The 60938-nt window shown below is 36.7% G+C and overlaps 1 protein-coding gene across 1 annotated transcript; it reads left to right on the top strand.

The window, feature by feature from the left end:
* Nucleotides 1-10038: 10038 nt before the first annotated feature.
* LNPEP (leucyl and cystinyl aminopeptidase) lies at nt 10039-60632 on the top strand. Its single transcript, XM_063295399.1, has 18 exons — nt 10039-10410; nt 21716-22556; nt 24374-24512; nt 27646-27777; nt 28570-28690; nt 32461-32615; nt 33558-33671; nt 35284-35415; nt 40785-40916; nt 42723-42883; nt 44395-44477; nt 47417-47600; nt 48554-48710; nt 49449-49630; nt 51385-51546; nt 52914-53054; nt 53748-53829; nt 54305-60632. Exons 1-18 carry the CDS (start codon nt 10389-10391, stop codon nt 54434-54436), a joined length of 3072 nt encoding a protein of 1023 aa, XP_063151469.1. The 5' UTR covers nt 10039-10388; the 3' UTR covers nt 54437-60632.
* The last annotated feature ends 306 nt before the right edge of the window (nt 60633-60938 follow it).

Below are 60938 nucleotides of genomic sequence, written 5' to 3'. Positions count from 1 at the left end.
GGGTTTGTAAAAACCCTCCACCTAACGAGGAGGCAATTTTGGTGGCCAAACCTCAGAAAGGACGTAAAAGACTACGTAGGCAACTGCCCCATATGTGCCACCACCAAACGTAAAGGAGGGAAACCCCATGGACTGCTACAGGCGGTAGCCAGCCCCTCCCGGCCATGGGAAGAAATTTCCATGGATTTCATTGTGGACCTCCCACCCAGCCAAAGAAAAACTGTGATATGGGTGGTAAAAGACTATTTCTCGAAACAAGCACACTTCATCCCGTGCGCGACTATCCCCTCCGCACAACAGCTGGCACGTTTATTCCTAACACACATATACAGGATCCACGGCGCCCCCTACAGGTTGGTGACCGACAGAGGCACACAATTCACGTCAAAGTTTTGGCGGGAATTTTTAAAACTAATCGGAACCAAGCAAGCACTGTCCACTGCGTGGCATCCAAACACGGACGGATCCACAGAGATCCTAAACTCAACACTTGAACAGTTCCTGAGGGCATTCATAAATTATCAACAGGACAACTGGGTAGACCTACTACCTTTTGCAGAGGTGGCCTATAATAACGCGGTACACCAGAGCACTGGCCACACCCCTTTTAAGGTGGTCTATGGAAGGGACTTTGTACCGATACCAGAATTGCCGCAACCTGAAACCCTGCCCTGCTCACCAGACGATTGGGCGGCACAGCTGGCAACAACCTGGCCAATCATCCAAACGGCCCTAGCAGACGCACAAACAACGTACAAAAAATATGCGGACAACCACAGGGCGGAGGCACCGAACTACAAAGTGGGAGATAGGGTCTACCTCTCCACTAAGTTCATAAAGACCTCGCAACCCTCGAAGAAATTGGCACCGAAATTCATTGGACCTTTTAAAATCATACAGGTAATCAACCCAGTTACTTTCAAACTGGAACTGCCTTACAATTTGAGACGGGTCCACCCAGTGTTTCATTGTGCACTACTGAAGCCAACGAGCACATCCAAATGGCATACGGAAGAACCTCCACCCCCACCCATAATGATAGACAACCAACAACATTTTGAAGTAAAAGAAATACTGGACTCAAGAAAGCAAAGAGGAACACTACAATACCTCGTGAGATGGAAACATTTCTCACACCCAGAGTGGGTCCAGGCACGACACGTCATGGCTAGACAACTAACAAGACAGTTCCATGAGGCATACCCGGAGAAACCAGCACCATAGAACATCTTTGGGGGGGCAGCATGTCATGACCTCGTTGCAAGGCACAAAGAGCCTCACAACGTGGATCATGATCATTAAGGAAAAGGGGGAAGAAGATAATCAAACCAGGGATTAACACAAGCACCCAAAGACACCCACACCCATGATCCCATAAACAACTGAAAGGAGAGACGTCAGAGGAGTGAAGATAAGGAGCACATGGTGGACACAACCGTTGCAGGGAGACAAAGAGGACACCGGGGAAAACGCCCAAGCAGCCATCAAGGGTCCCATCAAGAGGGATCGGGGCATTGAGGGGTGGGGAAGCCCGGGGCAATACAGGAGGGTATAAAAGGGGCACCCCCACACTACCTACCCCGTTCCCGTTTTTCGTTCTGTCAGCTATCATTCCAATAAACCAGAAATCCTTAATATCCATTAAGTGAGTCTGTGTCTTATTGCGAAGCGAGGCTGGCCCTGACAATAGAGGAATAAACATCAAAGTTCTAATGCACATTCCTTCCCAGACTTCTTTCCTATTTCTTCAGAAAAATAATTTTCAAGTCAGACGTTCCTTCTGATTCAGTTCCTTGAACAGTTCAGTTCTTTTGCCTTTTTAAAAAAATGGCTGAATGAACTTTGCAGAGTAGTACTCCTGTCAAGTGATAAAACTACATGGCAATATTCTGTTACAAATCCTGTTTGTCAGGTATAATTTCTACAAGCACAAATGTAAGTGCATAGAAAAAAGAGGAAAATCTTGCATTTATCAATATTCTCAATACAATATGCTTCGCAAGTTAGGCATATTCTTGTTACTATGTTAAAAGCTTGTCACATGCTAGTATAACAGCATATTCTGCTACCTTTCACATATTTGTCTTTTACTTGCATTATCGTACCCAACTGATACCAAAGGGAGTTAACAATAAACAAACATTACTAAAATCCTGTGCAGTAGTTTCTTCATTTATTTTATTATCCACTTAAAGAAGATTCTACTATTTTGTTAAGCAGAAAAAACAATGCAGTTCCCAAATGAGAGAAGGGAGGATAGACCACTTCTACTACTAATGGGAGCCAGGGGGAGGAGGAAGAATACATGGCTTTTTAAATTGAGTGCAATATAGTTTCACAAAACAGATTATTAACATAGTGGTTTTAGAGAGTATCTGAGAACCTCTCCTTCATCTTAACTTTGCTGCTCAACCAGTAAGTTACTTTTCTATGTGACAGCTCTTTCTAGAATATTAATGGCTGGGGAACAAATGCAAGTGGGAGGATACTATTATGCTATATCTAATGATATAGTTAGAGTTGAATCTTGGGCCAAAGTGTAAGTTGATAGTGATAGAATTTCAAGGTCCCACTGATTACTGGTATTTTTTCTTACTAAACAAGATAAGAGGTTGGGAGATGTGTGATTTTGGTATAGCAGGAAGTAACTTTCTCATGAAAGTCTGAAAAGGGGATATAGGGCTGATTTTGCTTTCTGCCCTAAAACCTAATGTTAACATTGGTTCCTCTACAAATCTGATGAGAAACAACATTCTGTTGAAATGCTAATCTCATGAACCCTATACTTAACCTGTATGTAGGCTTAAAAAATTCTTATGTTGCATTTATTGCATTTCATCCATCTCTAATATTCTCCTTTCAGGGAAATGGTCTGATTAAGTACTGGAAACCTGGAAACTTTCAGAAAAATGTAGTGGTAGTAGCTGATTTGGTTCTCAGACCTCCAAAGCGTCTCTTTCATGCCGAGAGATGCCTGGGTCAACACAATGCGTTAAGTATCGTTTTTCTAGCAGGATATTGGGATTTGCAGATCTGGTCTTGACTCTGATGTGAAATTTTCTGGCTGTACATAAAAGTTACCACAGTCTTGTCCCTGATCTTACTAAAAATAAGTTTTAGCAGCCTTAAGGGAAGAGAAGAAGGAAATGATAAAATCCATAATTAGATGCTTATATTTGCTGAACAAAGATATTGCGACTTTGATGTTTGGAATGTTAAATGCACAATCCCTATGGTGAAACAGTACCATTCCTATAAATGTTATGTAATTTCTGTCCTAAGTATGTAGCAGCTCTTATTACCTCTTCTTATTTTTTCATCTTCACTAAGATTTTTAAAAATATAAATAAAATTTCTGATGTATTCCTACAGATTTGTTTCAGCTTCAATATAACAAGCCTATACCTTTGGGAAAATGGAATTATCACCAGGATGATTACATTATAGAAAACTCAGATGTTTTTATTTTGAATTTTTAAACTACTTTCAGTGTGCTGATGGCCTATTTCAAGTAACTAATACAGGGTTACATACATTACATGGGAATACGTTCTACTGCACTGTAAACAATGAGACTAACTTCTGAGTAGGAATGGATAGGATTTCACTGGAAAGCTGCTTTCTTAAATACTCTTTTCCTTAGTTGGTAACCTATAAGATGAATTGGAATAATAATACCCACATTTTCCTTTATAAACCATATTGTCTAGATATTCTAGTAGCTACAGTCCCAATCCCTCTAGAGGGCACCAAGTTGGGGAAGGTGACTATACAAATCAGGAAATAAGCCCTATTGAATTTAATGGGACTTGGTTTTGACATGTATACAATTTCCTTGTAAATCAATTGAAAGAGTCCATCTGAATCCTGGAAATAACAATGGGATTCCTATGTGCAGCAGCATGTTGTGCATAAGAAACAGCATGTGCACAGATGCCTGACAGATGGTTTGTACTGTCATCTCTGATAGTGCCACTTAGCTATTAGAAAGTGGAGGGAAATGGTGAGCTCTGCATTTAGTCTGTATTACACTTTGAAACAGATGGTCAAAGCTGCCAGCAAAAAGTGCCCTTTCAGTATGCAAATATGATCCCATTCCCAAACCTACTCTATATCAAACATACATAAATTAAGCCATTCTTAACCATGACCAAGGCAACAAAGAGATAAGAGAACTTTAAAAATAGTATCAAATAAACCCCTTAAAAAAGAATTTTAACAGTAACAAAATTTTAAGACCAAAGAGACCCAATATGCTAACTAGGTCCATGTGCGCACATGGAAGTAGGGGTCTGAGTTTCAGGTTTCATAAGAACATTTAAAAATAAACTCCTGTGCATATGGCCCACTTAGCACTTAATGGGGAAGTAGCAGTAAGAGTATTGTGAAGGACTCCTCCATCCTCTTTTTACGCTTATGGTTACTGTGCAATATTTCCACTCACAAGGAAAACAGTTTCCCCTTTGAGTATAGGCGCTTTTAGATCCGCTTCAAAAAGGCTTTTTTCTGCTATGGGATTCATTGTTCATTTCTTCCTAGTATTCTTCTGCAAAGACCATCTCTGCTGTTCTTGTTTGTTATCCTAGGAAATGGGTAGACAACTGACAACACACCGACTGCACTCCCCCTCCCCCCAAATCGTGGAACATCCTCAGATTATACTTGTGAAATTACAAGGGAGAATATCTTCAGTAGCCAGATCTTTTACTCATGACAGAGTTTGCTTATAACCCTGTCCATGCTTTAACTCAGCCATTATCCACATATGGCTTCCATACATGGACAACATCTATTTATGTGGTCACTAAGATTTGACACTGACTCAATGGCACACAATCAATCCATCAATCAATCAGCTACCATCCTCATTTTGTCTCTGGGCCTTTATTATCCCAGAAATCTTCTGTTTCACTCAAGAGATTCAGGAAGCAAAACCTTCTTCAGGAACAACTAGACCAGTGTTTTCCAACCTTGGCTGAGAAAATGGCTGGCTGGGGAATTCTGGGAGTTGAAGTCCCCACATCTTAAAGTTGCCAAGATTGAGAAACACTGCCTTAATCTGTAACATAGTAAACATTCTGATTTCAATAACATTATTGGTAAGTAAACATAGTCGGGATTCTAACCTCAGAGTAATAAGGCTGTTATCTCTTGTCTACCAATAAAATATTCCATGCTAATATTCATATAATCTAGGCATCTCCAATAGTTTTGCAAGGCAAGTGACTTTTTAAGAAGGACAGACCGTGGTGATGTGTACAAAAACTACTACATTTCAATATAGTTTATCATCTTTTGGTAACAGCTGATTTTTCAACATACGATTTATACTCAGTAAGAGGCAAACTTTATATACTCCTATTTCACTATGTATACATTTCTAAAATATTTAGTGTCAAACATTTCTCTATTCTATCATTCTACAAGCCCTCCTGGCCTTTATGTAATCCATTTGCTACTTCTTAATGGAGGTACTATTAGATGCAGTGTAACTAGATGAAATATGATGACAGAAATGATGTGATTGTGCACATACCACAGTACAGGCATAAAGCAGTGCTTCCTACAAGTCAAAGATGGGGCATAGGGTTGCAGTATACTTCTTTTCACTTCATCAGGAATGGCACTGTCTGAGATGAGCTGGCAGTATCATTCCAGATATCATACTATAATATCACAGAATCACAACAGTCTTAGTGTGCACTGTAACTTGTTATTTAGCCACAAACTAATGCAACTTTTTCCAAGCTAGGGGCTCTAGATATATCAAAATTCCATTCCCAGAATTCTTAGCCAGCATTTGGCACCAGAGTGGGAAAAGGTGTTTCATTTAAATGTGCCTGCAGCACAATGGTATGATAGGTTAGTTTTATAGTTTGATTAAGGTTCAATGTACATCACAAGATAATCAATGATTTTAAAATCATGGTTTGTGGAATAAGCCACAATTGCTTGTGGATACTTTTTTTGGTATTTACCAGGTTTAATGTCCCACATGATAGAGAGATAGATACATAGACAGATATAGATGACAGACAGACAGACTACTATAATGGAAAGCTCCAGCTTCAAGCATAATCCTTATTTCTACTTCTGTCACTGTATGTATGCTGCAGCATTCTTAGAAAATTAAAAAAAAAGAGGGGGGCTGCAATCCAGTGCTGCTTTTTATGGAAAGATGGGACAAAAAGGCAGGAGTTCAGGTGGTTGAAAGCATCCAGGGAAACTAGGAGGAAGAATACAAACTCATCCATTTGTTTTCCAATAAATGCATGTTTTGTTTCTTGCTGTATCCTCCACTGTCTGTTTTATTGATGTATCCATAATGCAGTATATTCTCCAAATTTTAAATGTTCTGGATTTGGTTTTCTCAAACATTTGCAGGATCATAAATCACTATGATCCTAGTGATTTCACTAGCATGTTTTCCAACCATAATTTAAAAAAAAAAAACTCTCTTCAATTATGTTGTGTAACTATTTGAATTATCCCCAAGTAGCATGGGAGTGATAGGAATTGTAGTCTAATTTATCTAGCGTGTACCAGGAAGATTATCAAATCCAAACAACAGTTTCTACTCTTGCCTAGTGATGGGCATGAAATAATTAACAGGACAAAACCAATTTATTATTAACACTGTTCTTTATGGTACCAATATATCTCTATCAAATATCACCTATATGCATTGTCCATCTTAAGATTTTAAGATAAATATGTGGATGGACTACTCAGTCATATATGTTACATAGAACTATTTGATATTGGGATAAGACTCCACATCTGGCCTGCAGATGAATTCTGTTATAAATTCTGAAATATGTAAAAGGCACAATACTTTCTTTCTACCTTGTCTGATTATGTTTCTTACCTATCAGACAGTTCATTATTGGACAAAGTGTTTAGTATTACTGTATATGAGCATGTAACCACTGTCTGGTACATTTTCCTCAGTGTTTCCATGAAAATTAATAAATGGAATATAAGAATATGACTATGATTACAATCTTGCAATGCTTACCTAAAAGTAAGTCCAGTTAAAATAAGTGCTCTTTACTGGTAAGTGAGCCTAGATAGGCTTGCTCTCCTTATTGGTTTTTAAACAGTGATTATCAATACCACATTAATTTCAATGGAAATAAGGTCAAGCCAATAAGCTGCTCTGCTTAAAAATTCACATTAGCTAATTTAAAACTTCTGATATTTAGTATTTTATTTCTAAATCTAATTTTAAAATAGTTCTATAATTTAACTCAGTCACAGTAGCGTAACATTTTATCTCAGAGAAATGAAAGTCAGGAAGTAACTTAGATAACTGAAATAGCACTGTTGCTTTTCACATTTACACATCAAAGAATGTCAAAAAGCAAAACTTCATTGCTAAAGAAACAGGAAATGTACATGCTTATTTAATGTTTCAATACAATACTTTGAAAATTTCCATACCTTGTTTTTTAGAGAACAAATGAAATGGAAACAGCTTCATGGAGTCAAGGAATAGTTTTCAGAATTTATAATAAGAAGTCCCTTTACAGCAAGAAGAGGAAGTTTGGAATCTATGGATTTAGCAATTGTATCACTGCCAGGACCCCTGCATCAACTCATCCAAATAACTGATCAATAAACTTAAAACACCTACTAGATGGCTATGAATAGTCCATCAGCTCACCAACCAAGTGATGTTGTCAAGATCTTGTCACAGTGCCTGGAGGCAGTCTGGGTCTGAATGGGGAGGAACAGGTTTAATTCAACCTTAACATAACTAAGTGGATTTCGGTGCATGGTTCTTCCTGTGCTGGAGAATCTCCATCATTAATTCTGAATGGGGTGGCAATACAGAATTGGTGCACAGTTTGGGGGTTCTCCTATCTGAAGAACAGATGGCAGCTGTGGCCAGAAAAGCTTTCTCACAGATTAATCTGTGTGTTCTTTCCTGAACTGGGAGTCCCTTTTTAAGGTAATTCTTAATGTTTCATGTGGATTACTACAACATGCTCTACACAGGGCCGCTCTTCAAGACCACATGGAAGCTACAGCTGGTCCAGAATGCAATGGCATGAATACTTATGGGCACATCTTAGTATGCCCATGTAACATCTTTGCTATATGAGCTGCACTGGTTATAGTGAGCTTTTGGGTGCAATTCATGGTGTTGGGAATCATCTATAAAGCCCTGCATGGCATAGGACTTGGCTATCTGAGGGACGAACTCTCTCCCATTTCTGCCCACCTCTTAAGATTCAACAGTGTGGGTTATGTTTCATTAAGCAATCTCATCTGATGGGACCTAGGAAACATGCCTTCTTTGTCAGAGTTCCTGTCCTTTGGAATGGCATTCCCTCAGAGGTTCAGATTGTCCCAACTCTACAAGCTTTTAAATGATCTACAAGAACCTGGTTTATTCCTGAACATCTAGAATAGGTCAAGGTGTGCCCATCTGGCATGAAATGTCTCTTTCTGTTAGGGGATGTATGTTTTCCCATTATGTTTATTATAATTTACTTTTTGTTTTTAAGTATTGTATCTATTTTTAATCTGTGTGCCTCCCAGAGTAGGGCAGCTTATAATTCTAAATAAATAAATAAAATGTGTGTGTCGGGGGGGGGGTTAATCAGGGTGATGTGCTGTGTGAGAGAGAGAGATACACACAAAGATCTAATCAGGGTGCGTTCTTGTATACTGCACCTTGTTGTATGCAGTTTGTATGTTCAGTATGTGGTCACTGGGAAGGCTGCACTCTCACACTAGAAAGACTACAGGGACCTTTTTCTGGATTTTTTTCTTTGAAGGCCCTGGCCAGGTCTGGCATTTTTTAACACAATCTCTCTTTTGCCAGTTTCTCCCCCAACACCAAATTTGGTTGTATTCTATTTCTGGAGTTTTCCTGCTGATGGACAGTGTCCAGTCTCACATTGCATAATTTCTTTTGAATATCATGTTGGTTTAGAAAGAATAAAAAAGTGGATGGCTGCATCTCCATGTCTGTCCAAAGAAAGAGAGGAGGAGGAAGAGGAAAAGAAAGGGCAGTGGCAGCTTCAGCAGTAGCAATAAACTGAAATAGCAAAGAACAATTTGTGATGCCAGAGAGTGGTAAACTTCATTAGTTTGTTCTTTGGTAAATGGGCATTTTGAGATTTTCCACACCCATTATGGCAGCCATCTCATTAGAATGAACTTAACTTGCTCACAAAATACAAACCAGGAAGAAGATCTATAGGGGAAAGAAGTATAACAGGGAAGCATCACTTCATTGTGAATTGTTCACTGCCTATAACAAAAATAGCTAGTCAAAAGAACAGACTACTAAGAGTTTACACAGGCAAATAACTGGGTAACTGTCCTTGTTCTATCTCTTATAAAACATATAGGTCAGCAGAAAACTGTCATCTTGACACCAGGCCTATAGCCTGGCAACATCAATGGCATTAGATGCAGATCCAGCCTAGAGAACATATGCCTAAGCTACATCCAATTTAGGTAACTGCAATGTGCTCAACTTAGTTACTCCCTTTGAAGGGTATTTGGAAACAATTGATCCAGAATGCCATAGCTCATTTATTAGCAGGAACTGCATATAATAAGCAATTTTGTGTATCACAATTCCCAAAATCCCATCTGGCTGGATTACAGATGGTGGCTACTTGGTGGCTATGGCTTAATTCTGGAACTTGCTTCAGGGAATCTTGTTCCACTGCTGCACTAACACCCTTTCGGAAATTGGTGAAGACCTTCCTTTTGGGAGGAAGCATCAGGAGATAGACGGATCGCAGCCCGACTTGATTCCATTCGCATTATTAGCGAGCGGGCATTCCAAGCGGTGAAAAGGAGGGCCGCGGTTCATCCTAGATTATAGGGTAAAAACTCTCCAAGGGTCGTGGTCGTCTGGATCAGGCACAGCCGCCCTTGGATCCAGCCACCGGCGTAGGCTCTTCCAACACCTCCTCAGAGGGTGCCTAAGCGTTGAAAGGAGGTGGCCTTGGCGGCCGCTAAACAGCCCATCCCTAGCAGGGGAGGGGTTGGAGAAGCTGGGAAGCAGAAAATGGTTGAGGGCCGAGGCTGGCTTTGGAGTCAAGCCGCCGGAGTCGTTTGGCTGGGAGGGGAACCGAGCCGACTGGGCAGCGGACCAGCGGTTCCCCCCGGGGCCGTCCCCCTGCTCCCGTCATAGGGCTTGTTATTCTGTTGGCAGCAGCGACTGAGCCTGCATGAAGCCTCTCTGCGACCACAGGGCCGGCAGTCGCGTCGCCCTCGGTAACATGCAGCTGCGGGAGGAGGAGGAGCAGGTCAAGGCGTGAGGAGGAGCCGCGGCGGGTTCTGCTTTTTGTTTGTTTTGGTTTCGGACGTGTCTTTCTTTTCCTCCCGGTTCGTGCTTTGGTTCGCCTCACAGGAGGAAAATGGAGTCCTTCCCCAGTAGCGGTGAGTAAAAGCAACCCTTTTTCTGGCCTTCCTGCGCGTCGGCGGTAACCCGACTCTTCCGGGCTGCTTCTGGAGGACCTCTAGTTACAGCAGAAACCTCAGGAGGCCGTGCGAGAGAGGCCACGGCCCAGCTCTAAACGCCCTGCAACCTCAAGGCCGCGCCGCTTTAAGCAGCCGAAGGTGAGGGGTCTCCTCCCCCCAAGTCGGTTGGGGAGTAGGTCGCTGCGCCGCGCACGCGCGACCCTCCCCCATAGAAAGGCTTGAAAGTAAGACTGTGGCGGTGACAGCCTGAGAATCGCCGGTGGAAAGTTTGGGGGAAGGACGTATCCCCCTTGTCTACTGAGCAGAGGTCTCACAGGTCGAGGCGGGAGCAATGAGTTTTCACGGACTGCATTTTGCTTCCTGAGATGCAGGAAGAATAAGCCTGACCCCTAAAGTGGATACACCAGTTTGGTGGTGTAGGGGAACAGTAAAGGATTGCTGAGAGGGAAATATCATGTAAAAAGGGCACATGCTGATAATTGCATACAACTATTAGCCGTTTAGAAGTGCTCTAGAATTGGAGTGTCCAGAAATGTAGGGAAAGCAGCCCTTTGAAGAGGAGGAGGGAATCTCTGTCAGCACCTGTCTTTGGCTGGGAGCCAGCCTCATCTAAAGTGACCTAAACTGTTCCTGACTTGCTTGGTTTTTTTAAAAAAAATAATTTATTTTCCTCCCTATTTATTGGGTTCTATAGTTGGAAAAGCATCTAGCTTTTCTAGGGCTTGACTGGATGTGTCCAGAAGCTGACTGGAAACTGAATTGGGCCAAGAGAAGGTTCTCCATTCCCAAGCAAGAATTTTAATTCAACAATGATGGTTACTGCTGTTTAGGAAATGTCAACAGAGCAATTCTCAGTTGGTTTACCATAATGATAGTAATAACAAGAACAACTTAAATTCTCAGAGCAAGGTTTTGAACTGCTACTGCTCCTTTTTTATATGGTTAGTTATGATGATGGAGTTACAATCAGTGTTATTCCATATATATGAATTGAATTCCCAGATATAATTCAACAATAGAATGCAATTGATATTTCAAAATGCCAGCAGTTAGAGTGGAAAATGACTGGAATGTTGAAGTCAGTGTTACATGAAAATAACTTTTAGTACTAATCAGTGAACCAGAGCTTTTGTTCATAAAGGCGATGTCTTGGTAAACGTATATAAATATCTCCTAGAGAAAATTCTACTAATCTTTCTGAAATCTTTTGTTTTTGAGTGAACAGAGATGATTTGTTGAAGAAGAAAGAGGTAGTGGGGAAAATACTTTTATCCTGTTTAGATTATCCTTATTTATTTAAAATATGTATATTCTGTTTATTATCTTTGTTTCCTAAAGTGAGCTGTGAATATTGGTTGGGTTATTAGCAAATCTCTATATGTTGCTTTTTTTTTTGTAGCTAGGTACATCCGTGAATTTTATTTTATTTATTTTTTTACTCTTTTCTAGATTTTAAAAAGCCTCAGTTGGTGTCAACACCTGGCTAATCTTCTCTTGGATTTGAAACGAAGCAGGGTTGGGTGTAGTATCTACTGGGATGGTAGTCTTCAAGGGAATCCTGGGTCTATATACTAGATTGGGAGCTCTGAAAAAAAAAATCCAGAAAAAAAAAAGACCAAGGAAACTACATGGACATGTCCATGAACTCACCTCAAGGAAAGCTTGAATCAAAGGATTTTTAAAAACCTTTGTAGGCCTTAAATACAGTGCAGTGATCTTTACTATGAAGCATTAAGGTTAGATTAATTCCAGAATTGCAATGGAGCTTGAACTGGAAAAGGAGACATGGAGAAACAACCTATTCTTTGGGTAGAATTGTAATCCACAAATAGATTTGTATTTGCTGACTATAAAGTATGTCTAGTTCTTAAATAAAATTTTTTATCGTTGAGATACAAATAAACTCTGATGTCCAACCAGGACTGATTTACCTGCTTTTCACTACTGCTTTGTGATATATTCTGTGAACCTGTCAGGCCTGAGGAAAAACATTGCAAGTTCTTTTTAATGAGTCATACATCTTGAAATCATTTATTGTAACTGTTGCAAAAATAGTGGGTATGTTAGTTGATTCCAAGAACAATGAAATTATCTGGGATTAAGGGGTTTAGCATACACTGAGGTAAGAATTTGAATTTGTGTGAAATAGAATTGTAGGGATCAAATAAGCAGATTTATATAGGTAATGTTCTTGCAACAGATATACATTGATCTAATTAGATCAGAGTAGCAAACTTTTCTCCTGTCTAGAGCTACAGTCACAGAATTGAAAGGAATTTTATAGGTCATCTAATCCAACCCTCTGCCCAGTGCAGGAATGTACTAACCTACCCTGAGAGGTATAGCCCCCATCTGAAACTTCTAGTGTGAGAAACACTATCACTGTTTCTGGCATATTTACCTGATTTTATTGTCAGGAAATTCCTTCTAATATTCAACCTGAACCTCACTTTGTTTAATTTCTCCCCATTAATTTTTTTGTCCTTATTTTTGACAGAACAGCTTTTGAATGTGGCAACCTTTTAGGTACTGTGTATTTATATTCATTATCATATGTCACCAGCTATTTTAATGGCTTCTCATTGACCTTTCAGGCCCTTTAACATCCTGGTAGCTCTACACTGAATCTGTTTCAGCTTTTCCCTTTCCCCTTTAAAGTGATGTCCAGAATTGTAGTATAGTCCAAGTGTAGTACACTTGGGATTCCTCTTCAAGGGTAATCCATTGCACGTGTGTTTTTTCTAAATATTTGGCTTTATCAAAGGATATATGATCAAAGTGATTAAGAATATCAAATAGTCTTTGTTTTCCCATTTTCCTTATTTCCACTTCTGAAAAAACCATGAAAATTATATTAAAAAATACTCCATTGAATATTTGAATAAGTTGCTCTGAAGTTTCTTTCCAATCCATTTCTACAAAAATACCCCCTAATTCAAATGTTGATAAGCAACACATATCAACAGTCCTTGCTGCAGATATATTATAATGTTGTACAGTAACCATTTGGGCTAACACCATGTGTGAAGAGTGTACAATTCTTGATAACTTGATAGATCTGAAATATTGGGGCTATTGCTAAGCAGAGCATGTTTCTTTCACTCATAAGTCAATCAGTCTAAAATGTGGGTAGTAGTTAAAGTGTTGGACTAAGATTGGTGAATCCAGGTTCAAGTCCACTTCAGCAATGGAAACTCACTGGGTAACGTGGCCAGTTACTCTTAGCCCAATCTACCTCAGAGGGTGGTTGTTGTGAGGAAAAATTGGAAGAATGACTGGTTTGTGTACCCCCTTCAGTTCCTGGCAGAAAACTAAAATGCCAGTAAACATCTTGTTGCATCTGAGACTTAAAGATGGCAACAATTGGATATGTTTTAAGAGTAGGTGGCATACAAATATTGGTAAATAAAGTTTGTACCATATCCATCAACATTCTGCAATTCATACTTTCTGGCATTTCTTATATATTGGAGGTGCCCAGTATATATGAAACATATATTTTATTGCATTTATCTCATTTTAAGATACAGTAAAAAGAAACTCATTTCACAGTTTGAAACAACCTTCCACTGATTTATCAAGACACAGCATTCAAGCTCTTCATTTGAAAGGTTGTATAAATAATTGTTCTACCAAATTGCTATGCGAATTTGATGATTTCAAATATTATTTGTGGTACCTAGAGAAGAACCTTTTGTTAGGATTATTTATTCTTAGAAGTATTAAAGGAACAATATTTTTTCTTTTCCTGCTATTTCTTTGTCTTCTGTCCCCTTTTGGCAAAACTATGGATCAAAATTACTTCCAAACATGATACAGCTAGTCCTTGCTTAACAACCACAATTGGGACTGAAATTTAGGTTGATAAATGATGCGGTTGTTAAGCGAATCTGGACCTGATTTTAACATTTTTGCAGCAGCCATTAAGTGAATCACTGCAGTCATTAAGCGAATCAAACAAATCTCGTGGTCTTTTAAGTGAATCACACAATTCCCTATTGATTTTGCTTATTGGAAGTGATCTGGGAAGGTTGAAAATGGAGATCACATGACTGTGGGATGCTGCAACTGTCATAAATGGTAGTTGGTTGCCAAGCACCCAAATTGCAATCATGTAACCGTGGGGATACTGTGACAGTTGTAAGTCTGAGGATTTTGGTTTTTTCAGCACCATCGTAGCTCCAGATGGTTGCTAAACGATTAGTCATTAAGCAAGGACTACCTGTAATTAAACTCAAAAAAACCCACTTGGATTTGTATGAATATCAGTTGAGCTCTTGGAAATAGATTTGGAACTTGGCAGATGCCTCTTTTTAGAGCTGTTCTGGAATGCAAGTGTTTGATTCATAATCCCACCTAAATTTAACTTTCCAAATCTTTTTTGTAAAATGTGTGTAAAAGCTAAACTCTTAAATTAGACTGCATCTAGACAAATACTTTAGTTTACAAGCTCCACTTAAAATGAAGCTTGTCGTTTTAAAAATAAAACCAATTATTTATAAGCTTTTTTCCACTAAGTAAAATTGTGTTGGCCTAGGGACCCATAGAACTATACTTAAAGGCCCACAGAAGAGGTTGTGAAGAACAAATTGTTTATCCTTTAGCATCAGGTTTTTTGTGGAATATTTATATAAAAACATGCTGGATTTCATTTTAGCTCATTTTTTAGATCCCTTTGGCATTTTCTGAAAGCTAGTCTTGAAGAAGCTTTTATCCCTAGCTGACTTTTTTATGTGCAGAGAGCTGTATTTCAAGAGGCAGATGATTGGATCCTCTGCCTTCTGCTTACCCAGGATATGATTGCTACCCTTTGAGTACAGTATTACTAATGGGTTTTAAACATTAACTCCCAGGACTGCCTTGCTCACTATATGTTTATAGAAATTTCAAAGAATAGATGTAGGATTTAGAAGATAGTTCTGAACGTTTCCTCTTAATATACATTGATGTCTGTCTGTCTGTCTGTCTGTCTATCAATGTATATTAACAGGAAACATTCAGAAATATATATAGCTATTTCTTCCACCTTCTCCCACAACTCAGTTTAATCAACTCAGGTTGTTTGTTCTTTTTAATATCTTACTACAATTCCCCGTAATAAATCCATCAGTATATGTGTTATTCACAGAGAAAGCAGTGAGCACTTAGATAATTACAGGCATCCTAAGGTCATTGAGCTTTTGGGATGAAATGCAATGAAGTAGTCTCATAATTGAAAAATTAAGTATGATTTTATGCTTGTTTAAAGGGATGAACAGTTCTTATCTATTGAAAGCATGGAGTAATAACTTATTTGTTAGATTTCTGTCCAGTCTTGTAAAGCTGAAGTGAGTGAAATGAAACCAAATATGAGCTGTTTGTTAAGTTGCAGATAATTAAATGTGCAACCTTACTTCATGCAACTGTAATGGTGCTTGACACATTAAATATTTAAATAACAGCCTTTTATTGAAAATGTAATTTTTCTAACCATTTCTCTTAGTTTCTGGCACATTAGAACTATGGTTCTAGTGGTACAGAAAAATATTCTGGAAAATGGCTTCCCAACTGGGACATAAGAAAATTTATTTTTTAATTGGATGATCAGAAATGCAGATATGAAAAACCTAAGTTGTACAAAAATTTAGAGTTTTTTTTAAAAAGTCTAGGAATAGATTTGTGATTTTTATTGTCAACTCATATAAAAAGTTCTCCTTGGTTTGTTGCAACATAAGCAAAGTTGAGCATTTCGGCCGAACAAGTTGTTCAGATATTTGATTTTGACTTGAGCCAAACACAAGGCTTTTTTTTTTGTCTGTCTTTTTAAAAGAAACAGTAACATGAACAGGGCTTTAAAAAATTTATGTTTCAGAAACTACACTGAATGTGATATATATTATCTTTTTCTAGTTTTTATCTGTAGAGGAGTTAATGGGCATATTGCATCAAGAACAGCCAGAAAAACATCAACAGAAATTACCTGGCAGAATGCAACATAAGTCAAAATTAAATAAGGCCTGGCTCTTTTACATCAGGGCTGGGCTTGTTGAATCTCATTTCCTTCCTGTGGGCATTTGCTAGATCAACAGTTCTGTTACATCTGTCTGTACATGAACACATTTGTTGGAATATGAATTGTGTAAGCGATCAGTGTCATACAGATGAAGCCAGTCTTTTACTGGTTATAGAAAGTATTTTTCAGGTAAAAACATTGGGCGCAAAGTGTTTGGAAAATAAGTATCTGAGTAACAAAAATGTTGGTGAACTGAAAAGATTGCAAGTTATATGTGACAAAGAATGAATTTACTATGGAAAATTTCTTGTAACATACAGCTTCTGTGGTTTCAATTCAACAGTAGTTCACTGCCACAGAAATGCTGTCTTATGGTGTTGCTGAAATTTCTGAGGTTTGATCACAAGGTAGAACTTTTTGTGAGCAATCTTAAATTGTACCGATGAGGAAAGGTTCAGAATAGGCAAAATACTGGGGATAGTATTTTGGGGATAGCAGATAATTTTCTAGTTGGATTTAGATGGCTCTTACTGAAATCAGGCTTGGAAAATTTGATGTGGGCTTTTTTTGTAGCTGCCAGAAACTTGCACTTTTCAAGAACCTTTAGGCAGAATGTGTTAAGAAATACAGTGGCTTGTCTAAATAGTGGTGATATTGGCAAGATGATCTGGACTGAAGCCACATTTTCATAACCAGCCATGAGGATAACATTTATTACCAAGTAAACACCAGTACAAATGGCTGTGCACTCTATTATTATTACCTAATATACATCTATGTATATTGTGTACCTCTGTGTATGACAGGAACGGAGTTGTAGTGAGAAATATGTGTAATTGGATCTTGAAAATTAGTTATGCATATGTGAGCCCAGGGCCAAAATCTTAGTTTCCTTGCTATTTATCCTTTTGACTACAGCACTCTTCTAGCTGATAACTGCAGTGAATCCCAAAGGTGCTATACTAGTTGGAGGGGGTGGTCTCTGTGTATAGAAATTCCACAGGGGAAAATTGCTGCAGCTTCCCCTCTGTATTTTTAAATGCTCTGATTTGCCGAAACCCTGCTGAGATACTTAGAGAGGCATGCAGTTAAAGCTGGAGACATGGCCATGCTCACCCTCCATATCTTTGTACATACTGTCCCTTAAATCCTGATTTTGCTCTACTGAATAGCATGGAAAGCAAGATGTTTGTGTGTTTATTTTCTCAGATGCAAGTTGAACTCTCACAGTTGCAGTTTCTTTTAGCTGTCATAGGTAGGTACTCAGATGATGTTGTAATGTGCAAGTGCATTTGAATCTCACTGAAATTAAATCTTTTTCAGTAATAGGAGAATGCTTGCATGGAAGACTCAGAAGTAGAATACCATACTTTTTATGACTTCATTGGCTAAAATTTTGAATGATTCTATATGTGCAGTGGCTAGGGTATCTAAATCAGATTTCATCACAAGCCAGTGGCCTTGTCTGGAAGTAAACAATACTGAATACAGTTAGTTTTTTTCTGAATACGATTGCTTCATATGATTGTTTTGTTCAGCTATATTGCTAAAAATACAACAATATGTAAATTCAACTCAGTCAAATTTACTTCCAAATAAATATGCTTGGGACTGTATCATTATCTAGAGCAGGAGTAGATAACATTTTTTTTAATCAAGGGCTACATTTCTTCAGAGTTAAACTTTTAAGGAGCACATAATGGATTGAAATTAATAATGGGTGGGTTTAGAGCCTTGAGTGGGTGAGGATGCTTTTTCTCTGACTTTTTTTTTGTCTTTCTGTCATCCATCCTTTTCCTTGCCAATCTCTTTCTGATAGTCTTTCACTTCTGTGTAAGATGTTGCAGAGAAGGCTAGAGATTAGAAATTATGTCCTGAAAAGGACTTTTGAAATTAGACCATGGCTTTAGAGAGTAGGTTGTTCATCCCTGATCTATAGATAGTTTTCAAAATCCACTTAACTGGAAGTAGGATTTCTTAAAAGTCTGAATACAAACTGTAAATGTGTGCATTGTTTATATATTAACAAGAATATGCCTTATACATTTTCAGAACATATGAACTAAACTGTTAAATTAATACCTTGTAGTTTGAAGTTCTGCAGTCTGATAGCTATAGGCAAAAGAAAGAATGTTATGCATACTTTTATATGTATTTGTTTTTAATTAGATTGCTGTTATACATACCATTGAGTGGTACATATGCCGCTCAAAGTCTGTCATTATTGGAGAAGCCTATGAGCTCAGTTAGTAAGGGAGGAAGAGAGGGAGGGAGAGAGGGAAGTAAGGAATGAAGTAATTTAGTCACAGTCCCCTAATTATGAGCCTAGAGTAGATGAAACATATCTCTGTCCAGATAATTTAAAGCAAATTTTAGTCCAATTAGTTTCAGTGAATTAGATGAACTCTTGATGTATACATGGGACTTAACATGAGTTCTGATGAACTTTTCATCTTACTGTATGGTGTACTCTGACTGTCAGAGGCTCTCTGAGAACTCAGAAAGAGGCACTTTCTGTCATCCTTTGAATTAGTGATATTGCAAGTTGCATATGGAGCATTCTGACAAGCATGTGCTCAGCTACCAAGTCCTAAGTCTTTCCCAAAATATTTCTTGATGTTGAAAACTAAGAAGCATAAAAATGCTAATTGTTAGATGAATTGGTCATTATGTGGGTATACTTTTGAAGAGAAAAAGGGGTTTTGTGTAATTTCCAACAGCAGGATTATGCAGATGAGACAATAGTGGAACATAGCATTAAAACTTGGCGAGCCACCCACAGGGTGGTATCCTTCAGAGGTGTTTCTGTCATGCTTGCTAAGAATGTTGTAAATTGTTATTCCAAAACATCTGGGGAGTACTATGTTTTGGAAAAATGTTCTAGTCTGCTACTGGAAGTATTGCATTCTAATGCACTTTGATTTTTTTCTAAATAATTCATACTTGGAAATGCATATGACAGGTTGCTTAATACATGATTGAAGTAGATAACTTAGCAGTTGCCTGCAATGAAGGTCTCTGCTGATATTAATGCTATGGGGAAAATCCATATGTCATTCTTAATAAAGTTGGAAGAGTTCAGATGTATAAATGCTTAAGAGTGGTGCTACAAGTTAATATATGTATGTAAACATTCCAGAATAATGTTAACCCAATTACTCTAGGCAAAGCTAAAATAAGTCTATTTTTAGTGCAAATGACTGGAGGGATATATAATATATTGCTGCATGTTTTGCTCTGGAACTGTTCTGCTGTGTATTGACTAAAATTTTGTTAATTCCTTGTTTCAGCAAGTCAAGTGCATAGATGCTCTGGTTGGTAATAGCTAAAAAACCTTTTATGACAGAGCTTTTATCATCTTAATTCCATGTTGTTCTTCTATCACCTTAATTCCATGTTGTTCTTGTTTTTGTGAATTTATAATTTCTGTTCCATATCTAGAAATGGTGGATATTGCCACTGATTTGGTTTGTACACTGAATAAGCCATAATACACATATATTTTTGTTTGCATTCACAGATCATATTAAGTTTTTTTTTTAAAGAACAGGAACAACCAGGACCTTTTTTGAAGAAACACTCACTAATATGAGTAGTAAGGAGACTCATCTTCAGAATATCAACACTAGTGATAAAATTTAAGGAGAAGAATTCATGTGTATAACACAGATGTCTGTGCTAAGAAATCCATTGCTCATACATCTATTTGAATTTTGGATTCTGTGCAGTCTGAAACCCTGATAGCACAGAATTTGAGCATATATAAATGTTATTATATACATAAATATGTATGTGAGGGTAATACAGTCATGGATGCAGTGTATATAGGTATCTTATTTTTTCTAGTTAATACAATGTCTGATACAACTACTATCATTGTCCTAATTAGACCAGCCTTCTCTAACTAATTGCTAATGGGTAATTTAAAAAAAACATATTGGAAACGTTCATTCAATTGAATTTCAATTATTAGTTTTAGGATTTTTGTTTTGAATGTTGTAACAGCAAGGCCTGTAGGGTAGAAGATTGGAGACCCCACATCTACTCTCCCAGAAGCCCTCTAAATCTTCTCATCCTGGATCTATTTCCTGCTTTGGGGTGATGGCCTCATAGTTCCTGTCCATCTATTCTCAAGGAGGCACATCTAGGACTGTCGTACCTGGGGCTGCCCTTTTGATAATCAACAACTTAAGATGTAAAAAATGAAAATACTATATAGTGGTGCTTCCTGGATTGTAGCATAGAAATATGGTGTCTAGAGGATTCAGCCATTTGTTTTCCCCTTGGAAATAAAATTATTTATTTATAAAGAAAAACATGTAGAATGCTTTTTCCCCTGAATTATTAAAATGCGGATGTGTGGAAGAACATAACTATAGTATAGCCCAGCATATAGTAATACAGCAATTTGCAAATTAGTTAAGAAAAATCCAAGACAAAATGTGATGTTTTGGACAGAGTACAGCATGGTGCTGGTCTAATACAAACTGAGAGATCTCTGTCCAAAATATTTAGAACACAAGATCTATAGAGAATTCAGAACAGTACAGAAGACAAAAAGATTTGAAAGAAAAGAAATCTTTTGTCTTCATGAACATAGACTGAGATGTGTGTAAGGCTGAAATTCTAACATAGCAAACAGAAAAATATAAACCAGAAACCTAGTGAAAATTCCTGGCAACACATTTTATTTATTTCTACATTTCCTGAAGCAACTGGCCCTTCAGAGTTCCTGAACTTCTCCAACTTCTTGGAGATTCCAAGCTTTCAGAAGCTGTTGGGGATAGGGAAACCCCATCCTTGCTCAAACTCTTTCTACAGACTTCTTTCTGAAAGAAAGGCAAAACTAATAGCCATCTCACTGGTGGGGACATCATGCAAATTTATAGTCTGCAGTCCAACAAACTTTTTAAAAAATATTTTCTATTTTAGGATTATCTAATTTGTACAATTAAAAGCAACAGTAAAATCCTTAAAACAATTTACAAGACAAAGATTTCTCTCCAATTTGAATGCCCTCTCTAGCCTTATCTCTGATCATTACTGGATTTGCCTTGTGAAGAAATCACCAAAACACTTCAATTTATCCATTTGTTCAGCAGCTATTACAGCAGCTATTTGAGTTGTTACTGTACAGACACATTGCAAATGGTTTCTTATATGAGAATTATAATACGAACCCCAATTTTTATCAACTATATGTAAAATAAAAACCCAGCCACAACCATTTCAATTACTTGTTGCATAACCTATTGTTTTTGTGTTTCTTAGATCGAGTTCAGTTACCTAGAAATATGATTGAAAACAGCATGTTTGAGGAAGAGCCTGATGTGGTTGACTTGGCTAAAGAGCCTAGCTTGCATCCTTTGGAGCCCGATGAAGTAGAATATGAACCAAGAAGTTCTCGTCTTCTTGTACGTGGTCTTGGAGATCATGAAATGGATGAGGATGAAGAGGATTATGAATCATCATCAGCCAAACTTCTGGGAATGTCTTTCATGAATAGAAGCACTAGCCTGCGTAATAATATGGCTGGTTATAGACAGCGTTCAAATGGATCATGTTCTGCTCCATCTGTTAGGACCACAGTAATCTGTGTAGTTGTTCTTGTGATTGCTGTCTCTGTAATAATGGCAATCTATCTTCTCCCCAAGTGCACTTTTACCAAGGAAGGTTGTCACAACAAAAACCACACAATGGAAGATATATATCCTTTGGCAACTAATGGAAAGCCTTTTCCATGGGCTCATTTTAGGCTTCCAGGTGCTATTGTTCCAGTACATTATGATATCGTTCTGCAGCCAAATCTAACCACAATGAGATTTACAGGTTCTGTTCGGATAACTGTGGACGTTATTCAGGTTATTACGCATATCATACTTCATAGTTCAAAGCTTAATATTACCAAGGTAACCCTTGCTTCACTGGGTTCAAGCCAGCCAAAACCAGCAGATTTTCTGGAATATCCAATGAATGACCAGATTGCAATTATAGCTCCAGAAGCTCTTCTTGCTGGACAAAGATATAACATCAGCATGGAGTATTCCTCTAATTTATCAGACACTTACTCTGGCTTTTATAAAATTGCCTTTAAGAATAACAACTTAACAAGGTAAGCTTAGAAATGATTTATTTCTGTCTTAACTGAAAAAAATATGTGCATGTATTGAAGTGGTGCACAGCCTGAGGCCTCAGGGCTGCATACAACTTTTGAAAGGCTTGGATGCAGGCTCCTAAATCATGGAGAACTTGTTGCCAAATTTTAAATTTGGAAATTATTAAAAACAAGGGGAATAATCAAATTCAAAAGTAGCTTTTGCCTCTGTTTTTGTCTTGGGCTTGCTTACTTCGTTGGAGGGTACCCCCACCCCTGGCATACCACTTAACAGCAAACAGAAGATCTCAAATAGAAAAAGGCTGCACATCTCTGATGTACTGTAAGATGTAACCCCATTTCAAGGAAACTACATTCTGGCTCATTTTCTTCCAGTTGATTTATCCTCAGACTTCTCATCATACCAAAGTAGCTGGCTTCCTGATTAGCACATAGGACAGCTAAAATAATTATATTCATCTTTATAGATAAGTTATATTATCTATATTGCTGAATATTAACGAATCCCACTGTGGAAATAAAGCATAATTCTTTATTTAGAGTCAGAACATCTTAGGGCCACCTGAAATGCACACTTGGCATGCAGAAAATCCCTGATTTAATTCTGGGTATTTTCATGGAAAATGTCTTGCTTTAAATCCAGAAAGACTGCTGCCAATCAGTACTAATAGTATTGTGCTAAATAGAACCAAGTAGAGCATGTGTATGGTTGGGCATTACGATTGTGTCATATTTCGCCATTCATTTCGACGATGGTGAAGTGTGACTGCCTGATCACACTTACATTGGAACACTTTTAAATGTGCTTGTTTTTTTATTCATAAGATGGGTCACTGATAAATAAAAAGGATAGTTAAGAATAAAGTGCATACTAGAAATGTAATCAACTGAAAGGAGGAATTAAATGCTCCATTTTTCTTTCACCAACCTATTTGGCATCTATCTGACTTCCTCCTTGGCTAGTGTTGGCATATAGTAGCTTGGCAAAAGGAGAAATGGAGTGTGCTTTCTGTCTAGCCTGCCCTTTACTTTGATAGTAATTCGTTACACCTGTTTGTACTTTTTATGATCACCAGCAACAACCAGGTAGAATGAAAATGGCTGCTAATATATGTAGTGATGTGTATTTAAGGGTAAATTTTGAACACAGTGGGTTTAATTACTTCAGTGTTAATAAATATACCAGGCCTAGTTTTCAGGTAATTAATAAATTAAAACACCTGAATAATATGGGTTTTGGTTTTGTTAATATAAAAGTTGTTTAGTTGAACACATGTATTGCCTTGCAAAATTTCAGGACTAGAGGAATTGTGGTATGTCATTTTTTTTCCTTGTTGTAGATGCTATACAGAGAACATTTTTTTAAAAATGTGGCTATATATGTAATAAGATCTTGAATGTTAGGATCTTGAATGAAATATGGCTAATGTCAAATGCGATTTCTTTAGATTATAATTTTGTTTGGAAATCAAATGCATCACAAAATGGATTAAGCTGGTGAAAGGAGTTTAAAATGCATTATAAAGATTAAAGATGACTTAGGAAGATGCTTTTAAATCTTTTGGATGAAGTGTTATGAAGGCCAGATCTTTGTAACAATTCTCGGTATGCTACATAAGTTAATATTCATATGGATTCAGTGTCCTAGAAATCTATCAGGTCCTTTTGTGATGGAGTTGCATTTTACTTTTCTTAAATGATTAAATAATATGGCTAGGATTGTATTTTTCTCTCTAAATTTTACTTGTCAACTGTGTAATATATAGCAATTAAAAATAAATCCGACTTGAATGCATTTCTTTTATTTTTATCAGTTGGCTTGCAGCAACTCAGTTTGAGCCCCTGTCAGCAAGAGCGGCATTCCCTTGCTTTGATGAACCAGCATTGAAAGCCACTTTTCAAGTCAAAGTCAAGAGAGAACAACAACACTGTGTTCTTTCAAATATGCCAAAGGTATATAGCTATCCATATTTTTGTGGTCTGACGGTTATACAATTAAATGCTCATGATATGTGCCAGAGAACAGGAAAATTGTGTTACTTGGTAAAGAACTTTATGTTATGACCTTACGTGGCTATTAGTCAAATTTTTGTATTTTTCTCCAATAAAAAAAGCAAGATAAATGTAGCTTTAGAGGATAAGAAAAGCTAAACAATTATTTTAGTTTATTTTCCACTTTCCCTTGGAAGCTAGCTAGATTGCACTGGGAATCCCACAAACAAGATATGAAAGCAGTATGCTTCTCCTGTCAACAGCACAGGAATTGCATTTTGTAACCAACTGTGTGCATTTCAGTTGACTGATTTTTAATTACTGTAAGGCCTAGAAAATGTGGTGGCATGGTTGCAGAGATATTCCACTAAATGGAAGAACATGGTAACATTTTTTTTTCAAACTGGTGGCTGACAGACATGCAAAACCCTAGGTCTCAGGATCAGAGGGATGATGGGTGGTCAATAAAAGGGGGAGCTTTGAACATTGTGACCCTTTTTCCAAACCTGGTTCTGGGGACCATCTGACCAAATGACTGGAGCTTTAGGTTGCTCTTAGTAATACTAGGTCTACATGTGACTACACAGACAACAAGCAGACATGGTGGAATGAGAGTGGCAATGTTGCCCCTTGGAGATCTGCCCTCTTGCGTCTTTTGTCTTGCATCAGTAATGATGCTAAGATGTAGGGAGCAGTGATCTTCAAAGTTTACTGGCAGCCAAGGACTCTTCCCATGATGAGATAGGTTTGAGTGCTTATATGTTACGTTGAATTATAAAGGCAAGCTGGGTATTCAGCTTGTGTGCTGGCACATTTTGCCGCATAATGGAAGCTCTCTCTTTACCTCATCTCTGGGCTGGTATTGGTGTCTCTCTTGTTTGAAGTGCTGGGAAACTTCAATTTTCAGGTCTTGGGGTAAGGTTCAAGTATTCATGATCTACATGGCACTAAGGGTGGCAAAGATTCTTCTCTGCCCCTATCGCATTGGCAGAAAATGCCCCCCCCCCCACTTCTAGAGGTAGAAATTGTCAAGATCTGCCAACCAGCTGCAATGGGAGTTTTGGACAACATTTCACTGATAATATTGCTCTAATTTGCTCAAGTCTTGAATTCTACATGGGCAGAATCTCTGAAGATAACTGTTTTTCTCTCCCTACTACTGTTTAATGTTTTCATCTGGGAGAAGTCATCTGTTGGATCATGGTGCAGTGTCATCAATATATTGATAATACCTAGTTATACAGTATATCTCCAGCCTGAGCCAAACAATAATGCAGTAGAAATCCTGACCTGGTGCTTGGGAGGCTGTAGAGATTTGGTTTGTGTGGTGGGGTATGTGTGTGTGTGGACTTTGATCTAAGCTGAATCCCATCGAGGTTTGATTACTGGTTGTCTAGACCTTTAACGCCCTACATGGTTTGGGATGTGGTCTCTTTAAGGAGCATTTTCTTTAAGTGAATCCTACCCATCCAGTACACGTGTCTCTACTGGGGATGCAGAGAGTTCCTTTCCCCATATAAGATCAAAGGGGAAAAAAAGCACATCTTGTTTCTCAGCATTGGCATCTACCTTATGTAGCAGCCTTCTGTCAGAAATCTGGGTAGCTCCATCACTTCTGACCTCTAGAAAAATGTTAGAAATTGAGCTGTTCAAAAAATTTTTTAATTAAGATATGTCACTGGTATATTATTAATTTTGATTTTAGTAATTTATGAAATGCTATGATAATTGTAGATTCTTATTTTTATATTACATAAATAATTTGGTTTGTATTGTACATCATCATGAATCAATGTGGAGTGTACCACTATAAAAATGCAGCTGATTATATAAGATTATTAGACTCATGGTATTTGTGGTCATAGAGAGCCTGAAATATGGAAAAAATAAGGCAAAAGATTTTTGGTAAGAAGTGTAGATTGTTTTATTTTGTTAATTTGCATACATTTATTCAAACATAGAAATAATTACTATAATATAGAAATACAATATATCCTATCCTAAGGCTTTTCTTTTGTTGCTTCATTTATTTAATTAAATGACTGCCTGGGTACAGAAGGCTAATTATTGTGAGAATGCAGTACTAGCTGATTAGTAGTGGGATTAGCCCCTCCTTCTTTGAAACCCTATAATGTCATTATTTAGCAGCCTAAAAGATGCTGTCTAGTGTGTCTTTTTATCTTCTTTGTCATCATGTAGCATTTTGTGTATAATATACTCTAGTTTGGGCTACCCTGATTTTCAAATGAAATTGAAAAAAACAAAAATGGGGAGTTGTTTTCATTGTTGTTTATTCGTTCAGTTGCTTCTGACTCTTTGTGACTTCATGGATCAGCCCACGCCAGAGCTTCCTGTTGGTTGTTATCACCCCCAGCTCCCCCAAGGTCAAATCCGTCACCTCTAGAATATCATCCATCCATCTTGTCCTTGGTCAGCCCCTCTTCCTTTTGCCTTCCACTCTCCCTAGCATCAGCATCTTCTCCAGGGTATCTCAATAAATGGAGAGACTGATAGTAAATTCTTCATTAAAGTGCTTGCACAACTTACTTCCATGCTATCAGTTCCTGTTTTTCAGTGATGCTTTGCAAATTTGGCATCATTGCTCTTTAAATAATACTGTAGGAACACTTTCTTGAAGGAATCCTAGTCAGGCTGAGATCATGTCATGAAATAAATTGGGTTTTTGTAAAAGCATCATGCAACCAAAAGTCAAATAAGTAAGGACAATGCTTCCTGTTAATATTCTGGATGAATGTCTCTTTCTTAGTTAACATGTTCATGAAGCGTACTACATACAGAACAAATTATCTTTATAAAATCAACTGCTTACTATTTTTGGTTCAACCCTGGGGGATGAGCTTGCTCTAATACTGAACAGTGATTTTTACTTCTTAGATTTATTGATATAATTTTAATTTGCAAACTATTAGGTAATGCAGTCATAGGAAATAACAATATTCTGTACATTACATCTTGCATATTAGCCACTCTCCAAGTATCTCAACATAGAACAGATGGCTTCTGAGACTTATGTTCCAGGACCTGCAGCTTCTGTTTACATAATTGAATTCTGATCTCTGTTTTGTATTTCCAGACATCATCCAACCGACTGGCAAATGGATTATTTCAAGACGAATTCTCTGTGAGCTTGAAAATGAGCACTTACTTAGTAGCTGTCATTGTTGGAAATCTGGCATGTACCAGTAAGGACACAAATGAGACTGTGGTATGTGAACTTTTTGCTCCTGCAGAAGAAAACTTACTCTTGTTTTCCCAGTGTGTTAAGATACACTTGCTAGGTTTGAATTAGTAATGATCACTAGCTTGTGTCATTGCACTATTGAGAATAGACTGTACTTTTCTGACCTGACAGCATCAGTTGGCTTGGTAGCTGCTTATCTTGGTCATATCAAATTATTACAAGATTCAATAGTGTATGTTAATCTAAACAAGGTGTAATTGCCTATTTGTCAGGGCTAGGGGAGAAGTGTTGTGAATCATCTTGAAGAAAGATCCATTTGCTGACCTAAATCTGAAGAGGCAGAGTAGTGTGAAGCTCCTTTTCAGTTGTTATTTTACCCACTACTTCCTTTTATTTCCACCTGATGAGATCTATTTTTATCTGGGGGAAATTTCAGCCATTCCTGCTGATGCTGGTTGGGGGCACAGGGGAAATACCCAACTAGTGGCCCAGATCTGAACTATAAACATGTGTATTATCACCACAGAAATGTCTCCTTTGCCATCAGAATGTAAGTTTTTAGAAATGACAAAACAAGGAAAATGTATTGCATTTTGTTTTATAATATGCTATACAAATGGGACTAAGACAAAAGCTATCTTAACATTTTTTACCATAAATAGTGCAAAATTGGTTCTCAGTGGACTGACTTATAAATGCTGCCTTGTCAACTATTGTAGTAAATCTTCGGTTTTCTCATTAAGAAATGTAGACAATGAAAAAATGAATTCCACTGCAACTTTCCTCTGACTTATCCTCTCTTTCCAAATGTTCCAGGTATCTGTCTGTGCTGTACCACAAAAGCTGGGGCAGACTGAATATGCTTTGAACGCAGCAGTGAAGCTTCTTGAATTTTACCAGAATTATTTTAATGTAACATACCCACTTAACAAAATAGGTGAGAGATTGCTTATTCTTTTGAGATTGTTGATCAAGTCAGAAACTTTGTAGACTTTGCTTATAAATAATATTTTTAAAGGGAGGGAAAGTTGGATATAGTGTGGAATTTTTAGATACACTGTTTGGGAATCAGTTAAAATAATTAGTAAACTGAAGCAGAAATAGCATTCAGTTGAAAATTGTGAAGGAAATAATTTTACCCTTCTGCGTAAAGAAACAAAATTTAATTCTTTCTGCTGTGCTCTGAACTATGTGAACCTTCTGAACAATTTCTAATGTTAGTCCCGCACATGAAATATTTATTAATGTATCAATTAATTAATTAAATTAATTTCATATGCCAAAGCATCTAAAGGCAATTTACAATAAATAGATGGCAAAACAATATAAAACAGCAAAATAAAAGCAGTATTCCATAAAATATATTCATTAGAGAGGTGGGGGAGAGGATAAAAAAGAAAGCAAACCAATATTCCAACATTCATATCAGGAAGTCCTGGAGGAAGAGTAAGTTTTCAGCAGGTATCTAAAGATGTTATAAATTTTTTTCTTTTGTACCTATGAGTTAGTGTTGACTCCTGGTGACTGTCTGGACTAGTCTCTGCACTTTTCTTGGCAATGTTTTTTCAGAAGTGATTTGCCATTGCCCTCTTCCTAGCTCTGAGAGTGTGACTGGCCCAAAGTCACTCAGCTGGCTTTGTGCCCAAGGCAGGACTAGAATTCATGGCCTCCCAGTGCCTTAATCACTACACCAAACTGACTGACTGACACAGTAAGCACCTCCTGAATTGGAAAGGGAAAAAGCATTCCAGAGTGTGGGTACCAACACAAAAGCCACACATGAATACCTGCCAGATGGCACTCAGCAGCTCTTGGTACATGTTGCAGTACCTTCCTAATGATCTCAGTGACCAGAGACACAATTAACAGAGGTGATTGTTTATCCTAAAGGTTACAAAAGCACTAATTCAGGCAGAAGGTAATGGTGTAATTTGTGCAACACTTTTTTGAGGGTGGGGGGAAGAGGTTGTGTCTAATGCCAAGTATGAACATGGTTGAAGAGCACAGCTGTTTTGCATCTAAATCTCAGTAAAACTAACCAGAATTAATGGTAAGTCATGGCTGATAGAAGTGCAGGGTATAACAAGGGTAATTGAGAAGGGAACAAGTCCAGAAGAAAAAAAAATGTGCTGTCTTGGCTGTTTCTTCCTTTTTTAAATTGAATTACCAGTTCCCACTGTTATAACTCCTCCTTTGTTTTACCCTCATGTAGGTTAAGGCTGCCAATGGTTGTTAGTCATGATGGCTATATATTATGTGCAGTATCAGAGTCAGTATTTTTCTGAATAGAGGATGCTAGGAATCCAAAGAGGAGAGTGCTGTTACTCTCATTTCCCCTGCCTGTAGGCTTCCCATTGGATGGCCATTTTGGGAACAGAATGCTAGATTAAGTAAATTTTCAGTTTGATCTCGGTTTTTTAAATGAAATTTCTTTATCATAGCTTGATATTATACTCTGAGAGGGCATACACTGTGTGCACAATTATTAGGCAAGTGAGTATTTTGACCGTATCATCATTTTTATGCATATTTTCCACCTCCAAGCTGTATAAACCTGAATGCTTATTGGATATAAGCATATCAGGTGATGTGTATTTGTGTAATGAGGGAGGGTGTGACCTAAGGAGATCAACACCCTATATCAAGGTGTGCATAATTATTAGGCAGCAGCTTTTCCTCAGGCAAAATGGGCCAAAAAAGAGGTTTAACTGACTCTGAAAAGTCAAAAATTGTACAAAGTCTTTCAGAGGGATGCAGCACTCTTGAAATTGCTAAGATATTGGGGCGTGACCACAGAACCATCAAACGTTTTTTTGGAAATAGTCAACAGGGTTGCAAGAAACGTGTTGAGAAAAAAAGACGCAAATTAACTGCCAAAGATTTGAGAAGAATCAAACGTGAAGCTACCAGGAACCCATTATCCTCCAGTGCTGTCATATTCCAGAACTGCAACCTACCTGAGTGCCCAGAAGTACAAGGTGTTCCGTGCTCAGAGACATGGCCAAGGTAAGGAAGGCTGAAACTCAACCTTATGCAACAAGACACGTAAGTTGAAATGGCAAGACTGGGCCAAGAAATATCTGAAGACAGATTTTTCAAAGGTTTTATGGACTGATGAGATGAGAGTGACTCTTGACAGACCAGATGGATGGGCCCGTGGCTGGATCAGTAATGGGCACAGAGCTCCACTTCAACTCAGACGCCAGCAAGGTGGAGGTGGGTTACTGGTATGGACTGGTATTATTCAAGATGAGCTAGTTGGACATTTTTGGGTTGAAGATGGACTCAAAATCAACTCCCAAACCTACTGCCAGTTTTTAGAAGACACTTTCTTCAAGCAGTGGTACAGGAAAAAGTCTGCATCTTTCAAGAAGACCATGATGTTTATGCAAGACAATGCTCCATCGCATGCATCGAAGTACTCCACTGCGTGCCTAGCCAGTAAAGGCCTTAAAGATGAAAGAATAATGACATGGCCCCCTTCCTCACCTGACCTAAACCCTATTGAGAACTTGTGGGCCCTTCTCAAACGGGAGATGTAAGGTGAAGGAAAACAGTACACCTCTCTGAACAGTGTCTGGGAGGCTGTGGTTGCTGCTGCACAAAAAGTTGAGTGTCAACAGATCAAGAAACTGACAGACTCCATGAATGGAAGGCTTATGACTGTTACTGCAAAGAAGGGTGGCTATATTGGTCATGATTTTTTGTTTGAAATGTCACAAATGTTTATTTGTAAATTTTGAGTTTGTTTATTATTCTCACTTTAACAGATGAAATTAAATGAGTGAGATGGGGGAATTTTCGTTTTTCATTTAGTTGCATAATAATTCTGCACACTAATAGTTGCCCAATAATTGTGCACACATAAATATGCTCCTAAGAAAGCCAAAACCTCACTTTTACTTTCTTAAATATTCAGATTTGAGGTTTATTAACATTTTGGATTGACCGAGAGCACTGTAGTTGTTCAATAATGAAATTCGTCCTCAAAAATACAACTTGCCTAATAATTGTGCACGCAGTGTATTCTCAGGAAACAAAAAATGTCTTTTAGAAGTAACAGCTAATATTAGAGTGGGAAATATAGTGGTGAGGTAGAAAATATGATAAATGTTAATCAGCAAAAGTAATAGATAGGCAAAAATGAATTACTACACCTGTATGGCTTTAAATACTGTCATATAGGAAGATAACAACCATTTATAAAACTAAGTACAAGTGAATGCATTATATTTTAGTTTTTTAGATGCTGATATGTGTATACATACTGGATGAATGTACATAATTATGTAACATCTGCACAGAGCTTTTAATGAATGGGAGGGAAGTAGGTAAAATGTGTAGTTTACAGTAATGAGAAATGCATAGCCTAATTCTTAGCAGTAAGATATTTTGTAAACAAGAGAGACTCCTTCACTGCATTATTGTACAGTTAAACATGGTGAATGTTCCTATTACCTTTTTGAGAAGGCACATATTTATGTGTCCACGCAAGTTTAAGAATTTAAGAATTCCTTTAGTTTATAAAATATGTGGGATAGATTAAATATATTGATAAATTAACCATATGACAACATCAAGTTCAGCAAAGACTCTGGATATGTCCATGAAATTAAATATCAGTATGTATGATTGAAATGTTCAATAAGCTGAGTAATTAGTGAATGTGGCTGGTGTGTTTAAAATAGTTCTTTCTTCTTTCTCCAGATTTGGTAGCTCTTCCAGATTTTCAGGCTGCAGGTATGGAAAACTGGGGTTTGATCACTTTTCGAGAGACAGCACTCCTTTATGATAATAATACCTCTTCAGCAATTGATAAAAAGAGAGTAACAGCAGTAATTGCTCATGAGCTAGCCCACCAGGTATGGAATCTACTATTCTCTGTACTATAGATAGTTCTCTTTTTAAATAATTGAAATTCCAAAACTGGTAGTTTACAAGCAAGCTTGTCTTTTGTAATTTTTTATTCCATCGTTCTAATAAGTTAATTCAGCCACTGATACATTTAAGTTGGAAGTGGTTTCTTTATTTTCTCTCTGCCACACCCATCTCTAGCAAGAGTACGTGGCATGCGATATGAGAGCAGTAGAATTGTGAACCCTGGAGTTACCTTGTTTTAGTTTTGCTCCTTTCTTACTTGTATAGTCCAAATATATGAAAGGCTTAAAGAGAAGATTTTTAAAAAGGCCAATCAACATACTAACTTGTGCCCAAAAAGCAGTAAGAAAGAATTACAGGCAATTACAAATTGGAAAGACATGTGAGCTACCAGTGTGCACAGGCTGCGGCCCCCAAATTAGGTGGTTAATGTGGCATTTCATGTACGTATTGTTGCATTTTTAATTGTAGTAATCTAACCCTCCGCAACCAGTATTGTGACACAGCTATGACAATTTGCAGCACTGTATCCTGCAGCTAAAATGCTTCTGAAAGTTTTGCTTGATTAAATATTAACACACCATAAGCTGTTAGCACAGGCATTTATTGAAGAGTCATACAGCCAATCATAGCTTTGTTGGTTGAGAGAATGTATATCCCTAGTACAAGCTTTTTGTTGTTTCCTGTTGTAATGATTAATGTTTTGTGAAGCTGATACACTGGTTTTTGAGAATGTAAGAGCTTTTTAAAAAAAATATAGCATATGGCAGCCCTCTAGATGTCTTGAGCTGAACTCTTGGTTATCTCTGGCTAGAACAGATGAGCTAGAATTGATCAGGAAGTCATTGTATATACCTCAGCCTAGGGTTCCATCTTTTGACACAGATTGTAATAATAGAAGCATAATACATGCTTTACGTTTGTAGTGGTTTGGCAATCTGGTAACAATGAAGTGGTGGAATGACCTGTGGCTGAATGAAGGATTTGCTACTTTTATGGAAAATCTTGCCATGAAGATGGTCTTTCCAGACTTGTATATGGTAAGTACATTGAGGGTTGGAGGGTTTGCATATTTCTCATCTTTTCTATGGGTCTTTTGACTTGGCCTGTCTTTCTATTTAGTCTCAGAAGCTAGAACTGGATATATTTAGAAGTTTATTTTTGAAAAAGAAAAACTCAGTTTTTCATAGCTAGGGAAAATACCTCATAGGTTAAGAAATTTCCCCCACAGCTAGGTGAAATAATTGATATACCTTAAGTTACTGATATTTTTGATATGCAGAAGAGTGGGAGAGGGACAAGCTAATTCTGCTTAGAAGGTCTTGTTTCTCCTATTCCTCCTGACACAAATGCCAAATAAGGTAGAAATGTTTTGATCCCAAGGAAATTAGGATTCTTAACTATATCTAGCTACCTTTGTTGAGTAAAATGGTTGGATTTTTTTGGTTAAAACTGTGAAAATAAAAATTTGGATTGAAGATAATAGCTATTTCCCTCATGGCTCCCAGTAGAAAAGTTAATTACACTAAAATACTGAACAGGATGTCAAGAAATAAGTATTCTGTAAACTTGGGAAGAAAGACATCAATAACTGTGGAGAGAAATGATGAATGATACAATGTGTAAATGAAACATTTGCAATTTATGGTAGGTAAGGAGTATCTGTCTCTCTCTTAATTACATATCCTGTCATGAAAGGCTCATACAAGGTAACCTTCATACTTACACTAATTTGGAAATCTCGTGAATGAAACTATTTGTACAGTACATTGCTATACTGAAGAAATAACATTTTACCATTTGATGGTGCCTGACCATATCATAAGATACAAAGCTGCTGTCTGGGTGAATAAGTGAAAACATACCAGCTTGAATTGCCTCTCCCCAGCCCCATTATTTTCTGGAATGTATGGTCACTTGGAGAGCCTCATGTGGCGCAGAGTGGTAGGTGGCAGTATTGCAAACGAAACTCTCCCCACGACCCGAGTTCGATCCCAGTGGAAGCTGGATTCTCGGGTAGCCGGCTCAGGTCAACTCAGCCTTCCATCCTTCCGAGGTCATAAAATGAGTACCCAGCTTGCTGGGGAAGGTGACAACTGCAGAAGGCAACGGCAAATTACCCTGCTATAGTCTGCCAAAAAAACATCATGAAAGTGGCGTCCCCCCAAAGGGTCAGGCATGACTCGGTGCTTGCACAGGGGACCTTTCACTTTTTCTTTTTCGTGGTCACTTAGAGGTATTCTTTATAAATTGACTGGACCTCTGTATTATTTGCCTAATGTGGGTTAAAGGAGCATATCTAATAGTGCAGTTGTCTATCCTCTTTCAAATGTAAAACTCATCAAGTGATTTTGTACCAGATGATATCTCTCACCCTAACCTACTACACAAAGTTGATGGAGGATATAAAAAGGAATATGATGGGTGCTTTGTCTTGAACTCCCAGAGAAAAGGCAAGTTATAAATGTAATAATAAAATAAGAATAAGAATCTTTGTGATGAATACAATAATTTATAAAATTTTCAGAGGACCTACCAGATAATTAGAAAAAATATATGAAAAAAAGCCTTTTCTTCTGATCTTTACTTGAGTGGTCAAATTTATCATGTTAGTTAATGTTCATTTTACTTAAATGTCTTTCAATTTTTCAGGATGACATTTTTTTAAATCTGCAATTTAAAGCCATGGAGAAAGATTCCATGAATTCATCTCACCCAGTTTCCCTAGCTGTCAACTCATCAGCAGAGATTGAACAAATGTTTGATGTAGTCTCCTACATCAAGGTAACTTCAGATGTTCTGTAAATACAGTTTTAATAAAATTAAATGCATTTGCAAAGTTGACACAGAGCTATTTCAAATCACATTCTTAATATGGGCAACAAGAGGTCAGGAGCTGAAGGGAAGAAAATGTTTTAAGGGTGGATTAGGAGGGAGGTGTTGAGAGGACAATATAATGGAAGATATATATCCCATTGGAGTAATTTTTAATCTGATTTTTTTAGCAGACAAATGCTTGGTTTTAGAAATCTCTTTTTTTTAAAAAAGGAAGAGTGAAAAAGAATATTTTTGTTTTCTCTTTACTGATGGCACATTAAATAGTTCCTACCTCCACTGCTTTTGAATGCTTTTGGAAATAACTTTAAATCAAGGATGGGAAATCTATAATGTTCAAATAATCCCTGAGATCTAGTTCTGCAAGATACTTCTGGTGTTTCCTACTCCTCCCCCCGTCCAATTAAATTCCAAAATAGGGGCCAAGCCTCAGGGAGTCGTCTTAATTTATATAATGCCCCTTCTTCCCACTGTGATAAACCTGCCATTATCAGTGTGTTTATAAAGATGTTTATAAAGTATAGCCTCTCCTCAAAAAAGCTGCCTGCTCTAAACCACGTTTAGTATAATGAGAAGAAACCCAGCTTCATTCCATGCTTGCCTCTTTAGGATTCTGTGAGAAGATATCAGGAGCATCTGCTTCTGTTTTAGATTAAGCATAGTTTGGTTAACACACTAAACTGTGGTACAATTTATTAATTGAAAGAACTAGTTCCTGAATATTTCATTGCTGAATCAAAGGAAAATGTGGGAGAACTTGAGCCCTGGGGCAGGCATGGTTTACAGCTACATATATCTGAATCACCTATGGTGCTTTTGAACATACTTAACTCTAGTTAAAGAATCAGCAGTACAACATTCAGCAACACAAATAAGTGGTGTACATAGAAGCATTTTTTTAAAAAAAATTAAAAATGAAGTCTCAGAAGACTGGACAGATTTTAAAGAATGAGATGTATTGCTGTTCACAATGTGGCACCTTTGTCTAAAATGCTTACTAGCCCCTACTATAGAAGAAAGACCAGGAGTATACCCACACATTCCCTACAGTGAAGTTAGGGATATATCTTCATCAAAGTTACCTCTACGCACAGCTTTAAATCAATACTCAAAAACCACTTAGAGTGTAGCTTAACAGAATGTTAGTGTTAGTGTTAATCTTGAAAATAAACAGCATGGCCTGATTGTTGCTGAAATGGAAAGGAGCTGATGCTTTTAATTAAAAGGTTGGATTGTGCTACCATTATAGTAGACCCTGACTTTTAAATTTTAATGTATACATGAAGGGTATTTTTTTTTAGTTTTTATAACACTTTTCTTTTTTTAAAATAATTTTTATTGAATTTTTTTTAAAAAATAAAAGACAATACAAACTAAACTCAGGAAAAAAAATAGATAACAGAAAGTGCAAGAGAAAAGAAAAAAAAGGGATAGAGGGGAAAAAAAGGATGACGTGTATTTTTGTAATGGAAATGCTGTTCTGCCAAGGACTGCATCAAATAGTAGTGAAGAATCAGTTGTGAAAAATAAAAGAAAATGTGAATAGGCACAAAGTCTTTCTGTTTCTTCTGCCCATCCTACAAGATCAGACAGGATTGGAATGCTCCAGTTTCCATCAATTAAGCACTCTTGTCTTACACAGCCCTCAAGGTGTGCTTTCTCTGTAGCAACATCTGCTCTTTGGAACAGCATTGCCCAACCCTGCTGACCTTTGGAAGGCATTAAAGAACTGGCTTTTTCTGCAAGCAGTGGGTTGCTGATATTGTGTGAACCCACTAATTATATTATAGTGGAATGTATTTCTCTACCTTGGCATGTTGCTTTTTATTGCTATTGTTTTATTTGTTCTTAACCTGTTGTTAATCCCAGAGGTGTTGATCAGTGGATGGCTTGGAAATTGATTAAATAAATAAGTTGTTGAGTTGTATCCCAACTAGAATATTTGTAAACATAAAAACAGGAGAATTCATATCTGAATAGATTGTTTTTAATACTGTAGGTATACCTAATGTTTTGAATTCACATATAAATGTGTGGAAAACAGATGTATTTGAACTCATTTGTCCCTTTTGCTATATCAAATCAGTCACAATCATTTGCAGCCAGATCACATCTTACTTTGATTAGAATATAGCTGAGAGCAGTCTTTTTCCCTCACATATGTTAACATGACCAGAGATAGAGATGAAGTTTTCTGAATATCCTCATTCATTCATTCATTCATTCATTCATTCATTCATTCATTCATTAAATTTCTCTGCTGCCCATCTCGTGTACAATGACTCTGGGTGGCTTACAATAGTAAAAATGACAAATCACTAACAATTCAATATAAATACATAAAAATACAAATATGAATACAAACTATAAAATATAGAATGTAAAGTATAAAATTCAAGATGGGAAGATCTTAACCTTGGCACCCTCATGGGGCCAACCACCCCCATGAATAGCTATCCCCCCTCCCATCCCAGGCCAGGTGGCATAGCCATGTTTTTACTTCCTTCTGGAAGGCTAGGAGAGTGGGGGCCTGTCTTACCACTGGGGGTAGCTTGTTCTAAAGGACAGGTGCTACGTCAGAGAAGGCCCTCTTCCTGGACCTGGCCAGTCAGCAATCCTTGATGGACAGGGTCTGCAACATGCCCTCTCTGCCTGACCGGGTGAGAGGGATAGATGTAACGGGGGTGAGGCAGTCCCTCAGGTATCCTGGACCCATGCCTTGTAGGGCTTTAAAGGTGATAACCAACACCTTGAATTGGACCCGGAAGCAAACCGGCACCCAGTGCAGCTCGCACAGCAATGGTGTTATATATGCCCTCCTAGGGGCTCCTAAAACTGCTATATTGAGGTATATAATATAGAAACATATTATCATTCTTAGTATTTAACTACATTATCTTCATTTATTTCTGCTTACTCATGGTCTTCACATCAGACATTTGAAAGTAGCAATAAATGCACATACAGTAAAGTAGCAATAAATGCACATATAGATTGCATCCTGGAAGCTGCTTGCTAAAGTTCCCTATAGTAGCTGTGCTTTCATGGCAAGCCATTCTAACAGACAGTGTCGTGCTAGTAAATACCTCTCTATTTTTCTGTTTATCAAGATCCTTTTAAATAAAAATAAATAAATGGGAAGCTGGTGTACTGCAAAACAAAGCATCAACCTTTAGCATCATAACAATATTTTTTTATAGCACTGCCTTTGGGTCCCACAAAAATCCCATTGGGATAGAAGAGAAATTCCTGAAAGGCTAGTTGATATTTTGTTAAATGAATGTTTTGTGATTGGTCATGTTCACTGTGGTAACCATTTTTTGGCATAGGTTGACCTCATGCTCCCAAAATTATTTTTATTTATTTAGAACAAAGATACTGTTTCAGAAGATAAAATATTGATAAGCAGACAAAGAAATTTACTAGAATTACACAATTAATGCTCAGTATAATATTAATGAAAGATTAACCATACCAGAAAAAGTATATTGAGTTATTTTTGTAATATGAAAAAGACTATAACTATTTGAGGTTAGTGCCAAAATTGCCACTGTATTGTAATTTGTAAATACAGACACAAAAAAAGAAGAAGAAAACAAGAAAAGAAAACGTACTGAAAATATTAGAGATAAATATTTGGTTTCTGACTCCCCCCTTTATATTCCAACTTATCTGTAGTATTTATAAATATACTGTAAACTTTGGAAACCATATTTGCCTTTTACTATGGCATAGCCAGAAAAGCTCTTTTTTGTAACTTTTAGGTTCTGTGGCCAGCCTAAATTCCTTTTATGCTTTAGCCTTTCTGACTTTCTGAAGACACTAGCTACCTGCACAACTCCTTTGTGATAACATCCATTTTCCATTTCCCTGTACATGACTGTTTTACTTTATTTATTTATTTATATATTTATATATATATATATAAGATTTATATGGCTGTCCAACTTGCATGATCATGACTGTAATGAAAAATTCAAATTCCAGTTTGAACTAACAGTATCAATAAAAGCAATAAAAATCCCATGCCAATAACCATATAATTGGGACCTATCAACACACACTCCATATCCCAAAGGCAAGCTCATCTATCATCCTGGTCCAATGCCTGGGAGAAAAACTAAGTTTTTAAAGTCTTCCTAAAGACTAACTTGGTCAGGGCCAACTGAATTTTGGGGTGGAAATTCTTTCAATGGCAGGCACTGCAAGAGAAGAGGCACATCTTTTAGGTCCCACCAGATTGCTTCAGGGAAGAGATCTGGAGCGTGCCCATCCTGTTAGCATCTGGGACGGGCAGAAATAATCAAAGACTCATGGTCCCACAAATAACCTGGTACTGTACCATGTTCCTTTCAGTGCTTTCTAGTCCCTTGCCACATCTTCAAATCTGTGTCATTTGTTCCCATGTGGATCAGTAGAAAGGGCTGATTGTCAGTGGGAGCCTTTCTGTCATGTTCCATTTGTGTGACTCAGGAAGAAAGCACATTTCTGTTGAGGGAGAAGCCAAGAGCTTGCTGCTTCAATCCCTCTCTCCAGAGAGTCTCCAATTACTACTACCTGTCATTTCCTACTTTTTGAGAGAGAAGCAGAAATCCTTTCCTGTTCAAAGTCTGTAGAGATCTCTTCCTCAGACCCTGAACTTACGGCATCTCTTCATCCAGGGGTCCAGAAACACATCAATGCAGAGACCCTGGAATCTATTCAGGGCTCCAAAGAAAAGGAACTCTTCCTGCCAGGCTCAGGGTTTTGCATCACATTTCGCTATCCCTCAGCCGGCTTTCTTCTGTCTTCTGGGAGATTTCTTGGTACCACTGTCCCTTGGCAACCACTTATTGTATCTGAATTCTACATTTTCCCTAATAAGCTGGGGGTCTCTTCATCTTCTCTTCTAGGAGGACAATCAGCCTACACTTGCAGCATGTGTAATTCTTGTCTTCATCAGGGAAAAAACAAACCTCGCATATCTCCTGCAAGTCATAAGAGCAGTCCCCTCCTTCTCCATGTTCTGCTGATGAACAACTCAAACAAACAAACCCTTCTCCTTGATCTGCCATGCCAAACTCTTGTTTGATGTTTCTGTTCAGTTGCTCACTCTACTTATCACTAATTGGTGTCACTAAATCAGAACAAAATCAAGCTTTTTTTTCTTTTTCTCCCCTCCTGAATAAAGCTTTTTAAATCAATGCTTGCATACCTCAAATCTAACCATTTCTGCTGGGTTTAGTATTTTTTTTAAGTTAATCATCATGCTTCTGTGTATATTGAAAATAGAACTGTAATTTTGCATTTAACTTCGTAACTTATTTTTATTCTTACAGGGATCTTCTCTCTTGTTTATGTTAAAAAATTATCTTCATAAAGATGTTTTCCAAGCTGGCATTCAGATCTATTTGCATGACTACAGATATGGTTCCACATGCAGTGATAACTTATGGGACAGTATGAATAAGGTAAACGTCTTTGGATACCTTCTAAAGAAGAAGATATTAGCAATCAGCCTATCAGTGATCCATATATTCCAGGTCTGCTTTTTAGGATAACCTAATTACTACTTCCTTTAAAGGTACTATTATTATTCTCTCCGTTAAGGAGAAATTTATAGCCTCCTCCTTACAGATGGAGATCCTCTCCTTCTTGGATGTAATAAGACATGAAAAGCAAAGGTGAAGCAGACTGGTGGCAAGCACACTTGACTATCATCTTGTCAGTATTCTCAAGTTAGTGTAGACTCATCCAATTCAACAGGACCAGTTGGCTAAATGATAAATATAAATGAACTAACTGTGGAGTGAATGTTTTTTTTTTTGTCATTTAATCTAACACAGCATAAGTCATTCACATGTATTCTAGCCATCTCACATCATGATTGCCCTCAGCTTAGGTACAGTATGTACTGTGGAACTGCCTGCCTTGTTTTTAGAGGAAAAGGCATTTTGCTCAATCATATTGCTGGGTTAATTTTTATATTCCATAAAGTAATCAGAACTTTGGCATAAATGCTAACCAGACAATCTCCCATAATAATTAAGAATAGGTTGGACCTTCATAGACCATTTTTGTAGATCCCAGGTCTCCCCAGAGGTGAGAAGTCACTTAGGTTTAAACTTCAGCAGGGAGAAAATTGACTTGGAGAAAGAGATATATGCTACATTTTGCAACTTTTTTACCATCCTGTGTGGATGCTGTTATATTCAAAGTGCTAAACACTATAGAGCCAATGTCTGTCTGTCTTTTGTAAAAAGAAAATTCCATCTTAGCTATCTTGCCTTGACTGTATTCTCTCTGCAGGAGGTTTGCCCAGCTTCTGCTTCTAGCATTTGAGAAATTATTTTCCATCTGGTTAATTTGCGTTGTGGATGAGAAGATTCTTTAGAACTCCTCTAATGCTACTCAGAATTACTGAGAAAGAAATCAGCCTCCAAAGCTTTTGTCTTTGTTCCTGAGAGGTGGTTTAATTAAGACAAGTAATTTAAAACAGCATATTTCAACTTAACACCCCCTGATGTTCTGGATTTAAAGCTCTCAGAATTAGCAGCCTATGTGGCCATTTGTAGAGTGTCAAGTTGGAGAAGGCTGTTTGGGGTATTACTCAGGCAGATCCCATTTTAGAAAACTAAATTATACCCCTTTCCAAAAAAGAAATTACAAAACTCCTTAAAAACCATCTTATTATTCCATGACCCTGTATCTCTTGTTCTTCTGTATTCTCTGTTATAATAAAAATGGAGTGTATTGAGGCTATTTTGCTATTAAGAGTAGTATTGCTTCTAACTGTCGTCTGGAAAGAAGATAGTTGAAAGAATGCTTAAAAGAATGCTTAAAGTGGCATCTGGTGTAGGTTGTGCAGCACTTCAGTTTTGGCCTCTAAAAAATCCTTAGAAACATAAACATAGTAACTGTTAAAAGCAGCCATGCTCTTTCAAACGATTGTGTGACTGCTTTGAATAGTAGCAGTGAAATCCTGTGAACAGATGAAGCTGCATTAAGGTGTTGGACTTGTTTGCACTTCTGCATGATGTGAAGTATCTTTTAGAGATTGACTCTGAAGTGCTGCACAACTTTAATTTACAGTGTTTCTAAATCAATATGGGAATAAGGCAGAAAGTCCTAAAAGTTAGAACTTGTAGTATTACGCTATGATTGACAATCTTGTTAATGAGAATTTTATTTCAACAGTTTATTTAGCTATTTAGTGAACTAAAGATACTGATTATGTTGACACCACCACTTTTTTCCATGTGTATGTGTTTTCTAAGGTGACACATGGAGCAGCTGATGTAAGAACAATTATGAACACTTGGACAATTCAGAAAGGATTTCCATTGGTGACAGTCACAAGGGAAGGAAAAAAAATCCATTTGAATCAGGAAAGATTTGTGCATAATACAGAATTGGAAAATCAGATCTTATCTTCAAGGTTTTTTTCCTTCTTAATTTGCATAGTTTAATTTTTCAGTCTGTTTTAGGTTTTTAAAAAGGAAAAGGACTGAGATATAAGATAAACCTGTGTGTGTGTGAGGGAACAATAGTTAGATGAAAACCTGATGGAGGCTTTCTTACCTTTCTAAAGCATTTGTAAGCTGAGCTGAGCTCCTGGTGACTTCATGGACACAGCCATGTAGATTTCTTGGTGATTATATGAAAGTAGTTTACAGGTGCTTTCTTCTGGCATTTAAACACACACACACACACCAGTATGGCATACAGTCCTAAGATTTCCTGGTAGCCTCCCACCCAAGTGCTAACCAGTTCTGATTCTGCTTAGCTTTTTGACATCAGCAAAGGTCAGGTCAGATAAGTGCAACTACCTAGCTAGGCCTTACCTTTGCACTATTTTCAAAACTATCATGAAGCATATGGATCAGGCAGGCAATAACACTTGCCACTTGTAATGTCACATTAAACTGATAAGACAGAAATATTGTGAGGGCACGATTTCATCCTTTACATTGGAGATAGAAACCATTATTCTTTGTAAGCTGTAATTTTTTTATATCTGCCCATGCTCTCTGTCAATACAGATTTTTTCATATTGAGAAGATACTCTTAAGTTGAATGAGAATAAATTACACCTAGGCAGTGCCTACAGCCTTGGCTGTGATAAGAACAAATAAAATGTATAAATACTACATAAGTGAAATCAAGATTTTTTTTATAAAAAATATAAATTAGAAACATTTTGTACATGACAAGTGTCAAAAATACAGTCATGACTGAATTACCTGATTCTCCCTGTAAAGAACTGTGAATTCCATCAGCTACAGAATATCAGGAGCAAGTCAAGACTCTTTGTGTAATTACACTGCCACTAATACCCAGCCTCATTCTCAAAATTGCAATTAGCCACAGCAAGGATGGACAACCCCCAGCCCTCATTCTTCCCCATGGTGTCCTGTTTGGGACCTGTCTCCTGAGATCCTACCACAATAAGTCTTAATAGGCTTTACATTCTTATTTTCTTTAAAAAGGGTTAAGGCAAAAAACCCTGAATTCTCACTCTCGATAATGTCATTGGGTCATTATCAAATAGTTTCTGCCTGGAGGTCAAAAGTTTTTTTAAGGGCAGTCTCTGGGCACAAAAAGATTGTCTGTTCCTGGATTGGTGTGACCAGATTTAATTCAGAGAAGACAGTGATTTTGTAGAAAACTAATAGGAGTAATAGTTAGCTTGTACTCTTGAAATCACCGGGTGTCTGAATCGGCAAACTCAGCCACTGGTTCAGAGAAAGGAACTCTGGGTGCTTTAACTAATCGTGCATGTAGTGACATACCTTTGCAGTTTGATTTCTATCATTGCACCTTTGTTTTATAAATGTATATTAAATCAAGTGTAATCTCACAGAAACTTAAGGCAGTTGCTCTACTATCATCTCACTGGTCTTACAGAACTTTGTGATCTAAGAGTGTGTACCCTTTTCTTTTTCCCAGCTTTCTCTGGCAGATTCCTCTTTCTTACATCACCAACAATGACAGCTCTGCATCGCAGACATACTTACTGGATAAAAAGTCAGGTATGCCGTTTACCTTTTGAAAGTTAGAAAATGCAAGAAAGGGCAAACCTCGGTGGTCCTTATGTGGTCCAGTCATGATAAAGGCATGTTCCAGTATTCACAAAGAACTAACCCTTCTGGAGACTCCTAGCAACACTGCCCTAGAACATTTTGTGTACTCTTGGGGTTAGCCTTGGGTATCTAGTTTGCTACTATGGGAATAAGGAAGCTGGACTAAATAGGCTACTGGTGTTATCCAGAAGAGTGGTCCTTATATTCTACATTTGAAGTGCCAGCCTCACTTCTTCAGATGCTCTCAAGCAAAGCCTTGTCCTCTGATATTTGTTCATAAGGTAATACATATTTTTTCTATGTTGTTTAGACTTAGGAATAAAACTGGAATAGCAGTTCTGAGATTAGCGAGAACTGGTAGCAAATCCCAGGTGTCTTCTGTGACTTTTAAAAGAATAACCAAATAACCAAACTCAGAAAGGGGGAGTTTAAAGCTTAGAATTTAAACATATAGCATTAGCACAAATATAGGCTCTGATTGCTATATCAGCAGGCAGATCTTCTGCTGTAGTTGTCTTCATTTTTTGCCCTTAGTAGATGCCCTACACTAGCTGAGCTTGTATGTATGTATGTATGTATGTATGTATGTATGTATGTATGAACACATTATATAACTACCCATTTACCCAGGGCATGAAAGCCGGCTGGGTGACCTTGGGCCAGTCACTCTCTCTCAGTCCAGCTCACCTCATAGGGTTGCTGTTGCGGGGAGAATAGGAGGAGTATTAGGTATGTTCGCCACCTTGAGTTATTTATAAAAATAATAAAGGCAGGATAAAAAATTAAATAAACAAACTATGCAAGTGCAAAGGTGTACTGGCAAGAAAGCCAGTTCCACAATAAGGGGCTAAGAGCCTAGATTTACAATTGTACTGGGCTGAATTGTGGCATTTAGTATATTAAGAACCATTTTAATCTTTGGTCCATGAATTAGTAATCTGTACCCATTACTGCTGTATTCTGTCCATTCACCTTGTTGCTGATTATTGTCTTCTCTATTCTTCCATCTTTCCCAACATTATAGACTTCACTAGAGAGCTAGGTCTTCTCATAATATATCCCAAATATGATAATTTGAGCTGGTCATTTATGCCTTGAGTAAGAACTCTGTGTTGATTTGTTTTATGATCCATTTGTTTGTTTTCTTGGCTATCCAAACCCATTGCGTGTACAATTCTGATCTTTGTAGGTATAGGAGTGTAATAGAAGCAACTTTAAATGATAACAAGACCTCTGTACTTGGTGTCTGAAGCTTGAGTAATTGGCCATATTCTGATATCTAGATGTTATGCTCTGAATGGGATTCTTCCGTTGAGTAGTTAAATGTAGCATTGACGTAACACTTTATGGGAGTAAATCTGAGCTAAGCATGTCAGAACAGGTGCAGACAATAATGAAAAAAGTTTCTTGCTACAGGCTTTTTAATCCTTCTAATACTATGTTATGTTTTAGGGAATTGTAGGATATTTTTGATATTGAATGTTTAGTTACTGAGGAAATCTTCACTCTATACAGACAAGGATATTGGTGTTGGTGGTTTAAACTACCAGTCATCCTCATTTATCTGAGTGGCAGGAACATTATACATGAAGTTTGGGAAAGGAAAGGCTCATATTTTTTATTTATTCATTATATTTATTCTGCTTTCAGGATACAAATCCTACCATGAGGCTTACAAGCAACATCTATACTCCTAAATAAGAACATTATAATAGAGGCCTTTTTCTATCTGGCTTTTCTGAAATATAAAATGAGTAGTAAAGAGATTAAAGCAATTCACTTCTTGAGAAATATGTTTTTTATAATTGAACACCGGTTTCCAAAGAAGATGTAAGCAGCATGTATTTTAAAAAAAAATCAATGTACTATTGCCAACATCTAGGCTGCAGCATATTAAATATGCTAATAGAAATCAGCAAAGCTAGTTTAAATGAGAAAAGGTTTTAAAACAGTGTTACTTTCTATGATTAAAACAAAACAGTTGGGATTTGATATTTCTGTGAAATGCATTACTGGTAAGTGAGCTGATGATGAAATATATTCATTATGGTAAACAGTTCTGCATTTTTAAATACATTTACTTAAAGTTAAGTGTAAAACTGATCTCAGCACATAAAAACATGACATAACATGAGTTAGCTCAATGCAGTTTTGTTTCCTGGTCCATTTAGCTGCTTAAAAAAAAAAACCTGAGCAATTCTTCATGAAGCAGGAGGCACCATTAAGATGGGGGATTTTTTCTGGTACTATTAATAATCTATTGGTTTAGTGTAAAGTTTGGAAAGAGGATATATTTATTGAAACCATATAATGTTCCCAATCAGTGGATATAACCGGACCTCTGACAGTTATTCTACCCTTTGATAATTGCAGGTGACAAGGCAATTTGTGTGCATGGCTTGCAACTCTGGAACATGGAGTGCAATGTAAACAAGACAATTAATTTTTCAAAGAAGACCATTTAACTAAACTAACCACCAAGGGTCTCATGTTTGCTGTGAAAAAAAAAATACAATAAACCATGCTGTAGAGAGCTGAACTGTGATATTGAGGGTAGCTGACGTGTGCTTATATGTCATCAAGCAGATTTGACTTTCTTTGCTTTTGAAGGCAGGTAACTGTATTGTGGAATGACCTAGTGAAAATTCAGTTTATATGAAGATAGAGTAGTAAACTTTACAACTCTACAAGATATACTTTATAGCACTGAACATGAGCTGTTTGCCACTGCAGGTACCCCTGGTCTTCTGGAAGAAATAGAAAGACAAATGGCTGCTCAAGTATTGTCAGTAAAGAATGTTTATCCTTGTGAATGCTTAACACTTAGTATTGATTTAAACTGATGCTTTCTTTTTCTCTTTTTTTTGCCCCTTTTCTTTTTTGCCTAGGTGTAATTGACTATCCTCATGAAATAGAGTGGATGAAGTTCAATGTGAAGGCAAATGGTTACTATATTGTGCATTATGCTGATAATGACTGGATTGCTCTAATTGAACTACTGAAGACAAATCCCAGTATTTTTGATCCCAAAGACAGAGCCAATTTGATCCATAACATATTCATTCTGGCTAGGTAATTATCCAAAGCTAAAGATGAACCTAGGTTTCTTTTTGTCAAATAAAAATTGAAATATAAAATACCTCAACTATCACAGAGCATAGAATATTTGATCAGAATATATACATAAAATGTTGCAATATTTTAGAAATTCAAGAACTTGGTGAAGCAGAAAAATAGTTCTAGTTTAGAATTGCTTTTGAGGGGAGATAAATGAATCTGCAAGCATAATGAAGATACAGGAATTTAACACAAAATAGTTGAGCAAATCTCAATAGCACTTGTAACTTTGAAGCTTACCAAATATACCACTGTGGATGTTCTTCCTTCAAATAGCAGTTCCAATATTATGAATTCATAAAAACCATGAAAAGATTAGACACAACATTGTTCTTAAAAGAGCGAAGTGCTAGGAGAGATCAGTTTTAAGCAGAAGCACACATGTAAAAAAGAGATGGGTATTTGATTATACAGTTGTGCCAGCCATCTGGACATTTTTGACTACCCTGGTGCAGATGCCTCTATCTGATTGGTCTCCAGGATGAAGCAGACAGCCTCTGATTTGATCTAACTGAAGAAAACCAGTTGGATCTGGCACCACATTTTGTGAGTGGTGCACATCCACACTAAATAGAGCTCAGAATGTATAACAGCATGAAAAAGTTCATAATGGTAAATTTCAGAAGGGGAGAATTCTGTTTCTTCATAGTTCCTGTTTAAAAGGAAAAACTTTAAACAGATTGTTTCTCAAAGAATATATAGGGAAGCTTCATTTATCCATAATGTCTCTCCTCCTCCCCAATCATAACAGTAGATTGTGTCTGCAATGAAACTATCTCAGAATTTATTTGGAACAATATATTTCAGTTTAAAAAATATGTATTTCCACAAGTTTCCACAGTACAAGCCTTTTCAGTATTAGACTTAGAATACTGGTCTGAATGTTTTGTTTTTTCTGATCTGTTTAGGATAGGAAAAGTCCCTTTGGCCATGGCTTTCAATCTGTTAGACTATATAGTGAAAGAAAACAGCACTGCTCCAATCATGCAAGCTTTGCACCAAATCAGTCGTATTTTCAATCTAGTTCAGAAACGGGGAATCCTGGACCTCTCATCCAGAGTGTTGGTAAGTTCTTGAAAATAGAAAGGTGGCAATTCTGTGAAAGCTACAAAGTTGTATTATGTAGTAGCATAATGTCTGAACTGAAATGTCTTTATGTAGCTTCATTCTATTTTTATTTAAGAATAGTTCATAATTTAACCTACAGACTTTATCACTTAGAAGCACATTGTGATGTCAAAGGCCATCTGCTTGTAACTGCATCCCTTTCTATCTTGGGTAAATAAATATGGCTACTCAAAGAGAATAAGCAACATATGGTTCCTTTCATTTCTTCATGGTCTCTTAACAATTTTCATGGTCTCTTAACATTTTTAGCATTTTAAAGATTTTTTTGCTGTCTCTTCTAGTACTACAATAGTGAGGGAATAATACCTATAAATCTGATTTCCCACAAACAGATAGATTTCTCAGATGTCACAGATTTTTCTACTTGTGTCAGTCTGGATTTCTAGTATACTTTCATTCACCTCATACAATCAAACTAATGCTGCACAATAAATTCTGAATCTCTAGCAAATCTCTCTCATCCATAGGATCTTTGATGTTCAATTTGGGGTTAGTATAGTTCTGAATAAATAAGACTGTGGTAATAGTTGACAGAAATGAAAGAGAATTCATCAGGTTTTTGCTGAAATCTGTGCTTTAGGTCATTTTTGCAGATTTTGAAGTTAATCACTGCACAATTGTAACAAGGCTTTGTCTATTGACCAGTGGTAATCTTCTGCCTTTGCTGTTTTCTAGTATAGGATTGAAAAATTATTTGGAGACAAGATTGAACAAGCATGGAACAATAATAAGACCCTCGCAGAACTAGAGCTACAGTCAAGTCTACTAGGTTTTGCCTGTTCCTGTGGTTTAGGGAACTGTAGTTCAATTGCTTCTAACCTATTTATCACATGGAAGGAATCCAATGGGACAGGAAGGTAAAGAATAAAAAATATTTCTTATTTAAGTTACCTTTCTCCTTGGGCATTAAGAAGTTACTTGGCCATCGCCACAAAAAATGTCAGTCTGTTGTTTTGATTAAATCAGTATATACGTGCAAATGTTTAACTTTTTCATTTGGGGAAGAAATTTTACTATAGGCATGCGCTTTGAGCACTTCATATCGCAACAAACCCAATTTTTGATGGCTTATTATTTGAATTAGTCACAGACCTGGCTTATCTGTTATATAATGCCATGATGTTGTTTGACTGGCTTTGTTGTTTGACTGTTGTAGTATATAAACCACGCTTTGTAGCTCTGTGTGTTTTGTGAGTGCAATCAATTTTGGTTTATTCAGTAGCCATACTTAGGCAAGCCTTGACTTAATGTGCTGGCTGAGTGCAGTCACAGAAAACTGTCCTCCACACGCTGCTTGGGGATTAAGGCTCTTTTTGGCATGCTACCAAAAATGAAGCAACAAGTTATATGCTCATTTACAAATATATAAAATGAGAACATTTTCTTGGACTTGTAATGCTGAATAAGACTCCACATTTTATAGACTTCCTTTTCATCCAGAAGGACATTTCCCTATCTAGCTTTCCAGATCCTTCAAAGTTTATAACCTTTATGAGTACTTTTTTTACAATACCTGGAATCTTTCTCTGAGATCAGTCTAAGGCATCTACTCCATTGGTGACTTATAATTTATTTATTTATTTTTATTTATTTATTCAATTTGTCCCTGCCCATCTCCTCCCATCGGGTGCACAGACCCAGAAGAAGATGTAACTAGAATATGTTGCTGTTCTTCTGAAGACTGGTACTGTAGAACTTCTCAGTTGTGCTTGCATTTCACTAATATAGCAAAGGATGGGATCATGCTGGTATCCATCCAATATTTAATTAATTTGATTACTCCTACAATCATTTGAGTATTACAGTCATTAATTATTTAACCTTTTGAACTCTTGTTCAGTGCTGATTAACTGTCAGACTTGTCACAGCACTTGAAGGGGAAAGAAGTTAGGGTCCAGCACCTTGCCTGTCAGAAGGGACTGTTATTCAGAGAAAGACATTTGTGGTGCCAAATATAAGGCATGAAGCTGAGAGGTAGGAATTAGCTGTTCCCAGGCCAGTTATGACGGTTATGGCATCAGGTGCCTCTCAGTCTCAAGACCATTAAGTGAATGGCCAAATATCCAGTGACCTGAAAAGACAGGAAGAGTAAGCCTAAAATTATATTAAAAAATATAATCTAGCTGAGTTATGTTTGTGAGATGATTACAGAATAACCAGTTCCTGAACAGAGGTTAGTGTTGGGAAAGATTTACAGCCTTGCCTCTGTGAAGTCTGAAATCAGGAGTTCAGTTTTGCTGGCAGCTGCAGTAGTTCCTGCTTGGTTCTATCTGGGCCAGAAGCCAATATTTGCTGCTTTTGTGAGCAACACGTTTGTGCCATTAGGTAAATGTGACTCAGTCCAATATTGAGTTTGGTGTCTTTGTCCTTTTTTTTTTCCATTTTGCATAACAAAATGTAACTCTGAGTAGTAATTAGCTTTAATTCTTCATTGCCAAATGAAGAGAGTTTCTGCAAGGGGAATATCCATGTCCTGCTCCAAATTGCTCTATCATTTCTAAAGGCTTTACTGGGAGCAGTTAGCATTCATACTGTTTTTATGTTTAATGTGGATGTTCATATGAGAATTCTAATAATATATATATTATTTTCTTTTGCTATCTCTCTGCAGCCTGCCAACAAATGTTATGAAGATTGTATTCACAGCTGGAGCAAAAACTGAAACTGGCTGGCAATTCCTTTTAAAGATGTATTCCTTTGTAGATTCTGAGCCAGAAAAACTCAAAATACTTGAATCTCTGGCCAGCACAAATGATGTTCACAAACTCATCTGGTACAGTTCCTCCTGCTATTCCCATATATTTTTAAAATTGAAGACTTTAAATCTTAAATAAAAGTTAGTTTTCTAGTCATGGTCAATCATCACTGGTTTAATTTATTTAAATTTGATTACCATAGATTTCTTTAGGTCATTATACAAAGAAGTTAAGAAAGTTCATATAGTATATGAACGTTTAGTATGCTGTCCGTAACCCTTTTAATCTTGTACATTGAATGAGATAAATTCTATGCACTGACATCAAGGTTATGAACAGATGTTTTGGCTTATGAACACCTGTATCTGAGGAACACTCTTCCCTTAGTTATATAACTCAATTGCTTTAGAGTTGATAAAACAGATTATGCTTTCTAGAGCTATGCTTTCTTGTAATTAGAATATTCAGGGAAATGTGCAATTGCAAAGTTCTAGATAATTTCCATCAAGTTTCTAATCTTCAACTGAAACTAACTAAAAAGGGCACACTTTGTTAAAAGGGGCTTCTCAACTACAGAGTAGTATTCAGTGAGTTTTTTCTTAGACTCAGATTTATGTTCACACTTGACCTGACCACTGCCAGTCCCTCTCAGCCTAATTCAGAGAGCTTCTTTCCTTCCTAGGAGCTCAAGGATATTTTATACTACTGTAGTCTCAACAATAAACTTTATACCCCATTGATTCACAGTATATTGAGTCCTGTTTGCTAACAGTGTGCTCATGTTATAAGCTATGCTAAGCTAAGCTAAGCTATGCTACACTTGCACTCTTTACCTTGGGTTCATTAATACAACGTGCTGTACATTCCTTCATTTCTGAAGCACATGTGTCCAGAGCAAGCATCTCTTCAAATTGTTAAAGCAGCAATGCCTTTTCACAGCTTAAGCAGCTTCTTTAGAAGTTGCTCCTGGCTTTTTATGTATGCTTTGCTAAGGGGCTAGGCATGTACATGCATGTAAATGTAGTCAGCAGCAGCTTACAAAGCAGCTGTGTGAGCTTGGAAAAAGACATGCTTTAACAGTTCAAAGAGAGATGCTTCCTGTGCATTCTTCTGAAGCACTTATTTCAAAGCATTTGCCCAGTACTTGTATATCAGGGTGTATGTAGGCAGTTTTGTAAAGGTCAGGTTAATGGGTCAATCTTCTCAGTCTTACAAACATTTTAATATGCATATCATTAATAAATGCACTTAAATAAATAATTAAAATTGTGCCATTTAGGCAGGTGTGTATTTAATCTCTAGAAAGACAAGCCATATCAGATATCCATAAATAGTTCCTGGATTATTAGGCATTATCTAGTTGAAATTATAGATGTTACAGTTCTTTGGAACAAGTCTACATGCATGCCTAGAAATGGGATTTTCTTGTTTTTTTATTTTATAGGTTAATGCAAGCTAGCCTGCAAGGAGTCGTAATCAGATCACAGGATCTTCCAACTGTCATAAAAACTATCAGTCAAAATTTGCCTGGACATTTATTGGCATGGGATTTTGTCAAAGAAAGTTGGGATCAGCTTATCAAAAAGTAATCGTTTTGCTTGAATTCTCATTATAATCATTCCCTGTCCCTACATGAATCAGCTATGAAACAGGTAGTTGCTAACCTCTGACATGAGTAGGCATTTCCCTAGGACTCACACTGGTTTCTTGAACCTTCCAGCATGTCCTCATCACTGTCTAGAATTAACACTACTCAATGAGGGAGGGACTTCAGCACTGAGCTGTGTAAAGACTGTTTGACTCAGTGATGCTATAGTTCATGAAGATATGCTATTCTGTAAAAAACATGACATTTGAGAGTCTTTACTATGGCCTTCTCAACTTGGTGCCTTCCAGATGAATTAGACTACTCAACTCAGCATTCTCATTGTAATTTAACACTAAATTGGGTGAGATAGATTTAAATTCTTCTGTACTCCAAATATAATTCATCTGTATTGCTGCTATCAGTAAAATGCATGAATGGGAGAGGTTATATTTGATATTCTGTATTCTCTGGAATTGTGAAAAATATCAAGTATATTAATAATTTTACAAAAGTTTGCTTTGTGTGGCTGGTGAAAATGTAAGATAATTGATCTTGGAATTCCCCCCAAGAGCCTCAAATTGATTAGGTGTCAAATGAAATGCTTTAGATTAATATAGCCCAGTGAAATAGGTATCAGGTTAACATAGGCTAGTGAAATAGATTAATCTTGATCATTTTTCTAAATTTCAGGTTTCACCGTGGATCATACACTATTCAAAGCATTGTAACTTCAACAACATATCAATTCTCAACACTGGAGCACCTGCTTGAGGTTAGTTGGATAAATTATTCTGAAAGAATTTTAGAATAATACTGTCACTGACATAGTAAGAAGGCAATATGTGATGCAGGTCGAGATTCTAAATTACATTGTTTTACAATACTAATAGCTGTGTTTCATAGAGATTTTGGGAACAGAGTAATGTGAAAGATCTTTTCTCAAATTAGAGAAATTGCTTCCAATAGGTAGTCATTGTCTTGTTCATTAAAGATAGTTATTTAATCTTTTAAATTGTGTGAAATAGTCTGGATTTCAAAATTTACCATTTCTGTATCAATGTAATTAGGACTAAACTATAAAGCACAAATAGTTAATATAAATATTAATGCAATTTGCATTTCCCATCAATCTTGCTGATACATTTAGATAACAGCTGGTTGGGCTATTTTGAATGCTTAAGGAATTACTTATTTTCACTGCCTTGAGAGCTTTTTTTCTCTCTTTTTCATGTGTTACCTTTCTTTAGGTTAAGACATTCTTTGAATCAAAGTCAGAGGAAACTGCTCAGTTGCGATATGTACAAGAAGCTATGGAGACAATTCAACTGAATATCCAGTGGATGGAAAAAAACTTGGCACTCCTGGAAAAATTGCTATAGTAATCACAATTCTCTTACAGCTTATATTAGTCACTAGGAATGCTGCAACCCTTGGTCTTTTGCTTTTGCAAAAAAAAAAAAAAAAAGTTAAACATGAGCAATGCAATTTTTGTTTTTTGCACTGTGAGAGAGGGTTCTAGTTAGCTCAGGGTTCATCTCTTCTGAATTGGCTCTCTTTGGAGTATTTATGGACTGGACATAGATGCTAATTAGGGAAAAGCTCATTGATTGACCAGACATTTACACCAAACAAGGATACTGTAATAACTTTTAAAATTGAGGTACAGCTCCCTTCCATTGTAGGAAAACGGAATTCCATTTCTACATATAGAGTACATTTTTACTTCATGAAAAGACAAGAGAGCAAGACAAACACTCCTGAGACCTGCTATTTCTCTGCAAAATTCAGTTTGGTCTTTCTCACTGTGCATGGTTTCTTGAATTGTAAATATTGTCCCTGCTATAAAGCATTTTTTTTCCATCACCATTATAAGCAGGGGCTAAAACACAATTAATGAAGGTGAACAGGTGAAGTCAAAAGTTAGGGTTGGGGGAGTTCTGGGTTTTGATTTATCTAAGTATTTTCTAGAAATTATGCAAATAGCAGAATTTTTGTTCTTTCGTTGCCTACAACATGGCTAGATGTTACTAGTACTATGTACTGAATAAGTTGAATTACCTTTTGTAAACACAAAGTAAAATGTTAAGAGAGCTGTGCTGAACCACCCCATAGAAGTTTTCAAACAGGTTCTAAATTATAGCTTGGAAAATGTTTATATCGTGAAATGGTTGTGTCCAGTAATTCCCTTTCCCCAAGTATCCAACAAATCTAAAGTTTACATTTATGAATATGTATTTTTCCTCAAGTAGTTTACACATTTATGTGTGTAAATACTTAGAAGTGAATCTATCAGTCTTGCCCACAAAGCTGCCAAAAAGCACAAGTAGCTGGTAACATTACTGTACTATTGGCAAGGAAAAGAAGTTGTTCCAACCTTCTGCGATAAGAGATCTTCTTGAAGACCCCATTAAGTTTTCAGATTCCAGTTTTGTTTCTCACTTTGATGTAGCTGCTTAGAAGAATGTAGTACACTGTTTCATCAATTTCAGAATTATCAGCTTGGGAATTTCCTGGTTTCAATTCCTTTTCAATGATGTTTCGCACTGTTCTGTAAATAGATATTTCTGAAAATAGACCATGCCTATGCTTTGACCAAAGTCGATATTTGTCAGATCATGAGACATACTATTTGTGTCACCCATCCTTGTTCTAAAACCAAAAATAAAGCATGCCAGATTGAATATTACAACTATCCCACACTTGTGAAACTCTTCTACTCTGTGCTGATTTTTTATAGTAAAGTAAATAACTGGCATTTGAGACATTATTGTCAATAGTTTTATGTGTTATTTAGTAGAGTTCTAAAACTCTCCAATAAAATACTGCATTATAGAAGAATTGAGAAGAATAAAAATGGATGAAAAAGTTAAATGTTTTGATTTAGGCCAGCTTCCCCAACTTGATGGTTTTTAGATGTTTTAGAGCTACAAATTCCAAAATTCTTAGCCACTATGTTGAGACTTACAGATCTGCGACTTGTAGTTCCAACACATTTGAAAGGGCACCAGATGGGTAATGCTTTCAATCATTTGAACTGCTATACAGGACTGTTAGTTTCTGAGTTTGTTCCTATCAAAGAGGATAGTTTAATAAGTTCCTTTTTCAAGCAAACATCAACTTGGAAGCATATGGCTCTGATTTGATGTCAGCTTTTGAGACATGCCTTTTTTCTCACTGTTTCTGAAAAAGCCCACTTTTTATTGCAATGTTGTTCATAGTATAGATTCTACTATAGAAACAATCAGAAGTTTGGTTCAATATTTTACTACTGATTTTACTTCATTTATTTCTCATGGAGGATTACATACTCTGGAATGTTTTAGATCCCGTAATTTCTGTGCCACAAAGTTCAGTGCTACATAAACCAGTTATTTGTTTTGTTACTTCATATGTTCTCCAGAAACTGGAATATAACAGTGGGATAAAATTGATACATACTTTGTGCTTCAAATAATTCAAAGTGGAGGACTCTGCTAAAGAATAAAGAAATTCAGTGTTTGAAGCAATTTTGGGTCAGTATGAAAGAGGCAGTTTTCTAGATCAAGAGAAGCATTCTAAACCAATTCTGCTTAATTATGAATTTAACATCATAAAAACATAAACTAGATAAATTGTTTTCAGATATATTTCAATGATATTGAAAACAGGAAAAGGAGAAACATAAACCAAGCAACCTAGTTTTAATACTTTTGACTCTTTAATACACTGAAAACAAAGTTATTGCTACTAAATAGCTCAGCTTCTAAATGCATTGAAAATTACTCGCCTTGATATTAGCCCCCCTGCCAAATTGGCTCACTTTACAATGTGAAGAGCATCTATCCTGGTTGGTAGAGAATGTGAGGCTTGCTATGTTCCTCTCATATATCTGTTTTGTTCCCTACTCTTATATTTCTGTGCATTGCTCTTCCTTCCTTTGAAGCATTCTGTAGAATTGTAGCTGCTTTTTTGTTGGATCATTTGACACTTAGAATCATATGTAGAGTTGTGCTTGCTACTGGAAATGTAAACTGGACTTGAAAATGTAGTACACCTGTGTTCTAGAATTAGAATATTTTGTTTTAAATGAAGGCACTGATGCTTTGAGAATACTTTAAATTATTTATCTTTTAAAAATGATTGTCGTTTGCTTTTGATTTACATTTGATTAATTATGCTTAAATGGAGAAACATTTAAAATCAATCATGTATGGTTCTGAGATCCAGTCTTTATCAAAGCAGTCAGTACACTTACTTGCTTCCAACAAAGTTTGATTTCCAACAATCTATAATCTGGAAGAGTTGGACTTTCCATAGGCCATAGGTTTTATACCTTAAATGTAATTGTCTTGAGTCCATTCAGAAGAAGAATTTTCTGTAATAATGAAAATATGAAATGCTTTCATCCAGTTCAATAATTGGGGGTGACTTTAATGGAGTAGAGAATTTTCTACATCAAGGACTAATTAAACTAATTTGAATGTCCTCCTTAATTTTGTTTATGGTTTCTTAGCTTAGAAATGCTTGATTCTCAAATCTTGATCAAAGCATTTGTGCTGCTTTGGAATCTTAACTCTGCAATATCGTCTACATGTATCCTGTTGGAAGTGGTAGTGTTTTTTGTTTTGAAGTCCCCCACCCTAAAATCAGTCACATTACTGTAGAAATACAATGTAGAGCGGTACAAACTATGTACCTCCCCCATTAGGTTTCAAAGCTTTCTGTAACAGATGGGATTGGAATACAAAAAAGAAATGAATGAGCTCAATCTTGGTTATGTTTTCAATCTGTTTGAAATAATAGCTCATGTGCCTTAAAGTATATTATAAGTATTGTAAAATACATATAATGGAAGTCTATTTTTGTTAAAAGCCCTTCATAGTTATGAGTCTCCATACTTGCAAAGGTTATTGAGAGATAGAATATTATGCTTACTCAGTGAAGGAAAACCTTTTTGTTCAAGTTATAAACATGTTAGTTTGAACATCTTAAAACCAAAAACTGATTTTGGTCTCTGTAGCCATGATGCAAAGTTCCACAGAGCTCTAAATAGCCAAGAGCATTGTATGTGCAATGGCTAGTTTGTTCTCTTTAGTGTTAAGTATGTATACTTGATATGTACATGGAGCATTCAGTAACATTTAAAAGTGTGTTTCTCTGTATGTTTGCTTAAAAGCCTTTTATTAATGAGCTAATAAGCCTTAGTCCCAATAGCCTGGCTTTGTGGATGAAACGTATAGCTGTACACATTTGAAACACAACTCTTAAGTCTACAAACTTTGAAGAAATACTCAGTTATTTGCATCTTACGTATGTTTATATATTTATGCATACCGATATGTGCCACTGTGTATTATCACAGATAACTTTTCTGCCTATTTTATTTAACATGGAAAGATGCCAGGCTGTCTAGTGTACTATCATGATCAGCCCAAAGGTTTTAGCTGTTTTCAGTATGTTTGTGGAGAAAATTACTAGATATGTGACTTTAGAGTGGCCATAGTAGTTACATTTAATTTTTAATGTAAAGGAAAATACACATAGTTTTTGTCCTGCCTCCACCCATTAGATTTTGGTGTGGCCCCAGGCATGCTACCAAAAGGCCAAATGTAACTCTTGGTCCAAAAAATAGCCCAGATCTATAGCTTTACCCACGGATGCACCTCTTTCACAGATGTAGCATGGGGAAGGCGAGTACAGGAAGGAGTAGGACCAGTACATGTTTGCTATTCTCTCTACTTACTGGCTGAATGGGGGAGTTCAGTATAAAGGATACCTACCCCAATATTTAGCGTCAGTTTTTGTTCTCTTTGGAACAGTTGCCAGACATAAAACTAAAATTTCTGTTCAGCCTGGAATCCAAAGTTATCAAGCATAAGCATTATAGTTTGTTTCCTTCTGGCAAAGCATTGTGAGTAACAAAGCCAGATTTCTCTCTGTGGCCACTTACTTGGTAATCTCTGTGGAATTTTGAAAAAGTGCTATGCGTAGTAATCTAGCATTTAACTTGTGGGTTTGGAATGGTTGAGAGTATTCCAAATAATGTTTGATGAAAAGATACTACATTATGGTTATTATTTAGGTGTGTATGAAAGGGCATTAAAAGTGCAGGTTTCAGCTATAATTGTGCGTGTGTGCGTGTAGCCGTATTGTGGCTGTAATTCTGTCAAGATGCACAAAGCACAGTGAGCCATTTAAAATTGCCCATTTCTAGAGTAATGATTCTTTTACTTCAAATAATGAAACTCTTCATTTTTAAATGCTTTCAAAGCTACTACATTTTAACTGTAATGTTAGTATCTTTATATAGCTGTGGGAGATAGAATTCATGTAATGGATCTTGCTGCTTTTAAAAACTGCCTGCTCTATTACAGGTGAAATTGGACATGCACTGTGAGGCTAATACTTGAAAGAATGTGGCCTTATTTTTTCTTTATAGCATCATGCTACAGGATGCTAACCCTTATATTTATATGACTGTCTATCTTCCACCTGTTCTGTGTTAGAACATTCCTCCCTCTGATGATAGATTTGCTTTTTAACATCCTTCTGGAAGATGTTATCTTTCACTGCACTCTGAACTTTTAAATATTGCCTCATTTAAGGATACACTTTTGTACATATTTCACAAATGGATGCCCCCATGCCAATGCTTAGATACATGTTTCTTAATTTCTACTTCAAATGCTAGTTGCTAGTCCTCCAAACATGCATATTCTTTTTTTTAAAAGTGCTTGCTGATGTTTTTTCCATTATATGTTTATAATATTTTATCCCATTAATATTTCAAGTTTTAGCCAATTAAAAATGTTGCTTTGCCATATTCTCAGGTCTTGATATTTAAGAACTTAAGCCTCCTAGAATGTTATGTTTAGTAATGTTACTAAAACCTGCAATTTGCAGCAGAAATGCAGCTCTTTACCCATGACATCGCTGCTTTGATCAAAGCAGTGGTCGGACATCTTTTTTAGGTTAGTCATGGCACATGTAGCAAATTACTGTAGAATCTAAGAGTAACCTTTATAAAATGTGCAACAGTATGATGAAGTTGGAATGAATGATTGAAAGCCACTGAAGACTTTGAATTTACAGAATCTTAGGGTGGATTTAAGAGTAAATTTGCACCAGATCTGTGGAGAGATTGCAGTTCTGTTGATAACAAGCTGGCTTAACTAATGATAACATCAAAGACGTTCTGGAATATCAAGTGTTATTGGACATTGAAAGGGATTACACTTCTCTGTTGATATCTCTACAGAAAGCATAATGTTCATTCTTATCAAGAGAGTAACTCCAAGTTGTAGAATATTTGCTTTCAGGAGGAGTATTTTAGAAAATGAGATGTGTGTTTGTGTCTGTATATAGATGTACACATTATATGCAAATCTGTGGGTTTCCTTAATTTGTAAAGGACAAATGAAAGCCTATTTTCTTATACTTTGAATAAAATGTTGTGTGTATAACCAGCCTTGACTGAATGGCATATATATTGCAAACACAGTTGCATCTTTTTTGTGAAACAAAAATAAAACTCTTTAAATATAATCTTAAATGACTATCTTGTATTTTTACTTTAGTAAAAGTAGTTGAAACACATTGCTTGAGCCTTCAATTTTATTTTTATTTTTTAATTAGTCTCTTCAGAAAAAGAGACTTTCTAAACTACAGATTTAATGGATTCACTGGTTTATGGAACAACACTTTTAAAATTATTGCCTTTCATAGACATTACTATGATACATACATACATACATACATACATACATACATACATACATACATACAGAGGAATGGCAAAACAGTACACTTTGGACATTCACGTAGCACTGTTGGCAACTCCTAATTCAAATGTGTTTTTTTTTCCCAGGGCTATACAACTGCAGAGTTGTATGAAAAGATACA

Source organism: Candoia aspera, chromosome 2, assembly GCF_035149785.1.
Source record: "Candoia aspera isolate rCanAsp1 chromosome 2, rCanAsp1.hap2, whole genome shotgun sequence".
Lineage (NCBI taxonomy): Eukaryota > Metazoa > Chordata > Lepidosauria > Squamata > Boidae > Candoia > Candoia aspera.
Note: the sequence above shows the minus strand (reverse complement) of the source record. Positions and strands in the feature narration are given on the sequence as shown.

What these genes read in the sequence shown, in the direction of transcription:
- LNPEP (XM_063295399.1), top strand. Translation starts at nt 10,389, where the DNA reads ATGGAGTCCTTCCCCAGTAGCG. An exon ending in TATGGGACAGTATGAATAAG is followed by an intron (nt 40,917 to 42,722) that starts GTAAACGTCTTT and finishes GTGTTTTCTAAG; the next exon opens with GTGACACATGGAGCAGCTGA. An exon ending in ACCTCTCATCCAGAGTGTTG is followed by an intron (nt 48,711 to 49,448) that starts GTAAGTTCTTGA and finishes GCTGTTTTCTAG; the next exon opens with TATAGGATTGAAAAATTATT.